The 72,089-nt window shown below is 48.2% G+C and overlaps 1 long non-coding RNA gene across 1 annotated transcript; it reads right to left on the reverse strand.

Moving 5' to 3' along the window:
- Nucleotides 1-3,895: 3,895 nt before the first annotated feature.
- On the reverse strand, nucleotides 3,896-14,296 carry LOC109273541 (uncharacterized). Its single transcript, XR_002083116.2, has 3 exons — nucleotides 14,103-14,296; nucleotides 11,259-11,550; nucleotides 3,896-6,050 (listed from the first exon to the last, which is right to left on the reverse strand). It is a non-coding gene; the product is annotated as an uncharacterized LOC109273541 (long non-coding RNA).
- Nucleotides 14,297-72,089: the final 57,793 nt, after the last annotated feature.

Genomic DNA, 72,089 nt, shown 5'->3' on the forward strand with positions numbered 1-72,089 from the left:
GCCCCCCAGTCAGATCAAGAAGAGCCTATCACAAATCAACGCGTTGTTTTCCAGTGGGTAGGACCTCACTGTTTCTTACCCAAACCTGGCGGTGGAGGCCAGTGCCCTTAAGCTTGAGATGAGAGAAGGGAGGCGGAGTTTAACGAAATCAAGGGGTGGACGATCGACCCCACAGCTCCCCAGTTTCCTCCCCAGTAACCACGAGCCTCCAGCTGGCGGTTCTGAACATGTGAACCAAGGGAGCACTCTTTTCCAATCACTCAAGAGACATTTAGAAATAAAAAGAGCGAGTTCTCCCTAATATCTTTTTAGCTCCCACCTGAAGTCGCCTGAGGGAATGGAGATCTGAGTCTAAGCAAAGCACCATGCTCGAAACAGGCAAATGTCAGAAGAGGCTGCTTCTTGTGTTTTTGTGTTTTGATCTACGGAGAGGAACCATCAACGGGAATAAGTTCTGTTAACCTCCCGTCAAAGTTGAAGTGCAGCCCCTGCTTCTCAACAACAGTGAGCGTGGCCATTTCATGACTTGTTTCCGTGGAGCGAGCCCAACTCTATTAAGTAAAAAAGAAAAGGAAAGAAGGGGAGAGGGAGAGGGGAAGGGAGGGGAGGGGAGGGGAGAGGAGAGGAGAGGAGAAGAGAGGGAAGGGAAGGGAAGGGAAGGGAAGGGAAGGGAAGGGAAGGAAGGAGGAGAGGAGAGGAGAGGAGAGGAGAGGAGAGGAGAGGAGAGGAGAGGAGAGGAGAAGAGAAGAGAAGAGAAGAGAAGAGAAGAGAAGAGAAGAGAAAGAAGAGAAGAGAAAAGAGAAAGGAAAGGAAAGGAAAGGAAAGGAAAGGAAAGGAAAGGAAAGGAAAGGAAAGGAAAGGAAAGGAAAGAAAGGAAAGGAAAGGAAAGGAAAGGAAAGGAAAGGAAAGGAAAGGAAAGGAAAGGAAAGAAAAGAAAAGCAGAAATTTGATCTTACGGAGAATTCTGGCAGGAATATTCGACTCCCCTCCCCACTTCCTTTCCTCAACTGGCATCGAAACTACCTTTCATCCCTCTGGCATGCAGCGGCCAGAGCCTCCTTGTGGGGCGAAGTGTGCTCAGAGACGACGGTCGTGCTGGGCAGGGCTGAGGGCGGGCTGCAGGGGGGTGGCTGTGGGAGTCTGGGCAGCAGTCTGCCCCTTCTGGAAGGCTTGCCGACTCCAGGCTGGTTCCAACCTCCCTTCTCCTCCGAAGGGAGGTGTGCCCTGCCCCCAGGCTTTCACTCTCTCCCATTTAAGCACATCCATCTCGTCCCACTACCCTGGGACCTGCTTCAGTCCGGGGCCGGCACCCAGCCAAGCTGTGGGGCCACGCAAATCCCCCTTATGACCTTCTAAGGGGTGTCAGCTTCCTCAAAAGACAAAACGCGGGGTCCCCAAGGTTGGCGTGCTCAGAAGTCAGTCTCCACGTGGGGGGGCTGTGGCCTTGCCGAAAACCTCGAATGTTCCTCTGGCATGTGATCTCCTCCTCGGCGGGGGCGGGCTCTGCTCCCGCGTTCCGGCCGCCACCTCCAGACACGGCTTCCCCTACCTGAGCCCGGACACAGCCGCCTCTCTGCTGCTTCTTAGCACGGATACTCGGGGTTTTCAAAGGGGGCTATTCAAACACCAAGAGAGAAGGACATTAGGACCAGTACGGATGATGCAGAAGCCCCAACCACTATACTTACAAGGTTGTCCCGGCCGCCAGGGACGCTGCCTGCTCGTCCTGTGCGTTTTCTCACGTCGTCCTTGACCATGATCATCTCGTGACCACACAAAGCAGGTACCACCCTTGTGTGATGCCCAGTCACACTGGGAGATGTAAAGTTCCAGGCTGCCCACCTATGTTTCCTTTATTCTCATGATATCTACCCTCTCCGAGGCAGGGTCTGTCCCTCGCCCCTCCAACATGCGGTAAGACCAGCTACAGACTAGTGGTTCAAAGCACGGCTTTGGGTCATTTTTGGTCAATTGCCTGGATGCTAATTCCAACTTTGCACCTTACTGGCTATGGGACCTTGGACATGTCACTCAACCTTTCTGTGCCTTTGTTGTGCATCCCTAGGATAAGGATGATCAGAAGAGTACCTCGGTCACGGATGATGTCCCGGTGTCATGAGTAAAAGCTCATACGAGTAAACGTCTGGAACATTATCAGCCCCGGAGGAAGTGCTGTGTTGTTATTTTTACTCTGGAAGGGACAACCTATGATCGCACCCACTGCCTTGACCACAGCTGATGGCCTAGGGTCTACCTTCTTGGGTCTTTCCTCAGTAGACCCAGAATCAGGAGAGTCAATCCCGTTATGGGCAGAAGCGGGGCAACATTTTGAGATGTGAGGTGCAGAAGCTTCTAGCGTAGGTGGGTTGAGTGCTGCTGACAGAGCAAAGCCAAGAAGAGGGAAAATGTCAAGAGGAGGGCCCCCGGCAGCCTTTTCTCCACTAGGTGTTCCTGACACATATGGTAACCCACCCTTCGTCGCATCCCAGCCCCACCTCTAGCTCCTGAGATTCTAGTACGTGCTAGTGGTGATTAAAAAAAAAAAAAAAAGTAGCATTTTAATGTCTTCAGAGTGAAGAATGATCCTATTAAAATAGCTGTTACAGAATAACCAAACCCTGATTCAAGACACTACAATACAGGGGCGCCTGGGTGGCTCAGTCGGTTAAGCGGCCGATTTCGGCTTAGGTCATGATCTCGTGGTCTGTGAGTTCGAGCCCCGCGTCGGGCTCTGTGTTGACAGGTCAGAGCCTGGAGCCTGTTTCAGATTCTGTGTCTCCCTCTCTCTGACCCTCCCCCATTCATGCTCTGTCTCTCTCTGTCTCAAAAATAAATAAATGTTAAAAAACAATTAAAAAAAAAAGACTACTACACAAATCTATGGTTTGCATATATTTTCTCTCCTTCTGTATGCTGTCTTTTCATTTTGTTGATTGTTTCTTTATATTTGATGGAGTTTCACTTGCTGATTTTTGCTTTTGTCACTTGTGCTTAAAGGGTAAATATCCAGGGGCAACTGGGTGGCTTAGTCTGTTAAGCGTCCAACTTCAGCCCAGGTCCTGATTTCATGGGTCATGCGTTTGAGCCCCACGTCGGGCTCTGTGCTGACGGCTCAGAGCCTGGAGCCTGCTTCACATTCTGTGTCTCCCTCTCTCTCTGCCCCTCCCGTGCTCTCTCTCTCTCTCTCTCTCTCAAAAATAAATAAATAAACATTAGGGGTGTCTGGGTGTCTCAGTCGGTTGAGCACCCGACTTCAGCTCAGGTCATGATCTCGCGATCTGGGAGTTCGAGCCCCGCATCGGGCTCTGTGCTGACAGCTCAGAGCCTGGAGCCTCTTTTGGATTCTGTGTTTCCCTGTCTCTCTCTGCTCCTCCTCCGTTTGTGCTCTGTCTCTTTCTCTCTCTCAAAATAAATAAACATTTTAAAAAAATCTTTAAAAAAGAGTGAATATCCAAAATACATAAAGAACTCACACAACTTAGTAACAAAAACACAAACAATTCCGTTAAGCAAAATGGACAAAGGGACTGAACAGACATTTCTCCGAAGAAGGTGTACAAATGGCCAACGGGCTCACCGAAAGATGATCATTATCACGAACAGCAGGGAAATGCAAATCAAAACCGCCATGAGACGTCACCTCACACCTGGTACAATGCCTATCGTCAAGAAGACAAAAGATGACACGTGTTGGCAAGAATGTGGAGCCTAATTACAGTGGCAATCACATTGCACCATCATTTTGTATATCTTAAGCTCACTTAATGTCATATGTCAATTATAGATCAATTTTTAAAATTTTTGAGAGAAGGAGAGAGAGAGAGAGAGAAAGAGAGTGCATGTGCCCGTGCGTGTGTGCAGGAGAGGGGAAGGGAGAGGGTGAGAGAGAGAGAGGGAGAGGGAGAGGGAGAGAGAGAGAATCCTAAGCAGGCTCCACACGGTCAGCACAGAGCCCAGCATGGGGCTCTATCTCATGACCCCAGGATCACGACCCGAGTTGAAACCAAGAGTCGGACGTTCAACCGACTGAGCCACCCAAGCTCCCCTGTATCAATTTTTTAAAAAGACACTGTAAGACAATCCTCAGGGGAGCATTCCACACCCCGAGCACCACGGCTCCCCCAGAGTCACTGAGCCAGCCTTCGCCTGTTCCCACCACCGTGTCCCGCTCAGACTCCTCTATGCTCTGGCTCTAAAACGCTGGATGGTTTAACTTGGCCACCTGGGCCAGCTATTTGGAAGCCATTCTTGATGTTTCTAGCTCTGCCAATTTTATAATGCCAACTTTATATTCCAGCCAGTTATTAAGCAGTTGGGTTTCCAACCTTTGTCGGTGACACTCTTAAAGGAAGGGAGGGCGATGCACCTGCGCAAGGAGGGCTGGGGGCATCCTGCTTGGTGTTTTTCAGGAAAAACACAACTGGGGGTGTGAGGCATCGTGAAAACTTGGGGATATCAATTCCATGCAAATGCCCAGGACTCAGTCGAGTCTTTTTTAGGACGGTGGGGAGTTGGGGGGAGGCGGGTGGGGATAAAGAAAATACCAAGTAAGCTTACACTTAATTCATACTTAGCTCTGGGGAAAAGGTCGATAAAAATTGTAGTTACCAATAGTTACTATGGAGCATCTACTACAAGAAAAAGAGAAGTTAGCGGGTGTCGCTCTTGGCATGTAGCTTTCTAACTGACCTAAGATAACACGGGAGACGTAGATAAGCAGCCAAATCCCCAGCTTCACCACGGTGTCAGTCATAGGACCACACACCCCGCCAGTCCCTAAAAGTCTCTGTGTGTCTTGTAGGTGTGTTTGTTTATAATAGTCTGGGAATGAGGAATCCTGGCTCCAGCACTAATGTGTAAAGCCTGGGACAAATTCAGGCTTTCAGAGCGGTGGTGAGGCTTTCCTTCTTTTTATATTCACAGAATCCAACCAGTGCAGTGGAAAAAGGATACAATTAGAAGGCACGAGACACCAAGGCTTCGAAACCAGTTCTGCCTGATGCTGACGCTCTCCGTGCGACCTCAGACAAAGTATTGCCCTCTGTCCACCTACACGGTCTCACCTCCAGAATAGGAGTGATAACCTCTGCCCACCTTGTTGGGTTGGAAGGATCTGATGAATTAAATGTATGCAAACTACATGTGCGTTAAAAGTCTGGGATGACACCAGCCTCACCACCACCACCAACACCATCATCGGCATCAGCTTGGCCACTGGTGGCCAGTGGTGGGCACCCCAGTAAGTAGGATGGGTGTAGAGTAGAGCTTCTCATCCTGGGCAATACCCACATTCTGGGCTGCCTGTCGTGGGCGTTGTAAGATGTTCAGCAACCGCCTAACCCAGATGCCCATAGCACCCCTTTCAGTGGTGACACAAAAACGCTTCCAGACGTTTCCAAATATCCCTTAGGGGTAAAATCACCCCTGATTGACCACCAGTGGCCTAAAGGGCAAGCTTTGTCCTCCCAAGAGGTGAGAGAAGAGGGGAGGAAAGGGGCGCCTGGGTGGCGCTCAGTTGAGCGTCCGACTTCGGCTCAGGTCGTGATCCAGCGGTCCGTGAGTTCGAGCCCCACATCGGGCTCTCTGCTGTCAGCGCAGAGCCCGCTTTGGATCCTCTGTGCCCCTCTCTCCCTGCCCCTCCCCCACTCATGCCCGCTCTGTCTCAAACATAAATAAGCATTAAAAAAAGAAGAAGAAACGGAGAGGAACGAGCGAAGCTCTCTGGGAGGTATGGCAGCTACCGCTCTCCGGACATTTGAATAGGACTCTTGAGGAGATAACCGCGCTGGCGTCCTATTGCTTCTCGAGTACCCTTTTGCTCCCTTCCCCAGACATTCTCCCTCAGAATTAGAAGTCCTCAGCCTAGTGGCCTTTGACCCCAGGTGTCTGTCCCGGAAAAGCCCACCTTGTTTTATGTCAGCTGTCCCGCCCTTTGCATGGAGAGTGCACCATACCCTTGAACCTCTGGCCATCTCCCCGGTAACCTGGAGCTATTGTAGAGGGACTCCGGGCTTGTGGCAATGCCACGGGTAACTCTAGGATCCATTCACCTGGGAAAGACACAACGCAGAGAGAAGCCAGGGGAACCCGACTTTTACCTCCATAATTCCACCAGGCAGGGGGTCACCCCCCACCCTGCCCCACCTGGGGAAACTCAGACCCGAGCACCATGGAGTCCTCCCTGATTTGTGTCCCGCTCAGGCCCTTCCCATTAGATGGGTGTCCTCTGAAAGGCCCCAACCATGTCTTTGCCTCTGAGAGTATTGTCATGTGTATTTCACCTTGTCCGGATTCTCAAAGCTGATGGTGCAGAGTTGACCACCCCCCCCCCAACCTTGCAACCACGCTGGCCCAGCTACAGAGGCCAAGGAGCGTCTTAATCCAGTCCCAGGAATGTTTGCCTCATCTCAGCCCTCACCCTGGCTCTGGAGCCCCACCATAGCCCAAGCCCTGTGTGCTACACCGGCCCCTTGCCGGGGACGGGGGACACAGGCTCTGTAAACTTGAACCAGAATAAAGGATCTGAAAAACGTGACCCCCAGGCACACAATGCCACCCCTCCACACATCAACTGGCTTCATTTGTCTGTATTCCCGTCTAACCCTTGTTATGCGCAAACATAGCTTGCATGCTTATTAAGGTATAAATACAACGATGTGTCTGCCTTTTCCATAGTTAATGTCCTATCATGAGCATTTTCCACTTTGCTTTAAAAATTACCATTTTAATGACCACCTAAGCTTCCATAGAGCGGTCATAAAATTCCTTACTTAACTGTTTTCCTAAGATCTAGTCTTTTTCTTTTTTCCCTATTAAAGTTAATTCTGCAATTAACATTCAAGATCTTCCAGAATTCAGAATTTTTTTCGTCTAAATGATTTCCTTGGGACGAAACCCCAGAAACAGAATCGAGTTCAAGGACGTACATGTGTATATGACTTTGATATAGACGGCTGATTACCCGAAGGGGTGCCCCCGTGACCTTGGGACAAGCAGTGTCGGAGTCATTATTTCGTCACAACCATGCCATTACTCGTACGTCCTTCATGGGATCATATTATTGATCATCACTTTCACCTGCATCTCTTTGATTACTATTAAAAGCAAGCATTTTCCCTAAATGAATTTTAGTATCAGTGGCTTCACGGAAAGGACAGAGGAGGGGGTTTATGTCCCAAATTCTACTTCAAACCACTCCGAATCCCACGTTAGACATGAAAGCATTCTGTCCAAAGCCTTCCTTGGGCTCACCACTACCTGTATGTTTTATTGTTGCTGTTTTGTTCCTTCCGTCACCTCGCCACCCCCCTCACCCCCCTGTGTGACACCTCCTTACTGCCATCTTTCTCTTGTCCGTGGAACCTCAAGTTCCTCGGGCGTTTATCACCCACAACAACTCAGCTTTGCTCAACGCCACACAGCTGCAAATGCCCCAGAGGTAAAAGAACCAGCAAACGCAGAGGGCGGTTGGCAACAGACCAGCACCCACTGGGTGGCACCCTTCACGATGGAGGTTATCGCTGGTGCTTCCGGACAAACAGAGGGCGGTCCAAAGAATTCTGGTGAAGAGGATGTTCTACACCTCATCATAAGCTCCCGTCTCAGAAGATTATCTGAGTAGACGCCTTCCTCACACACCTCAGGCACCACATGTGGAATCTGTACGATGCTTCTGCTGGATCTGATAATGTTTTCCTTCTTCTAGATGGAGACCTGATAATGTTTTCCTTCTTCTAGTTGTGACACAAACAGCAGCAGCAATCACAATACTATTAGCCAGCTCTTCAATAGCTCGTATTACATGCCAGGGAGTGCTCTAAGCATTTCACATTTACTAACTGACTCAATCGTCACTGGAAGCGTATGAATTAAGTATGAGAATTACACCCAGTATACAGGGAAGGAGACTGAGGAACAAAGATCACCGGAGCTGGAGTCCGTTCAGAGGCTCTGTGCGTGTCCTGTGAGCCTTGCAGGAGGCTGAGCCCAGAGGGGAGAGGGGAGGAGTGTGTGGGGCCAAGCAGCCCCTCCGACTCCTCGCTCCATCCAGACACGGGCTGGCTCTGTGGCCCACTCTTCATGCGAGGCCATTCGGAAGGAACATTCCATTCTGGGACATGGGTTCCTCAAACACGCTAGTGTCCTATTTCTTTTTTGTTGGCCAGTGTCAAGGTCAGAGGAGATGTGGTTGGATAATTGGTCTTAGTCAATGACACACGGCAACCATGCCTTATGCTCCTAATGCTCCCTCAAAAATCAATCCCAGTGGCATTAATAGAATGTTCTCATTAAAAATATATGAGACACGCTGAGTGGCACATGAATGGGAAATAAACATGAAACGAAGTCAGTGAAGGCACTGATCTACTCTTTACTGATTCCCATTTTTCTCCAAACTCTCAGGCCCCCGCTCTGATTCTCCCTAATTAATTACTAGCTATTAGTGCATAATTAGCAGCATCGCTGTCTAAGTGACAGCACCATATGTCAGCAGGGACACTAGCCTTGGCGTAGCATCTCAGCCGTGGCACCCGGGACAGCTCCCTCAGCCTCTCTGAGCCTCATGCTTCTCCTCCATGAAATGTACGTGATCAGACCTCTCCTCTCTGCTCTCCAGGCTCTCGGAGACCCGCGCGAGGGCATGCCTGCCTGCCCCCCACCCCTGCCTCCACCCTCGCTAATTCTGGGACTCGTGCACTTGTCACTTTCCTTGTCAGTCAAGTGGGAATGGGAGTACGGCGCTGAGTAGGGGAACTAGGGAGTAATGGATGTAGACATAGTTTGCGAACCACAGTCTGCGTAAGGGCTCCTGCCTCTGAGTAGTTTTACAGATGAAAAATAATGACTAAGGAAAGGGTGGAGCTCTTCTGTTCTTATGGTATCCTTTCTTTGCACCCCAAAGATGGTGTGAAGGTTGCCCTACCCCATTCTTTCCTCCTCTGCTGAGAGACTTTGGACACGCCCCAGGATTCATCTGCGAAGGGACGCAGAGGAACCACATCAGCCCCATCCAACGTCAATGACCCAATATTAAAGGATGAACTTCAATGTGAGCGTACTATGTGGGCTTCCGTTGGCTTATTCATATATCAGGGCCATCCACGCTGTGTGAGCTGTGACGTTTCCAGTCTTCCAGAAAGCAGACATTAATGGGGAGGTGGAGTGACACCTTCACAGGACAGTCACCCTTATGAGAGAAGTGGGGCTGGGCCAGGAAAGTCTGAGCCAGTGATACAGGTCCAACGAAGTCTCCGCCCAGCCAGATCCTGTCTTGGAGGGGGGAATAATGCTCTCCCGTCTGCCCCCACAGCTGTACACGTCCTAATCCCCAGGGAATATGCTTTCCTCCACGCTGAAAGAGACTTTGCAAATCTAAGTTAAGGATCTCGAGATGGGGACATTATCTCGGATTATCCAAGTGGGTCCTGGGTAATCACAAGGGTCCTTATGAGAGGGAGGCAGGAGGGTCAGAGCCGGAGAGGATGTGATGATGCAAGCAGAGGTCAGAGAGAGAGAGAGTGAGAGAGAGATTAGGATGCTATGATGCTGCTGCCTTTGGAATGAAAGAAGGGGCCATGAGCCAAAGAAAGCAGGTGGCTTCTAGAAACTGGGAAAAACAAGGAAATAGATTCTCTCCATTTCCACAGCCTCCAGAAAGAACCCAGCCCTGTATACCTTTTTTAGTCTTCTGATACTCACAACCGTAAGATAATAAGTTTGTGTGGCTTTAAGCTGCCAAGTTTGTGTTAATTTGCTATAGCAGTCATAAAACACTAACAGAGTATCAAGCAGGACATCTCCACGGTCGCCATATTGCCTATAACAGCAGTAACCTTCAGGCTCTGCACAGATACCCGGTGAAGAAGTTGGCGAGCCTTAAGTGTTTCCTTTCCCAAGGCACTGAAAAAAATGTCCAACCTCACAGAGTCTGGGAGCTTCACAGACATAAAATGCAGGCACTTTGACAGGCCTGGGTGGCAGGACTAGTGCTGAGCTGCATGGCCTGTCTTGCACAGACCAGCGTGTGGCACACAGCGGGCCTCAGTTGCTGTGCAAACAAGGAAAGAAGGAAGGGACAGAGGGAGAGAGCAAAGAGGTGTACCTTGGGAATTTGGGCCCCAAAATCCCAGTGACTCTGTGGCCTGTTTCCTACCTAAGGTTATCCCACGTGTCTTGTCCAGATTCGATTTGATTTTTTTTAAGGTTTTTTTTTTTTTCATCTTTATTTATTTTTGAGAGACAGAGTGTGAGCAGGGGAAGAACACAGAGAGAGGGAGACCCAGAATCCGAAGCAGGCTCCAGGCTCTGAGCTGTCGGCACAGAGCCCGATGTGGGGCTCGAACCCATGAGCCGTGAGATCGTGACCAGAGCCGAAGTCGGACACCCAACTGACTGAGCCACCCAGGTGCCCCTCGATTTAACTTTTATTTGTTGGGTTCCTAAGCTCAACCCCTGAACATGCATTGTAAAATGTGTCCCTTTCCAAATTCCGTAGCTGAAGACAGTCCCAGAACGTCCAGACTCCACATGTCCCTGGCCTCCTTACTGGATGCACCTCCTGCTCCCACATGGCCCCTGTTGTCTACCTCTCCTCCCCCTGCTCTGCGTGCTTACTTTTCTGTGGGCTCCATGGGGCTTCCCCACTGAAGCCACCTCCCAGCCCCTGAAAGCATAACTCCCACTGGGTGGTGCTTCGCTGCCAGAGTTCGGACGCAGAAAAGCCCGGAGCTTCTGACCCAGGGAGAGCCGAGGTTGACCTTGATATGATACAACTCCAGGAAAGATTGCGGGTCAGCACTAGAGCACAGAAGGAGTCAAGGGGCAGGAGGCTAAGGGGGAAATCCTGGGCCATACGTTCCCGGCAGAGGCAGCTGGACAGGATCATGGTGAGCACGGCCTTGGGGAAAGGGAAGGTCTTTCCCAGGATGGGGAACCACGTTAAGGCCTCCCTGTGACTGGGTTTCCAATCGGAACATAACACAAGCAGCCGGTCTGATCCTATAGGATCCTATAGAGCTCATTACCGCAACACACTCAGTGCGGCACAAACACCATCCAGAGATTCATCGCCTGTTAAAATCTGATCGCTGGGAGCTGCCTTGTTCAAAGTTTGAAAAGGCTAACGCCGTCCCTGGGCTGCTCTGATGGCACTTTTTGGGGCACAGCAGGCTGAGGACAGGGACGCTCACCTGCCACCCACCCACCCGAAAGAGGTCATCCGCTGCCTTAGTTACGGCCCGTGGTTTTCTAAAGCTCACCTTGGCTCTGCGTTCTCCAAAGTTGTAATCAGTCCAAGTCAAACTGCATGAGATGTTCGATGAAACCTGGATGCCTGAGGCCATTTATTTTTTCCATTCATGTGTGTGATATTTGCCATCACTCTATAGGTTCAGTTTGAAAGTTCAGCATGCAAATGCTGTTTCATTGATTGATTGATTCATTCATTCATTCACTCAGTGATCAATTCAACAGTTGGGGTCCGCTGTGTGCCAGATACTAGGGTTAGTGAGAGAATCACAACAATGAGCATGGCCCCAAAGAGCTTGCAGTCTAGAAAAATGGACAGACACATAAACTGAGTGCAACTCAATGAGATACTTGTTCTGACAGGTGCGTACCAAGGGACCCTGTAGCTCAGAAACAATGACAACCAACTCTGCCTGGAGCTTGGGGGCTGCTGAGAAATATTTGAAGATTGGACAGCATTAGCTGAGGAGAAAAAACATGGAGGATGGGCTGGCGTGGTCTGGGCAGTTTGACATGTCTTGGGCTCCAGCTGTCCAGGAGAGGAGCCGGGGAGGGGCTGGTAGGTGAAGGGGTCTCAAGGGTCACAGCAAAGAGCTTGGCTTTATCCTGTAGGCGGTGCAGAACGTGTTGGGGACCACTTAGTGGAAATCGCGTTCTCATGAAAACCAATGGATTTTGCCAGAGTCAGTCTTCTGCTTTACCTGAGATGAATGTGCTCTTTCCTGTAACATTAGAATTCTTTATTATGAGAACAAAATTAAACAGAGGGTCGGATATATGTGTGAGAAGCTCAGGAAATGATCAGGCATAGAGAGACACAGGTTTTGGAATCATCCAAATATATATATATATGGATATATATACACATATATATATATATTTTTATACATACATAAATATAAATACACATATACATATATATAAATATATATATATATTTTTTTTTTTTTTTAATTGAGGCTGTGGCAATGGATAAGCTCACCTAAAGAGAATTTATTTGAAAAAGTGAGAGAAGAGTCTTGAGACATAACAAAAATATAAAATACCTGATAATACACTTAACAAAACATGAGAACATGTCATAGAAAACATTATAAAAATTTGATAAAGGACATAAAAGAAATTTAAGATATAAAGCCTCAGCCAGTAATTAATTCTCTGCCCAGTTAAGTCCATTCCATCCAAATCTACAGCAGAATTAACTTTTAGAATTTGATTTAAAAAAACAAATACACAAATTCTAGGGGCGCCTGGGTGGCTCACTCAGTTGAGCATCCAACTCTTGATTTCGGCTCAGGTCATGATCTCAGGGTCGTGGGATCGAGGCCCTAGCACTTGTTCTCTCAATTCTTGGGAGACTCTGCCCTCAGATATCACCTCCGTTGGTCTCCATGACTTGTCTAGTGCGGTGACCCAACCCCCTGCTCCTGAGAAGTCTGAGCCCTCGATAATCACACTTCTCAGACGGGGTGGCTGCCCGTATTTGTCCACAGTCACAACTGGTCAAGGTAGCACCAGGAGGTACCCAAGTGGATCACATGAGTCCTGTACCCTTTCCCCCTGACCCCACTGTGTAACCAGGGCTATACCACCAAAGAGGGAAAAGAGAGAGAGAGACAGAGACAGAGACTGAGTGAGGCTTGCAAAAATGTAAAACAATACCTCTCTCCTTTTCAATCATTCATTTTGGAAAATGGAGCCCTTTTTTATAGAAAATGTATCATTCGTGTTAACATGTAATAGTTACATGGCGTTTATTTTTCAATGATTTGGTAACGAAATATTTCAAATAGTTCTCAGTATTAATTTCTAATAGGGGAATATCAGTAGGTAGAACACACATAAAGCAAAACTTCCTTGAAATCTTCACGAAGGCTCAAAAATGCAAAGGAGTCTTAAAACCAGAAATTTTAAGAACCATTGATCTGAAAGAGTAAATGCACTAGAATAGTCAAGACGTTTTTGAAAAGGAAGAGTAAGAAAGAGGAATGTTCCCTGGTCGATTTTAAACCACATTATAATAGAAAGCAACAGTGTGAGGCTGGCAACAGAAAACACACACTTGGTCCAGAATATATGCAAACCTCCAGTGTACAGATGAGAAGCATTTCAAATCGGGGGGATGGAGGGAAAGATTGTGTAATAAGTGTTTATTAGTTTTAAATCCCATAAAAAGTTACAAGACAAAAATAAAATGTTGAGAAAATATTTGTAATGTATTTTCTCAAAGGTTGATAATCTAATTAATATGTAAGGAGCTCCCAATAATTAATAAGCAAAAAGAGACTCACAGGTTTAAGAGGGTAAAGGGGTAATTCACCAAAGAAGTTACGCGAAGCCCTAACAAATGCATGAAAACAACGTTGTTCTCATTCGCAGCAAAGAAACAGCATATTTCAAATCAAATACCATTTTTGTTGATTGTCTTAGCAGAGAATTTTACTCTCTAGCCCTGGAAACAATCTGGGGACATTAGCACTTTGATCATTATTCTCAGGACTTAATGGATTCATCTTTTCTGAAAAACTCTCGGTCAAGATGTAGCAAATTATTTTAAAATGTGCATATTTCTTGACCAGGAACTTTCATTTTGGAGAGTTCACCCTGGCAACAGAATCCAGCAAACGCACACAGACTGTAGAAGAATGCTCCTTCCAACATTGTTTTTACTAGGGAAAAATTAAAACCAACTTAATAGTCAACCATTAATACGGGGTCATGGCAATAAGAGCTGATGTAATCTCACCATAACATACTGTGCAGTCACTAACAATGACAAGGACCCGTGGAAAGATGCCCGTGACAAACCGTTGGCTGAAAACAGTGGATTATAAATTAATACATATGGTACGAACCCATGAGTGGGGGACATCGCCAGCATTCACCACTATGTGGCCTTCCTCCTCTTCTGGGCGTGTGGAAAGTCATACTTTTCAGTTTCATTGAAGTTAAGTGGAATCATAGGACTAGTTCTGGCCCACAAAACATGTACAGGAGTGACTTGTTTCGTTTCTGGGCCGAGGCAGGAAAACGCCAATGCCTGACTGTCCAGTCCCTTTACCCCCTCCCGCAGCAACCGAGAAGGCCACACGGTCCAGACGGTGTGGTCACAAGACCAAGAGTCTCCAGTAGCTTGGCTCCGAGAATGGCTGAGCAGAGCAGAGCCCCTGCCAATCTGCGTTGGAAAAGCATGAGGAATAAATCTTTGTTTTATTAAGCCACTGAGAATCCAGAGTTAATTTATTGCTGCAGTAAAACTTAGCTAACATGAGTAATACGCTATTTTTTTTTTTAAATAAAATCACAACAGAAGGAATGTGCGGGGTGCTATGTAAATGTGCTTGGTAAAATATCTGGAAAACGGTATTCCCAACTTTATTTTCTTTTAAATCTTTTTTTTTTTCAATATATGAAATTTATTGTCAAATTGGTTTCCATACAACACCCAGTGCTCATCCCAAAAGGTGCCCTCCTCAATACCCATGACCCACCCTCCCCTCCCTCCCACCCCCCATCAACCCTCAGTTTGTTCTCAGTTTTTAAGAGTCTCTTATGCTTTGGCTCTCTCCCACTCTAACCTCTTTTTTATGTATTCCCAACTTTAAATTGTGACTTTCGCTGGGGTGATCTGTTGCCGTAGCTGTAATTTAATCTGTATATTTTTTTTTTTCTTGAACTTTCTACAGGACGCACATAAAACCAGAAACAGAGAAGCTGCTTCCATTTTGGAAAACGAAAAGTACATTGATAAGATCTCCGGGAGACTTATCTGGCTATTCGAGGGCTTACTCACATTCAGCTGTTATTAAGGGATGACTGTAATCCCCTAAGTATGCACTTCTCAATAAAACAAGCTCATCTGTTTGGGCGAGAGTGTGTTTTCCTTTCGGAAGAGTAGGGATGGGGCTGGCGTTGAAATGAAACGTAAGATGGTCAAAGCGGGTGGATGGATGTCAGGTGAGCAGACCCTTGAACACAAAGGTACTGAAGGAGGGACCCTGGAGGGGAAGGGGATTCATGGAGCCACCGAGGCAAGTGACTCAGCACATCTTGACTTTCCTCCAACAGCATCCCCGGGGGACCTCGCGTAGCTGTTGGAAAAGCCGGAGACCCGCCAAGAGCTGTGAAATCAGCCGCGTAAGTTAAGGTGCCTGTCTGTTCATGTTTGTTTACAGAATGTTACTCATTCTGTGACAGAGAACAAGAAAAAGTCATATATATATATATATATATATATATATATATATATATATATATTTTTTTTTTTTTTTTTTTTTTTTTTTTTTTCCAGGACAGAAAAGAAAATAAAAGTGGAGATGTTGGTGCCATTTCACCAAGGGCGCGGGCACTTCCGCACGTGTGTCCGGGCTCCCACATCATCCTACGCTTTCCCTCATCCCGTTCTGCTCATGGCTCCTCAAGGCCAAGGCAGAAAGAGCCGAGGAAGCAAAGTCACGGGAGAGCGAGGGCCTGGCCCGTGTTCCGAGGCACAGGAAGAAGGCGGGTCTGTGTGTGTCATTTGTAGCTTCCGATTTCTGCCATCTTTAGACTTTCCCAGTGTTAAATGTCCACACAAGCAACAGTTGGCCTATGGCTACAAGCAGTCAAATAAGTGTCCAAGAGACTTTGCAGGAGGCAGGAGCTGAGGTGACAATACCTCGCCGCGCCAGTCGTGAAGCTCTGTGATTGTCTTCAGGATGCTGCAGCAGCCCTCTGAGGACCGTGTTTCCTGCTCTGCTCACGGCTGCCTACTGCCGTGGTCTGGCAGTAGGGGTGCAGGAGGGAGGCTGGGGGAGTGCTGCAGGAGCGAGGACGGTTGACCAGTAGGATACGGGGCACCCGGCGAGAATTTCAGCTCAATAACAGGTATGTGTTTAGTATAAGCATGTGCCCAGTCTTGCATGAGATATACCAAAAAAGTATCCGTCGTTGATCTGCGATTGAAGTGTAACCGGGCGTTCCGCATTTTTATTTGCTAAATCCGACAATCCTCGGAGAAAGTATGTAGTAATTCCGGTTCCTCCCCGGTGGCCACGGCGTGTTCTGGGAGAAGCAACTGAATCCACCGGGCGATTTGTCCAGCCCTTGCCTGCAGAAGCAGACTCAGGGAGGCCAGCACCGACTGGCCAGGGTCCCCTCCCCCGAAGTCTGGGCCCCAGCATCCCAGACCCTCCTCCGAGTTCAGAGACTCTGGCCTCAGTCGAGCCGTGCCCCCTTCACAGAAATCTGCTTTAACTCAGAGACAATGTCCACTTCTTTCCTCGGTCCCCCTAGCCTGAAGGATGCTAGTTGCCACTTCTTAAGATCTGCGTATTTTGGGGGCTCCTGGGTGAGCGTCTGACTCTTGGTTTGGGCTCCGGTCACGATCCGGGGGTGTGGAATAGAGCCCGGCATCCGGCTGTGTGCTAACAGCGTGGACCCCGTTGGGATTCTCTCTCCCTCTCCTCTGCCCCTTCCCCAGTCATGTGCTCACGTGCTCGCTCTCTCTCAAAATAAATAAATAAACATGAAAAAAAATTTTAAATGGCCTGTGTATTTTATTCTGGCCTTTTTGGTTCTTTAGTAACTAATGAGCAATTCTTCGTGTAAGACTTTCTCTGTTAAAACGAGTGATGTGGTTTTGCTTTGGACTGGGCTGGCCTGATATATCCAGTCCATAGCTAATCCTGGGGCAGGCATAGAAAGTGGCAGGGGAAATCGGATGGTGGCATAGCTGTAAAGGAGACGGGGGAGGCGGGCAGTTTTCTGGACTCTACTAGGGCTGGAGGAACGGGATATAAGAGAACTAGCCTCGGAAGACACGGGCTGCAGGGATTATCATGCAGAATGCCCATAGAATTGCCCCACAAGAGAGCAAGAACGACTGTGTTCAGAGACTGGTACGAGAGCGAAGAGAAGTTGACCCTGGAACGTGACATGAGATTACGCAAAGACGTGGACGTGAACGTGAGTGGCAAGAAGGAGGGTCGCAAAGCCACCGTGCATCGGAGTGATGGTCCAAGTGTGGCCCTGGAGGGCACACCACAGCAAGCTCTTCCCCTGTCCTTCGGGAGCCACCGTGGTGGGTGTGGAACCAGATCTGCATCTGAGTCACCCGAAGCTGAAGTTCCACGGATGAGAGTGGGGCGGATGCAGCTAAGGAAAACACTGTAACCAAGAGACGTTCCCAGGGGGCAGGTGGGAGCAGAGAACAAAGGAAGAGTCTGGGCGGCTCGTGGCAGGGCACACGGCAGGGGGGACACTGACTTGGGGTGGAATCTCTCTGCCATATTGGGTGGCAGGGTATTGCCACAAATGGACGTCTTCCCTGTGTCCTGGGGTTTTCAAAGCCCAGCGCCTCCTCCTTCAGAACATAAGGTGGCAACAGGAGAGCCCATCGTGTCACCACCACTCCCTTGTTCTTCGGCCCTCAAGAGTAGATAAAAAACAGGACGGCTGCCAGCCTGAGGCGGGCGACCCTCAGCTGCCCTGCTGGCAGAGGGCAGCGACCTCCCAACATGGCCGTATTAGTTTCCTATCGCCGCTGTAACAAATTACCACAAACTCGGTGGCTTAAATCAACACAATTTATCACCTTGTAGTTCTGGATGTCAGAATTCTCCCAGGGCTCTCGCTGGCCCAAAATCAAAGTGTTATCAGGACTGCATTCCTTTTAGAAGATCAAGGGGACAATCTGCTCTCTTGCCTTTTCCAGCTTCTAGAGGCTGAGTCCATTGCCTGCACCATGATGCACGTCACTCTGGCCTCTGCTTCTGTGGTCACCTCTCAACCTCTCCTACTTCCTTTGTGACCTGGGCTCTCCCAGGCATGCAAAATGCTCCATCCAGTATAAGGTAACATATTCACAGGTTCCAGGGATTAGGGTGTGGACAACTTTGGGGACCATTATTCTGCCTTGCACGGAGGCCAGGACGGAGTTTCCAGTACACCAGTCAGTCCCTTTGACTATTCAAGGTGGACAGGGGTGACTCACCTGTTTAGAGTCCTGATGATCCCACAGTGGGAGGTAGCAGTCACCTGTGGGTCATGCTGGGCACCAGCAATGGTGACAACAAAGAAAGCGTGGACAGCTGGCTCAGGTCTCCCCTAGCATGCTCAGAGTGGGTCATGTGAGTGACATGGGGCATCCTTCCCAATGTAACCACTTCCCATGACCCACTGGACTGGATACGTCCATTGTAGCCTCTAACCCTAGAGGACTCCAGGAAAGGTGACAAGAGGAATAGGAAATGTCACATACAGAAGAGTCTCGATCCTTTCTGTTCTGCCCTAGGGGCATTCTCGCCACCGGAGCCCTCCCCAGATCTCGCCCCAGAGGACAGACGTGCTCCCTGGGAGGACCTGCCAGGAAGAGAGCCAGTTGGCAACACCATACCCATAGAAGGTTCTATTTGTAACTTAGCAGCCAGCACTTCTGTTCCAGAGCACCTGCCAAGTTGGCCAGCAATAGAGGTTTTCTGAACATGCTAGACCAGGAAAAGCAAACTCAGTCTGCTCACACGACCCCTCGTCTGACGGGTCTAAGAAGCACCAGAAGTTAATTATCTGAACCCTAATTTCCCAACTAGAGTAAGAAAGGGACTCTTTTTCTCCTTCCCTTTCCCCTTGGTCTTCTGTTAAGTTTCTCAAATTCCACATATGAATGAGAACATATGATATCTGTCTTTCTCTGCCTGACTTATTTCACTCAGCATAATACCCCCCAGTTCCATCCACGTTGCTGCAAATGGCCAGATTTCACTCTTTCTCATTGCCAAGTAGTATTCCATTGTATATGTGAACCACATCTTTATCCATTCGCCAGTTGATGGACATTTAGGCTCTTCCCATAATTTGGCTACTGTTGAAAGTATTTTCAACAATTTTGGCTGCTAGAAACATTGGGGTGCACGTGCCCTATGCATCAGCACTCCTGGATCCCTTGGGTAAATTCCCAGCAGTGCTATTGCTGGGTTGTAGAGGGAGGCAAACCCAAAGAGACTCTTAAACACAGAGAACAAACTGAGGGTTGATGGCGGGGCAGGGAAAGTGGGTGATGGGCATTGAGGAGGGCACTTGTCGGGATGAGCCCTGGGTGTTGTATGTCAGTGATGAATCACGGGTATCCACTCCTGAAGCCAAGAGCACACTCTATGCACTGTATGTTAGCTACCTTGACAATAAATTATATTTAAAAAAAGAAAGAAAGAAAGAAAGGAACAGAGACATTAGTTAGCCGCTGTGCCCCATCTGGAGAGAGACGCCTGGAAGGCAGATTCGTCCCCAGGCCAGACGCGTCCTGGCCACCATTCCATCCGTGCAAGCCTTCCAGGCATATGGCTCAGGAGGCATGCCAACATTGCATAAGCACAAAAAGTACCTAACATGGCCAAGTTGTCACCTTTCATAAGCCATCTCTGGCCTCCTGGTAGACATCTTTTTTTCATTCATGGTAGGCTCTCCAGACATTCCTGTCACTTGATCTGTTATCATATCCCTCCCCTAATTTCTAAACGGAGAAAGGGACTGACTCAAGAAACGCTTACGGGAGTTTCTGAACCGGCCCTGTGCTTGTCTCCGGAGCATCGCAAAGACGGACGGGAGCCGTCCCTGCCCCACAGGACCCACAGCAGGGAGAGCTGGGGTGGGAGTCACCGCAGGTAGGAAAGTGAAAGCATCACACGCTGTCAACAGCCACAGAGAATGTTCACGGGCTGCGGAAATACAGCTCTTGGCCAGAGTGAAGGGACTGTTTCCAAGAGAACAGAGAGTCTGTGCGGAGCCCCGAAGGATGCAGAGCTGGAAGGGAGAATAAGGGACAGACCCGGCAGGGCTTTTTCTGGGGGACGGTGACCCTCCAGCTCGGTTAGAATTTACATCCAGTTCATAAAGGGCAGCGGGAGGGAAGAAAGGAATCAAAATGAGAGTGTATGATTCTTGCTTTCAGGAACTTGGCGTCTTAAATGCACACATGTAACAACAGACCCATGAAACAATGGGCAGTGGGGGGAGCGGGTTGGGGAGGGACAGGTGTCTAGGCCTGGGGGTGGGGTTGGTCTTCTTTCTGGGCAAGTTGGCAGCCTGAGCCCAGCTTTCCAGACATTTCCAAAGTCCATGGGCAATGGTTCTAAAGCCCAGGAAGTTCCAGAAGGCTGACAGCTATTGCATTGACTGGGAGATAAGAAGGGACCCTGAATATCCAACACTGCGGAGTTTTGGGGGACCCGGTGGCAGATGTTTTACTAAGCTGGCTCCAGCTGCCTTCCATGTGTCTTCCCGGACCGCAGGGGCTGGAAAGCTGAAAGGAGTCCCCGTCTCCCCTCGCGGCCAGGGTTCCACAGGTATGCCCCACCTAGATAGACGCTAGGGCAAGAGCTGACCTGAAGACCAGGTCAAGGAGGAGTGACACAGAGGGGTGAGCGGGCAGGAGGACCAGGGAGGCGTCCACCCTGCTCTCGTGGATGGTGACCACCGGGTCCCGGGGAAGGACGGCTCGCGGTGGCTTTCAATGAGCAGGAAGGACCTCTGTGCCACGGTGTGGCCCTAGGAGCCCGCTCTGGACGCTCAGTCTCCAGTCTGTTCCCGAAGTCCTTCCAGTATCTGGCAAGCCGTGTGCTGCCTTGAGGTTTACTTCCTTCTGCTTAAACCAGCTCGGGTACGCTCTGCTTTCTGCAATGGAACCCTAATACCTAGGAGCTAGGAATGTTTGTATCAGCAAAAGGGCAGCTCAAGTGTTGTCCCCCAGGATCTCAGAGCAAGGCCAAGTGACGGTGCCCCAAAGGTGCCCACACCCTAATCCTCAGGACCCGTGAATAAGTTACCTTACACGGAAGGTAAATCAGGGATCTTAATAAGGATTATCTGCATGGGCACATAATGGAATCACAAGAGTCCTTATAAGAGGGACAAAGGAGGGTCAGAGGCCGAGAGGGATGTGATGACAGAGCACAGGGCGGGAGTGATGTGTGGCCGTGCCTCTGGAGACAGGCAGCCTCCAGAAGGTACCCGGCCCTGCTGACTCTTTGATTTTAGCCCCGTACAGCTCATGCCGAGCCTGACCTCCAGAACTGTTAAGAAAAGTTGGCATTGCTGTAAGCCACTACACTTGGGGCCATTTGTTTCAGCAGTGGTGGCCATCAACAAAAGTGGCCATGGGACCCGCTCTGTGGCTGCTGGAAAGGCTGGTAACCCGACTCCATCATCCTCTGTAGAGCTTCTTAGCAGATTACCCGGACTGGCTGGCTTGCAACAACCAAAGTGTATTATTGTCTCACAATCCTGGGGCGGGGTGGGGGGGGGAGTGTGAGATCCGGGTGTTAGCCTCTCTCCCTCTGTAGGCTCTAGGGCAGAATCTGTCCACCGTCCAGCTTCTGGTGGCCCCTGGCGTCCCCTGGCTCGTGGGCACATCCTCCCCCCTCTTGCTGTCTCGTCTTCTCCTGTGTGTCTGTCCCTGCAGCCCTCTGGCTGTCTCACGAGGCAGGGCACTGCATAAGGATCCTTGGGATTATCTTCCAGACCCCCTCCCCCCCCCCCCCGCCCCAGATAATCCAGGATAAGCACTCCTCTCAACATCTTTCATTTAATCCCACCTTTGGCCATGTGAGTTGATATTTGTCAGTTCCAGGGGTTGGGATGGAACATATCCCCCAGCACTAGGCAGGTCCCCCGGATCTAGACCAGGGCAGACCTCAGTAGACCCTCAGGTGAACATGACCCCAAGGGGCCTGGCTCTGAGAGTTCCTTCAAAGGCGGCCCTGGCTTTTCGGGAATCCATCGGGGACCCCCTCACTGCTCCTCTGGCCCACGCCCTGTGGGGAAGAGTGGCAAGGTGTCCGACAGAAAAAATGGGATTTTAGGAGAGAGAGAGAGCAGGGCCCGGCTATCCTGGGCCAGTCTGCAGCCTCTGGCTATGCCTCCTGCTGAAATCCTGAGAAATCCCCCGAATTCGTATTCCGGGCTGGTCGGGAATCATTCAAAAAGTTGGAAGGCTGAGCAGTTGACGACAGACCCAGAGAAACTGGATGGAGGTGATTTCATGACATTTTTTTTTCTCTTTGTACCCAAAGTCAAGGTGCAATGAAAACACTCTAGTAGGTCTGTGGGTGCGGGGGGCAGAGAGCAGGGGCACGGGGTGGGGTGACTGCATACGGGCCGGGGTTCCCCCTGGGGTGACGCGTACTGGGACCAGGTGGCGGTGATGTCTGCACCACAGCATGACTGCACCAAATGCTTAAAATGATTTACATGGTTGGGGCGCCGGGCTGGCTCAGTCGGTTAAGCATCGGACTCTCGATTTCAGCTCAGCCCGTGATCTCAGGGTCGTGAGATTGAACCCCGAGTCAGGCTCTGTGGTGTCAGTGCAGAGTCTGCTTGGGATTCTCTCCCTCCCTCTCTCTCTGCCCCTTCCTCACTTGCTTGTTCTCTCTCTCTCTCTCTCTCTCTCTCAAATAAATAAATAAATAAACTCTCTCTCAAATAAATAAATAAATAAATAAACTAAAAAAAAACTGTCTAAAATGCTTTAAGTGGTCGATATTAATTTATGTGTATTTTATCACAATAAAAGAAAGCAGGGGCGCCTGGGTGGCTCTGTCGGTTGAGCGTCTGACTTCGGCTCGGGTCACGATCTCACGGTTCGTGGGTTCGAGCCCCTCGTCGGGCTCTGTGCTGACAGCTCAGAGCCTGGAACCTGCTTCAGATGCTGTGTCTCCCTCTCTCTCTGCCCCTCCCCCACTCATGCTCTGTCTCTCTCTCTTTCTCTCTCTCTCTCTCTTTCAAAAATAAAGAAACATTAAAAAAATTTTAGAAGTGAAACAGTTACACATAAATACCACTGAGAGGTTGTAACGGTGCCTTCTAGAAGTCATGAGTCTAGGAGGCTGAAGGTTGCTGTTCACGCCAAAGAGAGTGGGAAAAACGACCTTCTCTTTGCCAGAAGAGCATGGAAAGAATGGGGACAGTTGAGGACAGTGCACACAGGCAGGTGCACCGTCTCACTCCCTCATATGACTGACCGTGTTGAAGGCCCACTATGGTGGACACTTTGGGGCGCACTGGACACTCAGGGGGGACAGAGCACACGGAGCCCTGCCCTGTGGGGAGACAGCTGATAAGTGTCATGAAAGCCAGTCAAGCGAGTTCACGGGAGGCACAAGGTTGAGTGGAGGAGTCGGCCAAGGGCTTTCCTAAGGGGTGACATTTGAGGAGGGGCTAAGTGACACACAGGAATGGGGAACTAAGCTATGGCTAAAAGATTGGCAAGGGACACACATTGACAACTCCTGAAGTAATAAAACAAAACAGCCCAAAGTATCTTTAAGGGTCTCATTTTGCCAGTATGCAAATACATGCGAAGTGAAATAACAATAAACCATTTTAAGCCATCAAATTAGAATTTATTAATAAACCGTCCTACTGGGGAGGTTCCATCGGTTAAGCGTCCAGCTTCGGCTCAGGTCATGATCTCGTGGTTCACGGGTTCAAGCCCTGCACTGGGCTCTGTGCCGACGGCTCCGAGCCTGGAGCCTGCTTCGGATTCTGTGGCTCCCTCTCTCTCTGCCCCTCCCCCGCTCATGCTTTGTCTCTCTCTCTCTCTCTCAAAAAATAAGTAAATATTTAAAAAAATTTTGCAGTGTTTATTCATTTTTTGAGACAGAGAGACAGAGCGTGAGCAGGGGAGGGGCAGAGAGAGAGGGAGACACAGAATCTGAGCCCGACACAGCACAGAGCCCGACGTTGGGCTCGAACTTGTGAACCGTGAGATCACGACCTGGCCGACGTTGGACGCTTCCCTGACTGAGCCGCCCAGGCGCCCCCAAAATAAGTAAATATTTAAAAAACAAACAAAACTGTATTACTCAGTGCTGGGAAAGATGTGGGAAATGGTCATTTCCACGCTGGCTTTTGGGCAACGCATATGAAGGCTTGAGAAAATTGTATCGTTTGGTCCTCCGGCTCCACTTCTAGAAACGTAAACTTTGGAAAAAAGCATCCAGTCACAACATTTGGTCTACAAGGATCTTTGGGGTTTGCCATGCTGCTGGACATGGGGCTCGCCACGCAGGCACAGAAAACAGACTCGGTGACAAGCCACCAGGTGCCACGGCCGTTATGTTCAGAAAGTGGGGTTGAAAATGCCTCTATTCACTTTTTGTGCTATTATCTGTTTCCCATTCTTCCTTCTTTAGAGTCTCCTGCAGATGAACCCAAAAAACCAGTAAGCGTGATGTGAGAAACTATTCACCTGAGCTCACTCGGCACAATGGGAGTTTGGTCTGCACTCGCCGACGTCTGAGCAGGCTAGCTGGGCAAGGCTGGTCACAGACGACAGGTGCTCTCGCTGACCGAGGGGGGTTCCGCCTGCGGGCAGTCTGGTGGCCTGAGGGGAGGCTCCCCGTTTGGCGAGTCACCGTCTGGCAGACAGAAACCTCAGACTGATGACAGTGGAGGGTTGCTGCAGAGAAGTTATCGTGAGAAATGGGAATTTGGATGTAACAGAAAGGATTTGAGAGACGAGGAGGGATTTTGGTACAAGAATGCCCCCCAGGTCCACCTTGGAAACCGAGGCAGTGTAAAGGTCGGAAGAAATCCACGAAGTGTGCGGGCTGCAGAGCCACGGCTTGGGTCCAGAGAGGCCACCTAACCAGTCACCGGGACTCCCTCCACCCCCACGACAGGCTCGGCTCCCTTGCAAAGAACCAAGGCTTTTTGCTCATGGGTTGAGGAATATTCTGGTTGTGTCCAACACTCAGAAACTGCGTGTGACTCTAAGATCGATGGTTAATTACCCCGAAGCAAGCAGCCTCGACCCCCAACGCCAACACAAACAAAGCTCATGGATTTCATTCAAGGTGAGGGCTAAATGAGGGAAAGATAAATATCTGAACAATTCCTAAAAGGAAAGAAATAATGAAATGAAGAAATGAAAGGAAGAATAGGAGGGAGGAAGGGAGGGAGGGGAGGAGGGAAGGAAGGAAGGAGGAAAGGAAGAAAGGAGGGAAGGAAGGAGGAAAGGAAGAAAGGAGGGAAGGAAGGAAGGAAGGAAGGAAAGGAGGAAGGAAGGAAGGAAGTCAAGAAGGGAGGGAGGGAGGGGGGAAGGAAGGGAAGGAAAGGAGGAAGGAAGGAAGGGATGGAGGAAGGGAAGAAGGAAGGAGGGAAAGAAGGAAGGAGGGGAGGAAGGAAGGACAAAGGGAAATTGGATCTCAATTTCTCCTCCTACGAAGCATGTAGGGAAGCAGGTAGACTTCACAGGCTGAAGGGAAAGTTTTAGAATAAATCGCAGCAGGTCTGTGTCCCGCGAGCAAGCACGGCAGTTACGTACGCACGCTTCCCTCTGAACTTTAGTGGGAAAGTTACACCAGAGTCCCCCTCTCTCCCCCACCCCTTGGTGGTGTCACGGCCAAAGAAAGACAGAACTGTTAAGTTAGGGGGCAACCCAGATACGTGCCACGTGCCTCCGAGAGGGTTGGGAGTTGCCGGTGGCTTTAACAGCAATGATGACGACGATGGCCTCGGTCGTGATTGCTCTGGCTCGTGGTGGGAGCAGAGGACGCATTTCGGGAGACCCCGAAATAAGTGGGAAAGTGGAAAATACGAAAATGAAGACCGGGTGTGAACCACACGTGCAAGCAGGTGAACGGGATGAGACACCGGCTGTATGTGCTGGGTGGTCCCTCTAGGGTCACCCGGAGGCACCGGCTGCCCCTGGCTGGTGGTTTCCCTGTAACAGAGACGTGCACGCGATGGCAGGCCACAGAGATGATGACAGGAGGCAGGGAGAGGTGACAGGTTAGAAGGCCGGAGGGTGGGGGGCCCTGGAGTGGAGACGGGGCTGGTATGCGCGTCACTGAGCCGGAAGGGAGGGTGGACATGGGTCTGCTACTCAGGGCGTGGACAGAAGAACAGATGCTCCAGATGGGGAACCGCGGCTGAGCAAGTAATATTCTTTTTTTTTTTTTAATTTTTTTTTTTAAGTTTATTTATTTTTGAAACACAGAGAGACAGAGCATGAACGGGGGAGGGGCAGAGAGAGAGGGAGACACAGAATCGGAAGCAGGCTCCAGGCTCTGAGCCATCAGCCCAGAGCCCGACACGGGGCTTGAACTCACGGACCACGAGATCGTGACCTGAGCCGAAGTCGGACGCTTAACCGACTGAGCCACCCAGGCCCCCCTGAGCAAGTAATATTCTTAGGGTGGCTCCGGTCGCCGCTGAGGGCGAAGAGGGAGAGAACATCTGCTGAGGAAGCTGTAATTTTAGTAGAAAACGTCCTCACAGAGACGGGAGTGCCAGAGGGTACAGCAGATAGGACTGGAAGGTTCTGCAGGGAAGAGTCAAGGGAGGAAGCGGGAAGGCTCAGGTTTTGGATGGTGGCCAGAGCTAAACCATGGGATTAGCAAGGCTCATGCTCATGAAACATCAGTGGTTAGTATTTTATTTCGGGGGGGGGGGGGGGCGGGTGCCTGGCAGGCTCAGTCAGTTAGCCGTCTACTTTTCGGTCTCGGCTCAGGTCATGATCTCATAGTTTGTGAGTTTGAGCCCCACATCGGGCTCTGCACTGATGCAGAACACTGATGCGATGGTGCAGAACCTGCTTAGGATTCTCTCTCTCTCTCCCTCTCTCTCTGCCCCTCGTCCGCTTATATGAGAGCTCCCTCTCTCTGTCTCAAAATAAATAAACAAACATTTTTTAATAAAATAAACTAAAATAAAATTAAGTTAAATTAATAAAATAAAATAATAAAATAAAATAAAATAAAATAAAATAAAATAAAATAAAATAAAATAAAAAAATTGGGGAAGGACCTGAGTTTCTACGGATCGTGTCTTAGGTGCTGGAAATGTATTTATTCGGCTAATTTTCTCATCTGGACCTTTGCAATAGTCTCTTAACGAATTTGCTGTAATGTCCAGTTGTAACGTCCAGGCCCATCCGGTCCCCGTACACCCAGTGGAATTATCTTCCTAAAATCTGGACCTATCCCTGTTGGAAGCCTTCATCAGCTGCCCATCATATTAAGGAAAAGGTACAAACACTTTAAACATGCCCTTGAAAGCCCAGCACAATCTAACCTACCCTACGGGACGTCGTCTAACCCGCCCAGCACCCTCTGTCCCCCCCGACCCCCATCTCGCCGAGGTGTTGGCCCCCCGGGGCTACACACACCGGGGAGGAGTAGAATATGGATGAGGGTTCAGGCTCCAAATTCGGTTTGCCTGTGTCAGAAGCCCGGCTTCCTGACCTCTAGTGGCTGTGCCGCCTTATGCAGTTACTGACCGTCTCTGGTCAGTATTCTCACATTCCTAAAACGGACGGGTCACAGGGTCTACCTCGGACGGTTGTTATGCGCATTGACTTGATTCAGGCACAGCGCTTCGGTGACTGTCCAGCCCTGAGCGCGGGCTCGGTGGTGTTCGCGACCCAGAACGCGTGTCCACGTTTCCCACGAAGCTGACCCTCCTCTTTGCAGCAAAAGCTCCTCCGGCCTTTCCCGTCTCGAAATCCCATGTTTTCTCTCAAATCCCAGCTCAACTATCACCCCTGCTTTGAAGTGTTTAGAGCTTTTTCCTTTTCCTATTTTCCGAGTTAAAATTAATCAGTTTGTGCTCCCAGGAGATTTATCCAGACCCAATTAGAGCCATCGCGGCATTTTATTTAAATTAACTGCTTCATGCAGCTTTCCTTAGAGCAAACGCAGAGCGGGCTTCCCCTCCACTAAGGGCCGCGGGCAAATCCAAGCTCTGCAGCTGATACACAAGGAACGAAAAGGAAACGTACACGCTTTCATTCGCCGGCACACCCCGACTGTCTAAACACAGTGCTCAGCACGTACTAGGTGCTCAGTAAAGGTCTTTTGGACCAAATGGAATGGAGTACTGTTGAATGGAATTGGACAGAGTTACGTTTCCGGGATGCAGAGGCATCCACCACCCAGATCCCTCAGTGCAAGTAACGTTATCCCAAGGTTTCACTGTTTTGAAGGAAAACTCTAAACCGAACCAGTAATAATATGAACAACTCATATGCATTTTAATGAGCAACAGAGAGCTTATAATATCCCACTGCACTAGCCAGCAATATGTCCCTTTTCTTGCCAGTAATAATTTCAATGGGGAAAGAATCCACGAGTATTTCTAGCTCCCTTTACTGTTATTAAAAGTACCCGTGTAACCTAGCAACCACCAGGATATAGATATTAAAGCAGACACTTTATAACATATTCCAGTACTTTGCCACCCATTTAGCATAAATGTCTGCGTTCTAATAATTACCGATTTCTTATTTATAAGAATAATTTTATGCCACTTTCCTTATTATCATTTTCAGGACCCCCCACCCAGCCTCCCCAGCCCTTCAATGTTTTGGCTGATTTACTCAGAGGTGACGCGAGGGGAAGACGTTAGTTTAAAACAAACAAAACTCCCCCAAAAAACCCTCAGAAACGACAGAGGCCTTGATGGGACAGTACGGTTGTCAGAAAGGATACTTGTCCAGGTCTAATAATACGACTGAGATTTCCTCTTTCTGAACTCCAACCGGCTGCTTCATTAGCAAAGCAAGGGCATCATTTTGGCTGCAAATCTATCGCATCGTTATATAAAGAGTCACAGAGGCCCTGGTGTTAAAGGTCAATTTCTATCTTGGCGTGGGGAACTTGCATTTGACTGAAACATAAGGCATGAAAGACAGAATCCTAGAATTTGGGACCTGAAGGGGTCTTAGAGGCTTTTCTGCCACACTCCCACGTATCCTTGACAAGCAGGCAACTATCCCGATGCAATGCTTTGGCCACAGAACACACTGGCAGGGTTTTGTGCCGCCAGAAGGAACCTGAGACCCAGACTAAGGGTGGGCGAGGAGGGCCTGGAGGCCCCATTGTGGGGCAAAGCTTGGCGGCTGGGAATGGAAGAAAGCACACCGAGCAGCCATCAAGACACAAGTAAGTCAAAGAAGATCCTTTCTTTTTACATTTTTTTTTACATTTATTTTTTTTTTTGAGAGAGAGAGACAGAGCACAAGTAGGGAAGGGGCAGAGAGAGGGGGAGACACAGAATCCGAAGCAGGCTCCAGGCTCTGAACCGTCAGCACAGAGCCCGACGCGGGGCTTGAACTCACGAACCGTGAGATCATGACCTGAGCCGAAGTCAGACACTCAACCAACTGAGCCACCCAGGCGCCCCAAACAAGATCCCATCCTTATAGTAGATATCTGTGGAATCTATGGTGAGTGAAGACGGGAAGGTTGATTGTCCTGGAGAACAATCACCCGAAAGAGTGTGTAAAACCTGAAAGGTCAAAGCAGAAGTGAGTAGTCAATGAAGCTCACGTAGCCGGAAAGGAGTAAGAACGTGTCTTCCTAGGCATTAAAAGCAGAGGAACACAACGGTTAGAACTAATAAACAGATCGAGTAACGTTACAGGGCACGCAATCAGTATAAACATCACTTGCATTTCTACACATTAACGACAAGTTGTCAGACATAGAAATTATAGAAACAGCATCGTTTACAGTTGCAACAAAAAGAGGATGGGCTACTTAGGACGAAATTTAACCAAGGAGGCGAAAGACCTCTGTGCTGAAAACTGTAAGACACGGGTGACAGGAGTGAAAGAAAACACGTGAGATGCCACGCTCGCGTGCTAGAAGAATTAATTATTGTTAAAGTGTTCGCACTACCCAAAACGATTGACGGATTTCACGCAACACCTATCAAAATCCCAGTGGCATTTTTTACAGAAATAGAAGAAACAATCCTAAAGTTGGTATGGAACCACAAAAGACCCCCAATAGCCAGACAATCTTCAGATAAAAGAACAAAACTGGAGGTATCACAATTGCAGATTTCAAGGTGTACTTCAAAGCTATAATAACCCAAACAGAACAGGACTGCCATTAAAAACGGAACATACATTAGTGGAATAAAATAGAGCGCCCAGAAAGAATCCTATGCATATAGAAAGGAGGTTTTCCTACCTGCCAAGCACTGTCCTGGGCACTGGGGGTACAGCCTGATTCCCAGGGTCTAGTGGCAAGGGGAAGTTCAGACGTGGAAAAACACATTTGCAATTGGAAGTAAAAAAAGCAGTGAAAGCAAGGGGGGAGGGGGCCTCCGTGCCTCAGTCAGAACGATTTCCAAGGGGACGTGGCAGAGAGTTGTGTTTTTTTCAAGCTTGTATTTGAATTCTAGTTAACGTATCGTGTAATATCGGCTTCAGGAGGAGAATTCAGAGGTTCACCGCTTACATACAGCGCCCAGTGCGCCTCCCAACAGGTGCCCGCCTCAACGCCCATCCCCCACCCACCTCTCTCCTTGAACCCTCTCCTTCTCTATCGCTACGAGTTTCTTGCAGTCTGCTTCCCTCTCTTTTTCCCCTTCCCTTACGTTCATCTGTTTTGTTTCTTAAATCCCACACAGAAGTGAAATCAGATGGTGTTTGTCTTTCTCTGACTGACATAGTTCTCTGAGCGTAATACATTCTAGTTCCATCCACATTGTGGCAAATGGCAAGATTCCATTGTTTTTGATGACTGAGTAATATTCCATCAGATAGATAGACAGATAGATAGATAGATACAGATCTCTATCTCTATCTCTATCTCTCACATCTTCTTTATATTCTGACCACAATTTTTCCTTGCAATTGAGAAGGCTAAAACTAAGGAAACTCACGCGAGCTTAAACTAACAGACCGGAGCCGAGATTGTGACCTGGCCACTAGAGCTATGGGACCATATCTCCTGCCCCCTCGGCATCAGAATCCAGCTCCGTTCTAGAGCTCATGTTTCAAGAGCAGGTGCTGATGAAGGACGGTCCCCGAAGGCGAGCGAACGGAGGCCTCTGAGGACGCGGCACTCGAGTGTCTCGGAAGGTACGTGGGCTCAGTGGAACCACAGGCACGGAGGTGAAGCTTGGTGGTTGCCGAGTACAGGTACGAGTCCTTCCCGCCAACCATCCAGGGACTCATTAGTGGGGGAGATGGCAGAGCCATCGGTTTCCCGTACCCGGGTTCCTTGGCATCGGTCTTCCGGCACTTTCCAGACGGAGCCAGGGGGTGACGGTGCCTCCCGCCTCTGCTGCGGCAGAACCTTGGCCCCTGGACACGGGCCAAGTCCCATCATTTAATTGAAGAGACCCATGGTTTGCTTGTCACCTCTCATTCTTGGTCTCCACCTCTTCCCTCACGCCCGGTGTCCCACCCTGTCTAGCTGGCTCTGCACGGTCCTTGGGCTGCAGGAGGAGAGGGACAAAGAGTGGGCAGGAGCAGCTGGGCTGAAAGTGAGAATCTGGCGGAGAGAGCACGGTGGCAAGACTCCCTCCAGAATGAGAAAGCCATTTGGCTACCCACCTCACTCTCTTCCCCTCCCCTGCCTCGGGACTGAAGAACAAACTTCAGGAAACCTTGACTGTTTCCTGAAAAAAAAAAAAAAAAAATATGCCGCCTGCCAAGCCCAGCACCATCTGTCATAGGCCCCAAGATCAGTTCCACAGCGCTGATGGCATTGGCTCACGTCCTGGAGAGTGGATGTTGCCTAAATACCTAGGATATAAGGGAGGAGGGAGTGGAAGGGAGGTAGGACCGAACGGGTAGATCATTCATACTGGAGGCGACAGGAGCCATCATAAACCAGGGAGGTGGCATCTCGAAGGACCTCACGTCTGTCGAGGAAAGCACCAAGGTCACTCAGCAGAAAAAGCCAGCAAAGAATCGGACCAAGGTACCAAAATCGATACAAGTTGGCACGGACTCCCGGAGACTGTGGCGAGGGCCTGGGGGTGTTCACGGCTCCTCTTCGCAGCCGGTGGCGCATCAGCACCCGCTCCAGAGCCAGAGGCGGGGTGAGCCACTGGTACGCACCTGAGAAACCAGGTGGCGCCCTCCTCCACGGCCCCACCACCTTCGCCCGGCTCCTCCCTACGACGTCTTACAGAAGCCACACGGATGCTGTGTGTCCCACTGTCACAGCATCCTCCCTGTCGGGGCGGCCTCCAGTAGCTGCGGACAGATCGACCAGCGGGTTGACCCGACCTGGGACCTGGGACCCGTCGTCGGTGACGTCGGACAGCCAAGACACCTCCAGAGGAGGGCGGCCAAAGAGACAAGGAGCATTCAGAGACCCTGAACACCGGGATTCTCTAGAGAGGTCATTGTCAGACCAGCTGAGCCCGAATCAGAGCCCCGGGAGCATCCGCTGAACCGTGGATCGCCAGCACCGTCCTCAGAGTCTCTGACCGCTTGGTCTGCTGTTGGCCCGAGGATCTGCATTTCTGGTGAGTTACCAGATGGTGCCGATGATGCTGCTTCTGGCAAAATCGGCTGGCCCGGCTTAGCCAGCAGGCTGCATTCTCCAGAAGGCGGAACAGGGGCTCATGCAACGATATGTCACTTTGGGCTCTCCTGGGACAAAAAAAAAAAAGGTTAGTGTGCAAGCAGAGGGAGGGAGGATCCCGGCCGACACCGGTGGGGGGGTCGGGAAGGGAGCCAAGGAAGGGAAGGAAGCGACAGAGGCTTATGCAGGGAGGCCGCCGACCACAGAGGGCGTCTAAAGCCTAACCCTGCGGGAGAACTGGGAAACCACACAGGCCTCGGCGTTACCCCCCTTTGGGAGGGGGTCTGGGGAGGCGGTCACACAGGAGCTGGGGGCTGCTCCCGGGAGGGTGAGCCCCTTGTCCCTGTTCCTCGGTGGCTGAAAGACGCCGCAGAGCCAGGGGGGGCACGGGCTGCACGGGCTGCAGTGAGAGCCGGGCAGGCAGCGGAGGTAAGCACGACGGACAGGGCTTCCCGCCATTCCCCTGGCCCACAATCCACGGACCCGTCCTCTCTAGCAGAAACTGGCAGCCACTCTTTCAGTGAGGTCGAACGTCGATCTTGGGCGGTAGGTGAATCTCGGGGTTCGGGGAACCCCGCAGGTGTGGTTAGGGAGCGGGCAGCTCGCGGGGCCCCCATCCACGAGAGGGTCCTGCCAGACGCCTCCCGCAGGCCACGTTCTATCCCCCGTGTCAGGGTGTCACCTGGGCCCCTGCCGGGCTCTCCCCTGTGACTGTCACATCAGCCCCGTAACCTACGGATCCTGTCCCTCCCCGGAGGCTTCCATCATCTCTGGGTCTCTCTTGCTACATTCCTTAGCAAGAAATCCCCTCCCCCTCTCCGTCAAGCCCCTCTCTCCCTTCCCGACCTTATATCCGCCCCCCCCACCCGCCGTTCCCAGCCCCACACCCTCCTCTGTTCTTACCCCGCAGCCTTCTTCGCTCTTAACCCTACACCCTCCTCTGTTCCCATAGAAGCCAAAGCCATATCATGTTGAGCTCCTTAAACTCCTACAAATAAAACATTGCTCTGTCCCCCCGCCCCCCCAGGAGAGAACCTTCCCGCCCCCCCAGCATTGACTCTGCAGGAATGCAACGGTTTGGAACAACGTGCCGAATCGCGCTCTGTGTCCCGGGCCAAGACCCCAATGGTCGCAGTGCCCGTTAAGTGCTTAATTCTTCGCTTTCGGCAAGTGAGCCGGCAAGGAGCGCCTTTGGTCCTTCCTTATTGATAGCGCCACCTAGCGACGCAGCTGGGGAAACTCCTCGGCCCGGCCCCATCGCCTCCTGTCGCGCGAGCCACACCAGTGGGTGGTGAGCAACTGGCGGGTGCAGTGGCCATGCTGGGGACAGCTGACTTCACACAGTGGGCTCAGTCGGCCGTCCCCGTTTCTATTTTTGGGAGCGCGGGAGAAAAAAAACGGCATCACTGACGTTTTATAATTGGAAACATGACCTATATGTTCTCGGCTGCCCCAACCTTTCCTAGAAGGGGGAAAAAAGTGAAATTTCATTTCAGAAACCACGGCTTCTCTAATCTGTGGACTCAGCAGTCACGCCTCCGGGTTAATTAAGGACAATGCAATGTGGTTGCCGGAAAACAATGTGGGAAGGAGGCAGAGAAGTGAGGTTCCAGAAGTACAAAGCTTCCAAGAGGAAATGGGAGAACAGGGTCCGTGCCCACAGCAGTCACGGGAGTTTGAAATAGCTGAATCTATTAACTGGCAATTTCGGTCTTTGGAACACAGCCTTGGGAAAGGGGGGGGGGGGGTTTCTGTGGGGCCTGGGAAGCCAGTGTAGCCGCTCTAGCCTGGCCCTCGAGGCGTGAAGATCCCGGTCACCGTCTTCCTCAGGGGCCCACGAGCAAGTCGCTTAGGATCCAAGCGGGAAGGACCCAGGGTGCCAGCTTCTGCGTGGCACCGCTTCCAAGAAAAGCGCAGGCCGGATAAGTGAGACTCTGTGACCCCATGTCCTTCCCCTTTTCCCGCTGGTCCTATCTCGATGCTGCTGGACTCTTGGTACCTCATCATCTGGTCCCGTCTGTCTTCAGTGTGGATGCGTGGCCCTTCCCAGTCCCTGAGCCAGCGAGACGCTGGCCCAGCACCCACAGATGGGGTCTTTCCAGCCCCGGGTTCTGGTGTCCTTTGCGTGAGCTCTCGGTGCCGGGGAATTCACGAAGCCAGCACTCTCCTCTGGGGGCCCCCATGTACCTACATCCAGGCATTGCTTCTGGTCGGACTAGAGCCAGTTCAGACCAATCAGGGCCACGATCGTCACAAAATTCCTGCCACTCCCAACCTGTAAGAAACATGGAGGAAAAGGAATCAGACCTGGCCGCCATGAATACCGTGCTGGGGGGCCTCACTAGGAGAACCTCCGACAGCCTTGTCTATTACCTACTGCTTTCAAATTCTTGGGGGTTCTAGTTCTAGCCCTGTGACTTACCGACTTCATAGCCTCAGCAACGTCACGCTCTGGGTCTGCTTCCTCTTCGGTGAAGTGGCCGCCATGACTTCTGCATCCGCCTGTACAATTACCCACCCCCCTGCCGCCATGGTGGAGTAGATCAGCGGCCTCAGCTGCAAGGCAACCGGTGAGAAAGGAAGGGACAAAATGGGTGGTTTGGAATGACAGCTTTACTATTTGCCCGGCGGGCTCCCGTTCCCAGACGCTGATCACGGAACACTTTCCACGTGGGGAATTTCCTCCCCACCTTCCAAGAATCCCGGAGGAGCTGCTGGCCAAGTGCTCCAGCCTGTCCCCCCCGGCCCGCAGAGGTGACATGTGACCAAGAGTGGACGTATCACTCACTCTACCCCCTTGACAACGTGGCCCAGAAAGAGCCAATCCAAGACCTTCGCAAATGGGAGACCACTGGCGACTTTTGTTCTCTTGACCTGCGGATCTAGAATTCTCAGGATTGTAGACGCAAGGCTGTCGAGGGGCATTTTCTCGGCCCCATGGAGAAAGATAGGTGAAAATGAGGGCCCGCTCAAAGCAGACACACGGAGGGTAGAAAATTACTCTGTGTCCCCTGTCTTTGTTTTCGTTCATCTGCCCTATACCTCCCGTAGATTTCCCAGTTGACCCACCATGACCAGCCGATTGTTTTTTAATTTTTTTTTAATTTCCAAGCCAGTTGGAAGTAGTTTTTAGCACTTGAGCCTGAAAGTGTCCTGAGTCCTGTAATCACTCCTTGTTCACCCTTGCTCTTCCGGTTCCCGAAACGTATCTCCAATTACTCCTCAAAGCCTCGGTTCCCTTCATGGCACAAAACTTCCATTGTTGGGACTTTCCGTCGGCCTCCATGTGCCTTGGGCTCGTCCACATCTTTTGGGTCTCCTTGGCTCTCGTGGCAAACATCAAACCCACTCACTCTGTATTTCCCAAGAAATGCAGTCCAGGGGCCGTATCCAATTGTCCTATCTTTTTGTGGGGCGGTGTCCAAGTGCACAGGGGCAAACCAGCCAAAAACGGCAAGCCCCCAACGTCGCCAGAGAGAAATGAGCCCCACTCCACTGTGTCTCAACCCAACCCAGACCTCCTGAAAGCAAATGCCACATCCCCCAATTCCCACAGACGAATCAGCTTTATCAATCCGGAAGAAGCTCTGGAAACATTCAGGGCGACTGAGCCGTCTGCCCGGCCTAAGGAAAGTAGCCAGGGCAAATTGTGCACATGCATTGTCTACACCAGCTGTGAAATCCCACCCCCTCGGTGATTTGAAAGCTCCCAACGCCATAGGTTGTGAGCGGCTCCTGGTGCTAACCTAAAACGCCAGAAACAATAACTTCACACCTTCATTAGTCTACAGATAAGCACATCCAGTCTAAATGTGTTGTTTGGCAAAGTCACAAAGACAAAGAGCAATCTTTTAGAAACCAGCCCTGGAAAAATCTTAGTGCTTCTTGGAGCACACCGTGCACAATGCGATTCCATTTTTCCATTTTCCCCCAAGTTTCAAGTGGCAGAAGCGATCTGATGGGCTTATAGGCTCCGTATGTAGGTCACTGGCACATTTGCATGTCCTCCCAAGAATCATTTTCCATGGGATTTTTGCTCAGGGAGTGAACATATCTAAAATGGAAACTCTCTCTGGTGAGGCTGGTATTCGAGTGGGAAAAAATAGAGAGCGGCTCCCAAGCTGTGCTAACAATGTTGGTTCTATTTCAAAGTGTGTTCAATCTGATGAAAATTACAGAGATGGCCACCTAAACTCCCAAAGCATCAAGCAGCCCAAACTGTATTCGGAAAAAAGAGAGAGAGAGAGAGAGAAGAAACGGTGGTGTCATTTATAATTCACACGTGCCCTTTCTAGATTTGTACCCAAAGGCATCTTGTCATTTATTGTTTGGCCAGTGCCTCTTGGAGACATTTTTCTGTAATTATTTCCATGCATTTCCCCTAGCTGCATCTGCTTTCGGATGATGGTGTCCAAGAAGAGAATTATAGAGGCTGTAGATCCAGAAAGTCCCGGAATCTGAATTTTCAAAACGAGAAGCGACAAAAGCCGAGGGAGCGCATGGGATGATGTTTTTCCAGTTCTGTATTTAGAAATATAGTCATTTACTAGGTTACTGAAGCTGTGACAGAAACCTTTTCTTTTTTTCATTTGCCTTTAGTCTCCCTCTGCTGCCGTCCATCGGAGGGTTAACCTCCGATGCTGACAGTTTCACGGCCAGTTCCCTCAACGGGCAGGTCGTACGAAGGGGGGCGAGTCTGACATGTTTGTTGTCCGTCTTCGGTCCGGTTCGCTTTCCTGCCCTCACCTGGCGGAGAATCGGGGACTGTGCAGCATGGGGCTCGGGGCACTGCCTCCCTCCGCGCCCTCCCTCGCTCTCTCTGGGGAGGATAAGCAACCAGGGTCAAGGACTCCATGTTCTCCAGGTGCCCCAGGGACCGCGCGCTTCCGTCCCCTGAGCCATCTGTGGTGCCTGGGCCTGGCCCGATACGGGCGGGTCGTGTCCTGCATAGCTGCATCTCGGGGTCTCAACTCACAAACGCAACCAGTCTCCAGTCATAGAGCCACAGTCAGCAAGGCTGTGTTGGGCCCGGTGACGGGTGCTGGGGACATCAAGGTGATCAGGGAACAACCTGATGTCAGACAGCACATAGCCTGGTGCGGACAGAGCTGTATGCACGGATACTTACGCTCCAGGGCGATCCACACAAGCGCTGTGGAGACACCTCCCAAGTAATGGGGCAGCCGCACGGTCAGCTGCTCCTGGGGACACGGAGAAGTCTCCAGGGATGAGCCAAGTGGTGAGCAGGGGTCCGCAGCGTGGGCAAAGCAGGGGGAGCGGTACATTTTTAAAACTACAAGGCAGGTTAGAAAGAGAGTTCTTCCAGGGAAGAGGGATTGGCTGGAGGACGGGACCCAGGAGAAGACAACAGGAGCAGGTGACAGAGACACCAGGGCCTTATCGCGGAGGTCCTTCCACGTCCCTGGCTCATCCACCCGCTCATTCACTCCATACACATTTCTCGCTCACGCTCTCAGTGCCCGGCACTGCTCTGGGCACCAGGAGGGCAGCGGTGAGCGGGGAACACCGGGCCCGATTTGCACAGCGAGCGATCCAGCGAGGACAGACGGACAGGCACTACCAGACATGGTCAGCCCGGTGAAAAGCAGTCACGCTCGGCAGGGAGGCAGGAGCGACGGGGGATGCGACCCTACACACATCTGCCACGAGCCCCGGATGCCTTCTGGACAGCGAGGGCAAGGAGGTGACCAAGTGGCCCGGGGGACAGGGCTGGCACAGTTGGGCGCTCACAGATCTGCACTGGGTGCTGGTACCCCCTGAACCGTGTCACCACAGATCCCCGGGGGGCTGCTGGACTCATGCCTCACAGCCATCCTTCTGGATCTTTCCCGACCCCAGGAACCCCAGGCCAGCTTGCTGCCTTGTCTCACAGCAGATGACATCGCTCTCCCTCGATGCAGAGTAATCGGAGGCCCCTGGACACACAGCTTCTGTCTGTCCCCACAACTGCAGGGTCCCTGCACACGCTAAGCTTGGAACCAGCCCGCCAGGAGCTACTGTGCCCACATGCGCATCACTCACTCGTCGCCTGGGGTACGCTGACCACATTCCCCGGTTTCTCAGTGATGCTCTTGACCACGTCAACAATGACCAAGAACAGCTGTGAGAGTGCTCGTTCTTTATTCCCGATAACGAAATACAATTTTCTAACCAGTCAATAGTTCACGAGCAGAAACCCCACCTGCAGCATTTTGTGTGAGAACTTTCCAGTCGATACTCTTAGAGGCGATCTGAAATCCTGGTTAATGTCTCCTTCTTGTTGTTTGTACAAATCTTTCAGCGTTTTTAGGATGTTTTTTTATCCTTCTTTCTCTTGTCACACTTGTGAACAGATGCGGAATTTGAGGTACAAACATACAGCCTGTGACAGTCTTTTCCCTAAGAATTTGCATTCTTCCCCCACCCCGATCTGAGTATTGTCTAATTTCCCTGCAAACTATTAACAAGTCAACACATCCAAGTCTTTCCTTATTAGAAATGAAAATGCAAATATTTAGCAACATGTTTGCAGTTCATCCTGATTTCTTTAACACTTTTTTTTTTTTCATTTAGCTCATCCTTAAAAATTTAACTGCTAGGAATACATACAAGGCTGATTTGAGGGATTGGCAAAATGATACTTATACTGTGAAGCTTTATAGAAATAGAAAAATGCATTCAGGGTTGCCCGAATGGCTCAGTCAGCTGAGCATCCGACTTCAGCTCAGGTCATGATCTCACGGTGCGTGGGTTCGAGCCCCGCGTCGGGCTCTGTGCTGACAGCTCGGAGCCTGGAGCCTGCTTCCGATTCTGGGTCTCCCTCTCTCTGCCCCTCTCCCACTTGTCCTCTCTCTCTCTGTGTGTGTCTCTGTCTCAAAAATAAATACAACATTAAAACACTTTAAAAAGGAAAAGAAAACTGCAGTCAAACCTACCGGAGAGCAATCGGGAGTAACAAAGAAAATCCTATCGCATTGACAATACAGAAGTCTGAGTGACAGAAAAATTTATATGGGAAATGTTCACCTTCTAGTGACTTCTCTTTGGCCAGACTTTTAGAACTTGAGAATTCGTTTGCTAGTTTCTCAGGGTGGGAGGGACAGGGGAGCGACTTTAGATCAGTTCACAATGCGAAAATCTTATCATGGAACCACTACCCCCAAAGGGACATTTCTGCCAGAGCCATTAAAACAGTCACGTGAGAGCTCTTAAAGGGCACGCCTACGGTCGATGCACGTGCTACGTCGGATGCGTTGGTTTTCCGACGGGTGGACTTGTGACTGATTGGGATTTTGAGAATTGACCGCTGGCCACGCTGCCCGATTTTGAAGGAGCCCGTGCCTGTCGCCCTGCGGCGTCTGTCTCCACGACATGCTTCCCACGGGCAGCTGGGCTCTCATCTGTCCACCCTACTGGTGCTTCCATTTGGATCATGAATCTCGGCCAAATCCAGAGCCCTCATGGGATCTGCTGCCTCTCAGCTTCCCCGTAAGACGGGATGTCGCTGGGATCACAAGCTGTACTCACACTTCAGCTGCGGTGGAGTTCACCTCCATTAAGGCCCCCGTGCATCACTCTGCTGGGGTCAGGACCTCCCAGTCTGTCGGCTTGTAATGCCGAGAGGAAGCCTCCAGATTTCTGCGGAAACACTGGCTTCCATTTTTAAGTGGGTCGCGGGTCCAGACACCATCCCACCCTGACGGAGTGCCTAAAATCCTTGACACCTAGGTCCTGGCAATTTTGAGCCCGATTATTCTCCATTGCCCTGGCTCACAGAAGGAGAACCTGAGATTTGCCTGAAATGGCAAAATCTCTCTCGGCCATCAGTTTAGAACGACAGCACAGGATAGAGAGCCCCGAGCTAACGGCGGGAGACCTCGCTCCACCAGGACCCGTCACTGGGTAGCTCTGAGCACACGGCTCCACTTCTTGGAGCCCCGGCTTGTCCTGTTGTGTGGGGGCTGAATGGTCCCTGCAGCCTCTCTCGGCCTTAACTCTGCGGTTTAGTAAGCGTAGAGCTTCTGCTCATATCCGGAAAAAAAGGAGGCGTCCTCGCCACGGACCGCTCTTCCCTGAATCACTGACAACCCACTCTCCTCCCGAAATCCTGTAATTGGGATTTGGGACTCATCAACAAAGATCTCTCTCCCAGAAAAGCCGCACTCTGAGACCCGAGGTGGCAAAGCGGAGAAGGTGTCAGCTTTCCAATGAGGCTCCATCCCAGACTCGGTTCTGTCGTAAACAAATCACCACCTCTGTGCTCTGTCTTCGTCGGTAACACAGAGACCGTTATACCCATCCTCTGAACTGGAAAAGGAAAATACGGTTACCAACGCAGTAAAGCTATCCTTGCAAAGCAGGGTTTCTCAGCCTCAGGAATACTGACCACCTGGCCTGGATAATTCTTTGCCGTGCGGGCTGTCCTGGGTGATGTACGGTGTTTAGCAGGCTCCCTGGCCTCTACTGGCTGGATGCCAAATGACACCCCACTCTCCAGGAATGACAACCAAAAACATTTTCCAGATATCGTGACATATAATCTGGGGGCAAAATGACCCTACTTATGAACCAATCACTTATCTGGCAAAACTAAGAAAGGAATCTAAAATTTGGGTAACTAACGAGGCACCTGGGTGGCTCAGTCGGTTAAGCGTCTGACTTCCGCTCAAGTCATGATCTTGCAGTACGTGAGTTCAAGCCCCGCGTCGGGCTCTGTGCCGACAGCTCGGAGCCTGGAGCCTGCTTCGGATTCTGTGTCTCCCTCTCTCTCTTGTGCTCTGTCTCTCAAAAACAAGCAAAACATTAAATTTTTTTTTCATCTAGACAACTGATTTAGTAGATTATGCTGGTGATTTACACGTGCTCCTGTCACTTGATGTCTGGAAATTAAGAATTTTCAGGCCAGAGAACAGCCTGCTGACTTAGCCCACTCGGGAAGGAGATAAACCTCACTTTGAATACTGCTTCCCAAACTGGTGGCTGAGGGAGCATGATCAGGCAACATGACTTCCCTCGGCTTCTGTTTCCTCGCCTACAGGATGCAGTTTGGGGGAAGATTAAATGTGGGAACTCAGTACTTACCCTAATGGTGACTTTTGAAAGCACAGCGACACCTATCGGCGAAGTCTCATATTGCCGCTCAGCTCTGCTAGAACTTTTCTTTTTAATCCAGTGTCGTCAACACACAATGTTATCTTAGTTTCAGGTGTGCAGTATAGTGATTCCCAATTCTGCACATTTCTCAGTGCTCATCATGAGAAGTGTACTCGTGATCCTTTCCCCTTCATCTATTTCCCCCATCCCCCACCATCCTCCCCTCTGGTGACCATCAGTGCATCCTCTATAAGAGTCCTTTTGGGGTTTGTCTCTCTTTTTTTCTTTTCTTTTGTTCATTTACCTTGTTTCTTAAATGCCACACATGAGTAATATGATCACCTATGATGTGTCGGTAGATACTATGCTGCGTGCAGGAGTTATAAAAACAAACCAAACAAAGTCTCTTTCCTCAAGCTTCCCATTCATTACGGGGGGAGCAAGATAGTTGCTTTTTCCAATCCAGTAGAGTCGACGTGATATACATACACAGAGCACAGAGCCCAGAGACAGAGAAGTGTCTCACAGTGCCCTGCAGGGACTCACAGTCTTTTGGGGCGACAGACATGTGAACACAAATGATCTATACAATATGCTTTGTCCTGCGGCAGAGAAACTGGAGGGAGAGGCTAACATTGCCTCAGAGAACCATACGATGCTGCTCAGAGGAGGTGAATGTACCGTAACGCGGCCTTTAACGATAAACTGTTCAGATACTGCTGTAAAGTCATTTTTGATATTTCTTGGAAACCGAAAGACAGTTGAGAAAACGCGTCTACCAATTATAGAGCATTGTTATTATTCTATTTGAGTGCAGTGGACACTCAATGTTATATCAGTTGCAGGTGTACAGCTCGGTGACTTGACAAGTTCACACATTATGGCGTGTTCGCCACAGGTGTAGCTCTATCTGTCCCGTTAACATCGTTATTACAATGACAGTATTCCTGATGCTCTGCTTTTTATTCCCATGACTTATCCATCCCGTAACTGGAGGCCTGTGTCTTCCTCGCCCCTTCGCCCACTTTGCCCAAACTTCCCACCGCCCTGTCCTCTGGGAGTCGTCAGTTTGTTCTCTGTATTTATGGCTCTGATTGTGTTTTTTGTTTATTCTTTTTTTTTATTTTTTAATTTTTATTTTTTTTAATTTTTTTAACATTTATTCATTTTTGAAACAGAGAGAGACAGAGCACGAATGGGGGAAGGTCAGAGAGAGAGGGAGACACAGAATCTAAAACAGGCTCCAGGCCCCGAGCTGTCAGCACAGAGCCTGACACGGGGCTCAAACTCACGGACTGCGAGATCATGACCTGAACCGAAGTCAGACGCCCAACCGACTGAGCCACCCAGGTGCCCTGATTCTTTTTTTTTTTTTAGATTCCATTTATGAGTGGAATCATATGGTATCTGTCTTTCTCAATCGGACTGATTTCACTAGGTGTAATGCCCCCTACAGCTGTCCGTGCTGTCGCACATGGCAAGAACTTGTTCTTTTTTGTGGCTGAGTGATATTTCACGTATGCCACTTTGTCTTTATGCACTCATCGATCGATGGACACTTGGATTGCTTCCATGTCTCGTCTAGTGTAAATAATGCTGCTTTAAACCTAGGGGTGCGTGTATCCCTTCATATTAGTGCTTTTGTATTCTTTGGGTAAATACCCAGTAGCGCGATAGCTGGATCATACAGTAGCTCTATTTTTAACTCTTTGAGGAACCTCCATGCTGTTTTCCACAGTGGCTGCATCAATGCGCATTCCCACCAACAGTGCACAAGGGTTCCTGTCGCTCCGCATCCTGACAACACTTGTTGTTTCTTGTGGTTTTTGTTTTATCATTCTGACAGGTGTGAGGTGATATCTCAGTGTGGTTTTGATTTGCATGTCCCTGATGATGAGTGATGTTGAGCATCTTTTCATGTGTCTGTTGGCCATCTGGATGTCTTCTTTGGAGAAATGTCTATTCGGGTCCTTTGCACATTTTAATTGGATTACTTGTTTTTTCTGTTTTGGCCTGTGTGAGTTCTTTATATATTTTGGATATTGACCCCTTATTGGATTTGTCATTTGCAAATATCTTCTTCCATTCAGTAGGTTGTCTTTTCGTTTTGTGGATGCAGGAATTTTTTATTTTGATCTTGTCCCGTTTATTTTTGCTTTTGTTTCCCATGCCAGAGGAGACGTATCTAGAAAAATGTTTCTATGGCTGATGTCAGAGAAATTACTGCCTGTGTGAACTTTTAGGATTTTAACATTTCTTATACGGTTGGTTTAGGGGTGATAAACTCTTTTATCTTTGGTTTGGGAAACTATCTCTCCTTCAAATCTGAATGATAACGTTGCCTGGTAAAGTATTCTTGGTTGTAGTTTTTTTGCTTTTTGTTTTTTTCCTTTCAGCTCTTTGAACATATCACGTCACTCCCTCTGGCCTGCAAGGTTTCTGCTGAAAAATCAGCCAGCCGATAGCCTTATCAGTTTTCCCTTGTACGTAACTTTTGTTTTCCTTTGCTGCTTTTAGGATTCTCTCGTTATCTTTAACCCTTGACATTTTAATTATAATGTGCCATGATGTGGACCTCTTTTGGTTCCTCTTGTTTGGAACTCTCTGTGCTTCTTGGACTTAGATGTCTATTTCCCTCCCTTGATTAGGGAAGTTTTCAGTTATTATTTCTTCAAGTAAGCTTTCTACACCTTTCTTTCTCTTCTTCTGGGACCCCTGTAATGCTAATGTTTGTTTGCTTGGTGTTGTCCAAGAGATTTCTTAATCCATCCTCACTTTTAAAAAAATTCTTTTCTCCTTTTGCTGTTCAGCTCGTGTGCTTTCCATTATGCCGTCTTCCAGATCACTAATACATTCTTCTGCCTCTTCTAATCCACCGTTGATTCCCTCTGGGGTGTTTTATATTTCAGTTACTGTGTTCTGCAGCTCTGATTGATTGTTTTTAATATGTTCTGTCTCTTTATTGAAGGTCTCACCAAGTTCTTCCAGTCTTTCTCCCGCCAGCTGAACACCTTGACGATCACTACTTTGAATTCTTTATCAGGCGTACTGCTTTTCCCTGTGTCATTTAGTCCTTTTTCTGATGTTGTTTCTTCTCTCTTGTGGACCGTATTCCTCTATCTCCCCATTTTGCTTGACTTTCTGTGTTTGTTTCTGTGGATTAGGTGACATGGCTACTTCTCCCAAAGCTGAAAGAATGGTCTTGCATATGGTGTCCCCCATGTAGACTCTCTGTGCTTGGTGACTGTTGCTGGCTGACCGGTCCTGTGGCTGTATATGCCAGTTTCTCTTTTAAACCACAGCTTTTTACAGAAATAATAAAAGAAAGTGATAATAAAAGAAAAAAGAAGAGAAAAGGAAAAAGAGAGTAAGGAAGGAAAAAGAGAAGGAAAGAAGGATGAGAAGAAGAAACGGAAAAGAGAGAGAACAAGAAACAAAAGATGAAACCTAAAAAGAAAAAAATAAAAACAAGGGCAAATCTTTTAAAGTAAATAAAACACGATAAATCAGTAAACATCAAAAAAAACAAAACCTCAGCTTATTGTCTGTGTGCCAGCACCACAGGGCGGCAGGTCTGGGCTTGTGAACCCTAGGCTCACTGAGGTAGCAAGATCACCATGAGCCAGACCCTGCTTGGGTCTGGGCTTTGAAGGTGGAGGGGAAGAGAATGTTCCAGAAGTTCCTTGGCCCTTTCAGACCACAACATTTTTTCTGTGCCCCAGCGCAACCAGGGTGGATGTGGGCTTCAGGACCCCGGGCCCGCTGGAGCCGTGAGCTCACTGAGGTGACTAGGCCCACGCATTATGGTGTCCGGACCCTGCTCCAGCCCAGGTTTCCGAGGTGAGATGAGAACGTAAACCCTTTCAGTCTCCAGTCTAACTTGGAGAGCATTCCGTGCCTCCTCTACTGCTTGGCAAAGTTCTAGTGTCTCTTCTATATGCTAGCCATAGGTTTTTTCTGTGTCCAAGGACAGAAGGACCTCTCCCTAGTCCCTCAGTACCATGCTCGCTTTCATTGGTAGGGTCCAAGGTGGGAGTTCCCTTCGTGTCTCTGCCTCTTTTACTGTTCTCTTGCCATTCTCTCTGTCTTTGGTTGTCCAGTAGCCGTCAGTCCCCGCTCAGTTCTTCTTCAGGAGGAAATGTTCTACCATTAGGTGCAATTTGCTGTTCCATGGAGGAGGTGACTTCAGAATCTTCCTACGCTGCCATCTTGAACCAGAACCAATGATGAAGTATTATGATGTGGGTCCATGAAGATGTGAACTCACACGGGGAGCCACCTCGTCGCTGCACAGACATTCTCTGCTCCAGTGTGTCTGGGCTTGAGACATACTCCGATATCACAAAGACCTGACAAGGCAAAGCAGCACTATTAGGATAACAACCAAAGTTTAACTGACCAACCTTTTTGGGTTTCGCTTATATCTAGGCTTTCCAAAGATATAAGGTCAGATTGCATCAGACTGCTGTTCTCTCATACAGAGTGCCTCTATTGGACAAAGCTGGTGTCCAGTCACCTCAAAGGTTGACCCTCCTCGTGCTTACCTGTTGCCCTCAGCTACACACCGGTCCCTGGCACGATCGCCATAGCCAACATGGCTGGCTTGGTTTCAGTCAAGGCATATTGGCACAGGTCAAGGTAATACACGAAATAAAAATGTGCTTCAGGTCACTCTATGGCAGAAACTTTGCAGCGTATTGGCCAGACCAGTATATAAACTTACATGCTGGCTTTGTATTAGTTTGTAACATATTCCTTGTGTAATTACAAATTACCACAAATTGAATGGATCAGCACAATGGAAATTTGTTCCCTCCTATTCTGGGGTCTAGAATTCCAATATCAAAGTATCAGCGAACCATGTTCTCTTCAGTGTCTCTAAGGAAGAACCCATTCTTGGTCCCTCCTAGCTTCTGCTGGCTCCTGGAAATCACTAGTATCTTTGGCTAATGCAACTACATCACTCTCCACTCTCCCTCCACCTTCACACGGCCCGCTCTGTGTGCCATGTGCCTTCTCTTCCTGTAAGGACACGAGTCCTGAGATTCAGAGCCCACTGTCACCCAGTATGACCTCATCTCAATCTTTAACTAATAATATCTGTAGAGACCCTGTTTGTCCGTAAGATCACATTCGGAGGTTCAGAGTAGATATGAGTTTTTGGAGGATACAATTTAGCCCATGACAAGCTATAGGGTTACATTGTTCTCCAACTGTACGTTCAACCTTTGACACAAGTGTGAGTTCATTAAAAAGCTGACTGGTATATTTCAAAAGAAAAAAATTAAATAAACTGCTTTGAAGGCAAGTCTTCAAAGTCACGTATGTAACTCTGCAAGAGCCACGGTTAATCTCGGCCTGAAAGATTAGCTAAATTTCAGGAGGGAAATGTAGGCAGGGCCAGACCTTTTTGCAAAAAGACAACGACATCAGCCAATGTGTAAAAGCAGACTTAGTCATCCAGGAAATAAGAGATAAGCAAGAAAACGATCCTTAAACGTGGGCCTTTTGGCTAGGCAGACAAGGACGTTTTTTTGGGTATCATGGTTTCTTAAAAAAATATTACCATTCTTTGTAGATTAGCTTCTGTACATTACAAATACCTTCTCCAAAGTTGTGGATTGTATTTTAACTTTTATATTAGTACCTTTTTTTTAATTAATTTATTTTTTGAGAGAGAGAGAGACAGCACAAACTGGGGAGGGGCAGAGAGAGAGAGGGAGACACGGAATCCGAAGCAGCCTCCAGGCTCTGAACGGGTCAGCACAGAGCCTGATGCGGGACTCAAACTCATGAACGTGAGATCATGACCTGAGCCAAAGTCAGATGCTCAACTGACTGAGCCCCCCGGGCATCCCCTAGTACCTTCTAATAAAGAGAAATATGAAGTGTTAGTATGGTAGAAAGTTTCAATCTTTTCCTTTATTGTTTTTACTTTCCTTTAGCTTATTTAAGAAATCCTTTCCACTCCAATATCAAAAATATTTTTCTGCATTTATTTTTAGCTCTTTTTTACACACTCAGGTCTCTAATTCACCCTATAATTGATTTTTTTTTAATTTTTTTTTTTAACGTTTATCTATTTTTGAGACAGAGAGAGACAGAGCCTGAACAGGGGAGGGGCAGAGAGAGAGGAAGACACAGAATCTGAAATAGGCTCCAGGCTCTGAGCTGTCAGCACAGAGCCTGATGCGGGGCTCGAACTCCCAGACTGTGAGATCATGACCTGAGCCGAAGTCAGACGCTTAACTAACCGAGCCACCCAGGCGCCCCTATAATTGATTTTTTTTAAGGTATGAGGAAAGGACTCAACTTTATTGATTTGGAGACGTTGACACTGTCTATATGACTATGGCTTGGCTTTATACTCAAATCACCTTCTCTGGCTTATAAAATCGTTTCATAACCGTTTTTTGTCACATGTGGACAGGTAGATACACAAGAATGTTCACTGCAATATTTTTCATAATAGTAAATGAAATGTCCCTTAAGCATAAAATGAGCAAATAACCTTCAGTCTATTTATCCAACCATGAACGTAACTGAACTGGAACCACGCATATCAGCAAGGGATATCTGCAAATTACCGTGTTGAGAGAAAAGAAAAAGATTCAGAATGATATATTTTTTAAAAACCGCTGTGAGTACTGGCATAAGATGCACGAAACAATTCCATATGTTTAATATGTAGTAAGAGCATAAAAACACGCATGGACAAGATCGGCTCCATTATGAAGTGTCCACGGGGCAGAAGGAAAAGGGCGGAATCAAGGAGGGGAACGTTGGGGGGAGGGGAGGACTCAGCTCCAATTCCAACTGTAATGTTTTAACAACAAACAGACCGGCAGCAAAAAAACCCTACAGTGACACAGTGTGCGTCCTAGAACTGAGTGATACGGAACTGAGCCGGGAGTAGGCTGGTGTTCGTCACAGCCCTGTCTATCCGGTGACGCTCAAACTTTGTGACCGTGACCCACAGTGAGAAAAAGATTATCTTCCCTTGTGACACACCCACACCCACATACACACACGTACATGCACACGCAGAGATCTGAAACCAAATGTTTATGAAGAAATGTTTATGTTTATTAAGTTGATAACGCTCTTATATTTTCCACTCTCTTTCATTCTGTTTGTTCTCTCTCGAAAAAAAAAAAAAAAAATGTTACCTGCAGTTCAAAAAACACCGGCTCATAGTTTTGCATGGTTGAAATATTTTACATTTTAAAAAATATCAGCGCTGGCAAATACTTTAATTGGATGAAAGCACTGATTTATCTGGCAGGAGTACTGATGATATAGTATCTAAGTTCATAGCAGGCTCGGTCCAAACACAGTGATGTGCAGTGGTTTTCAAACTCTGCTTAGCCACGAAACCCTTTCGACAAATTAAATGCAAGAAAAAAGTGAAAATGTGACAACCTCAATAATGACGGCAGGCTCTTCCTCAGGGAGGGAGCGGTGGTTCTTGGGAAGCTTTCGTTGATGCCCGGAGTAGAGGGTGAGACTCTCCAAGGCCTGGCTCCAAGCTTGGGAGGCAGACAAGACCGTTCTACACAACAGAAGGGAGAGAACTTGGAATTCTGTGGGGCCGGGGTCAGGGGCAGGGAGCCGCATGATGGCAGAGGATTTTGCGTGGCAGGACGCACCCCCTCCCTGCAACAATCCTCCAGAAAAGTCTATTGAGCTCAGGGATGTCTCGTAGATGGGAAATTGTTGTTGTAGAAGCCCAGGGGGCTTTTTTGTATCACGGCTGACGGTAACATCGGCCTCTCTTGAACCGAACAGAAATAGGGAGGAAAGTTTGGGTTTCCACTGGGTGGCAAAGTGAAGGGACCCAACCCCATTTCAAAACTAGATCCCAAAGGGTGAGGAAGGCTGTGGATGGATGTCAGATCATGGCGGCATTTCAATATGTAAAACTGGGAAAAATCGGGCTGATCTGATGAAGTGAGCAGGGGTAAGGGAGATGGGGGGGTCAAGGAAATGGGATGGGGGGACATTCAGTGGAGCTCATGCCCTCAGCCTCCCCCAGCAGCTGCGGGACCTCGGGGGAAAGGAGGGCTCTGGAAAATGCCATCTGCAACCCATTTTCTGGATTAGGAAACAGAGGCGCAAAGCCGTCAGGTCACCAACCCGAGGCGACCAGATCAAGGAAGCCCAGGTCCCTGTGTCCCTGTAAGGTGTAGGACACATGGCCTCTTCTCAGGCTGTCCTAATGACCCCGTGGGAAGATTCACGGTTGTTAAAGAAACTTCTGGAACAGGTCAGAAGATAGATACGGTGTCAGGACGCTGCCACTTGGCCCCAGTTAGATTTCCACCTGGCGCCTGCCTGCCTGTCTTGATCGGGCGCAGGAGGGAGCCTCCGTGGAAGGGAGCGAGGCTAAGAGGCGACGACGTCTCTGTTCCTTGATCTGTGTCCTCTGAGTGACAGATCGGGGAGCGGTGTGCCGCACAGACAGTGCCCAGGCAGCGCACTCGTCATTCGGTTTTGTGTTGTTCTTGTCCCAAACTCCGCAGCTCAGAAGGTGAACGGGCTTCGGTGACAGGAGCACCGAAGACACAGACAGGGGGGTTACACAGATGCTCTTGGGGGGCTGTGCTGTCTCCTGCTGGCTGAGCTCAGCGGTAAAGCCAGACCAAAACCGCCTTGCCCGTAGGAAGAGCGGGCACCTGTGCGCAGTGACAGACCGGCTTCCAGTTCCCGGTGACGCGGGAGGAACGGGCCCTGCTAGAGTCATCTGAAGATTTGTCTCATCTGCCCCCTCGGCATGAGAAGGAACTCGGCCTGTCCCGAGTGGCCACAGGGCGGCTCGTCAACCTCGCGTCTGGACAGCCAGACCAACGCAGAGCGGTCCGGAAAGAGTCAGCCGCCGCCACCGCGTTCTGGGAACCAGCCAGTGTCCATCACGAGTGGCATCGAGCAGATCAGGCTTTCCGTGGAGGGTGTCCCCCAAACTCACCACCCCCCGTACCCCAGACTTCACCCAGAAGGAGTCTGAGCAGGCAGAGGAGTCTATGGAAATACATCCTCTGGGGGAAGCTGCTTTCCTATGGAGCCTCTGTGTCCCCTGCGTGTCACCTAAGGGGCAGCCGAGGGCCTGAGCGTCTGACCGTGAAGAACCAGCTCCCGTCCGGTTCACGTCACCACTCTTGGTGGCGGAGACCTGCTTGGTGAGACCAACAGCAGTCCTGACCGTCTTCCCAATTGTTGCTGTACCTTCCCCAGCTCTGTTCTTCGCCTCCAAAAGCCGGCAGAACCGTCTGGTGGCAGAGGGGTGTCACAGGGAGCCCCCTGACCCACGTATTCAAACCCCGAGGTCTCTGCCCGGCTGCCCTCCACGCTGTGACCACTGACGTGCACCTGTCCCTGGTCCATAACTGAGCACCGGACGGTCTGTCCTCCCCTCCCGTGAAAGCATCGCCAAGAGGAAGCGGGCTGGTTTCCCGGCTCGCTGGGATGTGTGAGCTTCGACGGTTGTGTCGCAGCCACGGAGAAGGTGGCAGGTGCCTCCACTGTTGACACAGAGCTGTGCAAATCCTGAGCACCCAGAATCCATGGGCTCCTTAGATGGTGTTTATTTCATGCCGTTATTTAGGGTGGTTTTTGCTATGGGCCAAAACATACCTGAGAAACTGACTATATAAAACTTTTATAGGGGCGCCTGGGTGGCTCAGTCGGTTGAGCGGCCGACTTCAGCTCAGGTCGTGATCTCACGGTTCGTGAGTTCGAGCCCCGCATCGGGCTCTGTGCTGACGGCTCGGAGCCTGGAACCTGTTTCATATTGTGTCTCCCTCTCTCTCTGCCCCTCCCCTGTTCATGCTCTGTCTCTCTCTGTCTCAAAAATAAATAAAACATAAAAAGAAAAAACGTTTATTTGTCTCTGTACACTACAAAATCACCATGCTGACAGCTGTACTGTTTCTCTGGAGAATGCTAACACAATTTACTTCCACTTATTTCCGTTTGGTGAGTCTTCTGTTTTTGTACTCTTTACCCGACGGTCCCGTTTTCCACCAAGATTTGAAGTTATCACCTGTATCATACAGTAAAGTCTTTCAGATATATTTGGATCGATTTCTGGATTTTTTTATTTTATTTATTTATATATTTTTTAATGTTCTACTTTGACTTTATTTCTTTTGTTACAATATAGCTGGCACAGATTTTTAACTTATTTTGTATTAAATCTCCGACTTTACAGGCGACTGATAATAATTTTTTTAAGATGAAATTCATTGTCAAATTAGTTTTCATACAACTCCCAGTGCTCATCCCAACAGGTGCCCTCCTCAATGCCCATCACCCACCCATCCTCCCTCCCACCCCCCACCGACCCTCAGATTGTTCTCAGTTTTTAACAGTCTCTTATGGTTTGGCTCCCTCCCTCTCTAACCCTTTTTTTTCCTTCCCCCCCCCCCCATGGGTTTCTGTTAAGTTTCTCAGGATCCACATAAGAGTGAAAACATACGGTATCTGTCCTTCTCTGTTTGACTTATTTCACTTAGCATCACACTCTCCAGTTCCATCCACGTTGCTACAAAGGGCCATATTTCATTCTTTCTCATTGCCACATAGTATTCCATTGTGTATATAAACCACATCTTCTTTATCCATTCGTCAGTTGATGGACATTTAGGCTCTTCCCGTCATTTGGCTATTGTTGAAAGTGCTGCTAGAAACATTGGGGTACGAGTGCCCCTTACGCATCAGCAGTCCTGTATCCCTTGGGTAAATTCCTAGCAGTGCTATTGCTGGGTCATAGGGTAGGTCTATTTTTAATTTGGGGGGGGGGGGAACCTCCACACTGTTCTCCACAGCGGCTGCACCAGTCTGCTTTCCCACTAACAGTGCAAGAGGGTTCCCGTTTCTCCACATCCTCGCCAGCATCTAGAGTCTCCTGATTTGTTCATTTTAGCCACTTAATTGGCAAAGATGAAGTCAAGCTTTCACTTTTTGCAGATGACATGATATTATACATGGAAAACCTGATAGACTCCACCAAAAGTCTTCTAGAACTGATACATGAATTCAGCAAAGTCACAGAATACAAAATCAACGTACAGAAATCAGTTGCATTCTTATACACTAATAATGAAGCAACAGAAAGACAAATAAAGAAACTGATCCCATTCACAATTGCACCAAGAAGCGTAAAATACCTGGGAATAAATCTAACCAAAGATACAAAAGATCTGTATGCTGAAAACTATAGAAAGCTTATGAAGGTAATTGAAGAAGATATAAAGAAATGGAAAAACATTCCGTGCTCAATGCAATCCCAATCAAAATTGCACCAGCATTCTTCTCGAAGCTAAAACAAGCAATCCTAAAATTTGTATGGAACCACCAAAGACCCCGAATAGCCAAAGTAATTTTGAAGAAGAAGACCAAAGCAGGAGGCATCACAATCCCAGACTTTAGCCTCTACTACAAAGCTGTCATCATTAAGACAGCATGGCATTGGCACAAAAACAGACACATAGACCAATGGAATCGATTTCTGGATTTTTTAAACTCTTCCTCATCTCTTTGTTCACACACTCTTTTGAAAGAACCGCATTGTCAAATTATTGTCATTTGTTTTCCTTTCCAAGTTTTTATTTAAATTCCAGTTAGTTAACATAGAGTGGAATCATTTCAGGTGAAGAACTTGGTGATTATCACCCACATACATCACCCAGTGCTCATCACAACAAGCTCACTCCTCAATCCCCATCACCTACTTCACCCACCTCCCAAATTACCATCACTTTAAAATACATGTTCTAATACACTTTAAAATACATGCTGAGCCAGGGTGGCTCAGTCCGTTAAGCGCCTAACTCTTGATTTCGGCTCAAGTCAGGATCTCACAGTTCGTGAGTTCAAGCTCTTCATTGAGCTTTGCGCTGACAGCACAGAGCCTGCTTGGGATTCTCTCTCTCCCTTATTCTCTTGCCCTCCCCTTCTCCCCTTTTTGCTCTCTCTCAAAATAACCTTTAAAACAAAATAAAATACATCTTCATACTTGTAGAGAAAGCTCTCCATCATTAATCCCTTTTCACAATATTTTTTGTCTTCTTACCGGTTTATTTTGTCAGGTGAACTTTGTAATCATGCAACCATATTCCCAGAATTTCCCTTTGAGATTTCCATAGGTAACACAAATTTATAGATTTATCTGGGGATTATGGGCATATTTACAGTGTATAGCCTTCCCAAGTGTTTAGCAAATATTCCCTCCAATTCTTCTTTAAGAATTCTTTTATGTCCTTCATTAAAGGTTCGTACTTTTCTTTAAATAAATGCAGCTTATTTCTTATTTAATTTACTCTTCAGTATATATTTTTTTACTCTTGCCATTTCAAATGAGAATTTCTCCTTTATATATTTAAACTAGTTATTTCCAGTAGACAGGAAAGGTATCAACAGTATTTTTATTTTAAAATCAGCCCTCTTACTAAATCTTTTATTTTGGATACTCTTTCAAGTTATTTACTTGGGTCTTCCCAGAGATAGAAAGCATCATCTACAAATAATAATTTTGCCTCTCCATCTTCAATATCTGTCCTTTCTTCCATTTGTACTTCCCCAACAAATATATCCATAGTAATATTGAAAAACAGTGTCGATAGTGGTATTTTTCGCTGGTATTTAAGAAGTGTTACCATGATTAGTATGTGCTACACTCTGCAAAGCAGTTTGCATGCTGTTCTGGACTGAATGTTTGCATTCCCCAAAAATCCTATGTTGAAATCCTAATTCCCATGTGATGGAATTGGGAGGTGGGACTTGTGGGAGGTGACTGACTAGGCCATGAGGGTAGAGCCCGAGTTAACGAGGATTAGTGGTCTGATAAGAGAGACCCCCAGGGAGCTCCCTCACCCCTTCCTCTGTGAGGTCCCAGTGAGAAGAAGGCCGGCTATGAACCAGGAAATAGACTCTTACCAGACACCTGGTGTGCTGGCACCTTCACTTGGTCTTTCCAACCTCCAGAACGTGGAGGCTCCAGGCTCCGAGCTGTCAGCACAGAGCCCAACGCGGGGCTTGAACCCACGAACCACGAGATCATGACCTGAGCCGAAGTGTTACGCTTAACCGACTGAGCCACTCAGGAGCCCCAGTCTATGGTGTTTTTGTTGTAGCAGCCGGGACTGGCTAAAACACATACCTTATTTTATCAATCCTTCAACATAACATTAAGAGGTAGGAGGAGAAGATAGTTGGCCTCCTAGCCTGTTTCTCAATCAGCACAATGGGGACACCAGGACATCCACACCGCAGGGTTGTTGTAGAGACTGATTGGTTGCAAGACACTCGCTCCATTTCTCACACAGCAAGCTCCTGTTGGGATAGGCAGTATCTCACCATCATGACTATTGTTACCGTACAATCATTTTCCAGACGGAACGAGAACATGAGACTTGAAGGAATGGAGATCCACCCGGGTAGGAAGTGCTGGAATTGAGACGTAGGCTTGTGTCTGTACACCTCTCCAACCTATGTTTCCGCCCCTTACTTTTCCTCACTTTTATGGAAGTCTCTCCTTGTGTTTCCATGTTAAGCATGAGACCTTTCAACTTCTAGTCAATGCAAAATATTTGTGTTTGAATTGTTACCTAATTTTATCAGTGGCGCTTCAGGGTATTATAATGATCGTAGTTCTTCTCCTCTAGTCTACTAACACCTTAATTTTATGGCTGTATTTCCTACAATTGAACCGTCCTTGCATTTCTGAAGTCAACTCTACTTAGCGATGGTCACACCACACTTTTCATATAGCGGTGGAATGCTACTTTTACCTCACATACATTGATTCATTTTTTAATGTAAGATGAGTCCCTCACTTTTTTATTTTTCGATTTGAAGTACTTTGGTTTAGATGTGTCTCTCAGAAACAGCATATAATTGAATTGCACTCTTCATTGATTTATTTTGTCTTTAATGTATCGAACCCAATTACATTTTGCTTTATAGCGGATATAGGTGGCCTTCCTTCTGCTGTCTATATGTTTTTTATTTTTGTGCTTGATTATAGTTTCCTAAGCCATATTTTTCACTGATTTTTCCCCATGTGTCAATGTAGAAAAAAGTTTCAAAACTTGACAAGGGTTTCTATTTCAGTTTTCTTTCAGTATACTTACTGCAGCATGATATTCTGTTCCCTTTACGACATGACTTCTCCATGCTTGAGTTCTTTGTTTTGATTTATTTCACAATTGCCTGGTACATGTCTTTAAGTAAAAATTTTGAGGAAGAATATGGGGGCAGTATATTTTTTTAAGAGCTCGCAAATCTGACATCTTTCTTTTGTCTGTACTCACAAATTCAGCTGTGGATAGAATTTTTGGATCGTGGCATGTTAAACTCAAAAGTCTATCTACCTCACCTCACTGCTCTCTGTCATTGACTTATAGTCACCACTCACTTTATTTACATCTTCGTGATAGCAATTCCTACATTATATGATGATACATCTCTTTGTATAACACCTTGCTACTAGACAATGAGTTTTCAAGAACTGTGACTTTATCTTCTTGACCTTTGATTCCCCAAGACCTATCACCATACCCAGCACCTGGTAGGTTCTCAGCAAAGGTTACTTTAATTGAGGACATGAAAATGGATGAGCTTCGCAAAGTGTAGTGTTCTGCATAAATAGAACGGCGAGACCATCGTCAAAAGCTCTTCGGGATACGTGAGATTATATAAACATTATGTTTAAGAAGTTTAGTATTATTTTAATTCTGTTTGTTGATTAATTGATTCTGTAGGTGACGCTATGGCTGAAGCAAAAGGTAGAGTCTAGAAAAAGGAACTTTTGCCTCCCAGGGTTTTGTTGGTAAAGGCTGTGACTTCTCAATCAGTTGATCATTGGAAGCGACCCTTTGATGAAGATCGATTAGTTAGATTTGAAAATAGCCTGGAAGGGAAGCAACAATAAAAGAAAGCTGACATCCTATCACAACGGGTTCAATCACCAGAAAAACTCAAACATCCTCGCCCTTGCACGGGACATGTGAGCTGTACCGGGTCAGCCACGTATCGTTTCTAAGGTAGTACAGCACGGTGCACAGACAAGTACCAGATTCTGGCAAACTTAGGCATGAATGCCACCTAACCAGTTTGGGATTACACCACACAACAGGAACCCACTCTCAGGTTTTCCCAAATGGAAGATTGTGGTGATGTAACCTAGCTCTTAGAAGTCTGATTAGAACAAACTAAGACAAGGTATTTGAAGGACTAAGCACAGTACCTGAAGAATCAAGTGCCCAATTAATATCAATCCCCTTCCCTTGTCACATGTGCACGGGACTTAAATAGGGACACCAATTAATGAGTAATTCAAGGTTAGGAGTTGTCCAATAGTCATGAAGGGTACTGTGCATGGATGTTTATCACCATTACTTACTCAGGGAACAGCAAAGCATTATGTGTTTGGGACCTGACATAGTGCCATAAAACTGTAGATACTTCCTAGAATTACTCTTTAAAAATATCACCTTTGAGGGGCGCCTGAGTGGCTCAGTTAGTTAAGCATCTGACTTCGGCTCAGGTACTGATCTCACTGCTTGTAAGTTCAAGCCCCACATCGGGCTCTGTGGTGACAGCTTGGAGCCTAGAGCCTGCTTCGGATTCTGTCTCTGTCTCTCTGCCCCCTCCCCTGCTTCCACTTGCTCTCTCTCTCTCTCTCTCTCTCTAAAATATAAAATAAAATATAAAAATTAAAAAAACCATCATCTTTGCTATTTAGTCTATTAACTACGTCAGAATTCCATACCTCAGATTGGCGTGTTAAAAACAGAGGCTCCAGGGGCGCCTGGGCGGCTCTGTCGGTTAAGTGTCTGACTCTTGGTTTCAGCTCAAGTCATGATCTCATGGCCCGTGAGCTCAAGCCCCACATCAGGCTCTGTCAGAGCCTACTGAGATTCTCTCTCTCCCTCTCTCTCTCCCCCCTCCTCTGCTCTCTCAAAATAAACTTAAAAACAAAAACAACACAGAGGCCCCAGAACCCAAGAGATATGGACATGCTTCAAGTTCAACAAAGTTGATTTGAAAACAAGCATTTAACTGCCTACTTTCCTAAACTTGTTATAGCAAAATGTTGGCCCAAATGTTCTTTTGATGTTATAAAATGTAAAACGAGGGGAGAAACCTAAAATATGCAAGTAACATCCATGTAACTTCTTGAAGAAAAACTAATTCTTGAGTCAGTAGGCCAACTGGCAAAAAAAAAGTACCAAAATAAAGAATACCAAAATGGAGACAATATCGTTCACCACCAACGGTGTTAGGAACACTTGTGGTGACATCTAAATAATTGTTAATGTGACCATCAAATTTAGTGCAAATGTCAAAAAACATCTTCACAAGAAGGTTCATCATTTAAATATCAATATTGATTTGATTTATATTATTTAATTTACTTTATTTTTTAACTTACTAATTTGTCTAAAGTCCTAAGTATTCTCTCTCACATACGCACACACAAAACATATTATCAAAATAAAGTAGTTACATAAAGGGCAAAGATGAAGCGAAGGAATGATAAATGTCTCCCCAGTGGAGAGATTCTTGTTTTTCTTGTTTTTTTTTTTTTTTTTTTAATGTTTATTTATTTTTGAGACAGAGAGAGACAGAGCATGAACGGGGGAGGGGCAGAGAGAGGAAGACACAGAATCGGAAGCAGGCTCCAGGCTCTGAGCCATCAGCCCAGAGCCCGACGCGGGGCTCGAACTCACAGACCGCGAGATTGTGACCTGAGCCGAAGTCGGACGCTCAACCGACTGAGCCACCCAGGCGCCCCATTGTTTTTCTTGTTTTTGATAGAAAGATATCAGTTCAATATATTTTTATCTTAAAGCAACTAGAGTAGAGTAAAAACGATTGTATATTTTCTGAAATCTAGAAAGAAAAAAGATTAATAAAATTTGAACAAAATGCCAGTGCAAGAGGTAGGGAAAAGCATAATAAAGAAATGAAGGAAACAAAAATGCAAAATGCAAAATAATTAAAATCAAGCACGTCTATGACCAAAGTAAACAGGAATACACTGAGTGCAATTAAAAAGTCAACGTCTCAGGGTGCCTGGGTGGCTCAGTCGGTGGAGTGTCCAACTTGGGCGCAGGTCATGATCTCGTGGTTTGTGAGTTCAAGCCCCGCCTTCGGCTGCGTGCTGACAGCTCAGAGCCTGAAGCCCGCTTCGGATTCTGTGTCTCCTTCTCTCTCTGCCCCTCCCCTGCTTGTGTGTGCACTCTTTCTCTCTCTCTCTCTCAAAAATAAATAAATGTAAAAAAAAAAAATTTTTTTAAAGTCAACGTCTCTAATATTGAGTCAAATAATAAAGTTCAACACTGCTGTTTGGAAAAGACAATCTTATCTAAAATAACATACATTGGATAAAAGTAAAAGGATTAGTGAATAGATACCAGGGAAAATTTAAAAAGGAAAGCAATATTAGATCAAACTAAGAAAAATCCTAAACAAAGAACATTTCACAATGATCGATGGAAACCACAATGAATGTATAATGATGAAAACATTTGATGCTCTAATTATCATGAAAATAGATAAAGCCAACCTATTAGAAATAGAGGAATAAGCTTACAGAATGACGACCACGGTGCAGGAGTTTAATCCAAATCTCTCATATTTGAAGGTCAAGTTGATCAGACTTAGGTGATGATAGAGAACATTCTGGTGATAAAACCAATGAGCTTCTCCAATAGCCGCAAATGTTTAACCTCTGGCATTCCCACACAGATTACACGTTCTTCGCAAATATTTCTAGCGTATTCACAAAAATCGATTTCGTGTCAGAGCACAGACTCAACGACTGCAAAAAACAATAATTACACATGGCAGTTTTTGGTGCCAATTTTTGAAATACCCCTTTGTACAAAGAAGTTGAGAACAAAGGCGTATCCAGAGAAATCCAAACACTTGGGAATTTAAAAATACTTTTAAAAATAGCCTTGGTATTAAAGAAGTCATGGTCCCCACTCTGAAATGACCCTTTTTCTAATTGCAAGAAGCCCCTTATGTACCACCAGCACCTGGGCTGGGCTCCTACTGTTATGCGCCCTCCCTGGCGACTAGAGCTGGGGTCTCTCTCTGGCCAGCACCCTTCATTACCTGGGTTCTCAGTCTCCCCTCCCTGCCTCCCTGGGGTCCCGGGGCAGAAGACAAAGGACATGTTTTCTTCTCAACACTTACTGAAACTAACTTTACCATTTTCTCCCCCTCCTCCCCCACCCCCAGTTCAGAGTCTATTTATTTTGGAAGCTTGGCTCTTTACGTATGCTTTCAAAACTCTTGCTTGGACCCTCCAGCCTAACAGGGCCGCTTTCATTTTCTATCTTTTACTGTATTATCCTTTTCCTGAGGCTGCAGGCTTTTAAAGCCGTAGCCATGAATGGACTGAGTCCCAGAAGGGCAAGGGTAAAAGGAAATTTGAGAGAAAATTTAGATGGACAATACAAAAACATAATTTTTGTTTTGCGATGAAGATATAATTTTGTTTCAAAAAACCAAATAACAGGGGCGCCTGGGTGGCGCAGTCGGTTAAGCGTCCGACTTCAGCCAGGTCACGATCTCGCGGTCCGTGAGTTCGAGCCCCGCGTCAGGCTCTGGGCTGATGGCTCGGAGCCTGGAGCCTGTTTCAGATTCTGTGTCTCCCTCTCTCTCTGACCCTCCCCCGTTTATGCTCTGTCTCTCTCTGTCCCAAAAATAAAAAAAAAAAAAAAAAAAAAAAAAACCAAATAACTTTATCCACTACATCACACAGACATGGAAGCTAGGTCAATGTCACTTAAGAATACGAGTGTAAAATTTGTAAAGTATTTTTTAATGTTCATTTATTTATTTTGAGAGATAAAGAGAGAGGGAGCAGAGGAGGGGCAGAGAGAGAGAGAGAGAGAGAATCCCAAGCAGGCTCCATGCTTAGTACAGAGCCCAGCACGGGGCTTGATTCCCACACACCGTGAGATCACAACCTGAGCTGAAATCAAGAGTCAGACATTCCACTGATTGAGCCACCTAGGTGCCCCGGATGTAAATTTTTAGGTAAAATATTAACAAATAAAATCCAGAAGTATATTTAAAAAGAACACACAAGATATGCCAAGATCTGGCAAAGTATTGATAATTGTTGAAGTTAGACCTCAGAGTTCATCGTGCCCTTCCACTTTTGTTCGTTTTTGAAAATTCCCATAATAAAATGTTTTAAATCTAAATAAATACTAAAGTATTTATTTTTAAGAAAGAGAGAGCAGGAAAGGGGCAGAGAAAGAAAGAGAGAGAGAATCTCAAGGAGGCTCCACACTGTCAGCACAGACCCTGACGCAGGGCTCAAACCCACGAACTAGGAGATCATGACCTGAGCCGAAATCAAGAGTCAGACGCACAAACAACTGAGCCACCCAGGCGCCCCATAAACTGAATTTTTGAGCAGACTTGCACACCTTGTCAAAGTAGAATGATCCCATCACATTCAAAAATAGTTCAATATTAAGAAATCTATTTCTACAGTTTATCATCGCATCAAAGGGAGGGAAAAAAGGGCATTTGATAATATCAAGCACCCACTCCTGAAAAAGCTCTTAGTCAACTAGGAAAAATGTGACATTGTGTTAAAATGATTTTTTAAAACTATTTCAAGCTAGCAGACATCTTATTTACGCATAGTGCCAAGTGCTTAGATAGAATCTATGACCTGCCAGTCTCTATTCAAGTACATAGACAAATGCATTTGATTTTCTGACAGTTCCATGAAGAGCCTACCATTATCATCCCCAACTTACAGGTGCTGGAACCAAGAACAGAGAGGTTAAGTGACTTGCCCGAGTTCACCCAGCTAATCGGTAAATGTGCTGGGACTAGAACACAGGTAGTTTGGCTCCCAGGTCTGTCTCTCCATGAGTTCTGTGCCTCCTCCCTGTTATGCTCACCGATAGTGAGATTCAGAATTTATCATCAGCCCTGGGACCACATCTAAATTGTCACGATCACCACGGCTATTCTATATCGATCCGAAAGCTCTAATTACTACATAACATGAGAAAAAAATGAAAAAGACACGTATAAATACTGGAAGGAAGCTGACCAAATTATCATTATTTGAAAATTTAAAGAAATAATAATTTTCTAGGAAATTCAGGATAACCAACTGGAAACACGTAGGCAAATATGAAATAAATAATACATCCAACAAAGCTTTTTCTACTCCAGAAAATTTTAGTTAGAAAACACAGTGAAACATAGATTCCCCTTGGAAAAGCAAGAAAAAATATAAATGCTTAGAAATAAACAGAACAATACGTATGCAGTGCACAAGTGAAGAAAACCTCAGATTTTTATTTAATAATGTACAGTAACACTTGAAAAATTAAGACATATCCCAGACCCCTGGTTGTGAAGTTTTCATATTGCAAAGATATTAACTTCCCTAGATCAGTTGATACAGGGAATAAAATTCCAGTTATAACCCCAATGCTATGCTCTAAATTGTTTCCTCCAAAAATTCATTCTGTTGAAGCCTTAACAAGGAAGAGAGATTCTCTCTCTCTCTCTCTCTCTCTCTCTCTCATTCTCTCTTTCTCTCTCTCTCTCCCCTGTCTGCAAGCCAGAAAGAGGGTCCTCACCAAACCAACCATTTTGGACCTGATCTTGGACTTCCAGCTCCCAGAACCATGAGAAAATAAATACCCATGTTTAAGCCAGCCAGTCCGTGGTATTCTGTTATGGTGGCCTAAGCTGACTCATACACCCAATAAGGGTTTTTTGTGTTTTGTGTTTTGTGTTTTTCTTAGTAAATATTTAATAAAATTGTTCTAAGTTCATCCAAAAGACTAAACTCTTAAGAGTTATATTCTAAAAAAGCATCCTTTGGCAAATCTTACATGATAGTTGGTTCCATCAAAAGCCATCAACGTATGCTAAAACTAGCAGGTGAAAGTTTGATGAATAATGGGATCGTTTTCATATTTCAAATGATCTCCCCATATGATACGAGCATAGGGGAAGACGGTTAATCATTTGAGTTGAGTCAAGCTACTCAAGAAACAATAGGCCTTCCGACGGACCAGGCCACAGCAGCTGATCAGCATCCAGGCCATCATCCAGGCCCTCCTTGCCACAGTAAGTAGGGGCGAGGTGGGGGGGTGGTTCCGCAGGTTGACCAGTCCTCCCCTCTGCCTGCCCTGCTCCTGGCCACTTGCTTCCTGGTTTGCTTCACTTTACTTATTTTTGGTTTGTTTGCAATCACAGCCCACCCGGCCCAGAACCCTTGGCTACCCGCAGAGTCTTGATTGTGAGTCGCGATCATGGCTATTAGAACCAGAGGGGCATCACTACACAAATAAGAAAACCAAGCCCCAAAAAGGGGGAATGGGCTAGCCAGAGGTCATAGGGGTAGCTCGCAGCAAACCCGGAACAGAATGCAGACGTTTTGTCTTCTGGAGCTTCCCCAGGACGCTGGGTAACTTTGAAGGACAAAGTCCAAGCTTCCCAGAGATAATGAGAGTGAGGAAGTGGAAAGTTCCCAGGAGAATGACAGCAGCCTCTGGCTGAGGGTTTGCTGACCCCTGGAGAGAGGTAGACTTATGTGTCACACGTGTGGCCTAGTCTAAGCTCTCCAACACAGTGAGTCTGTCGGACAGGGACTCTTCCTCGTCATGGTTCCCCTACAGCCATGCAGCACCGAATTCATGGCTTCCAGGGGCTCAGAAAATATGAAAATACACGGGGCTTCCTGTTCCACTTTTGGAGAATGTCTCCTGGCTCCTTCAAATTCACTTCCAACCAGGAAGTTCCTGCCTCTTTCAAGAGAACAACAGCCCCAAAAGAAAGTACCTCCAAAGAACGAACAGCAAACAGAGAAGGCTATAGAAATTGCAAAGACCGCGAGGTCGATACCTTATTCCTGAATTTATTCATTAAATGTTTACTCAGCGCTGTGGTGTCCACAGACCATCAGCAAAAGCATTTCTGGGGAACTTGTTAAAGGTGGGAATTCTAGGGCCTGGGTCCAGACTTCCTGTCTATGACCTCCTCTCGTGATTAACCGAGGCGTCTGGGTTGTAACAGCTCTCCTGGGGGCTCTGTGCGCACCAAAGTCTGAGACCACTGCAGGAGAGGACACAGGCAGTGTGAACCCTGCAGAAGATCAACCAAACAGAAGGAAAAGACCCCGACCGAGACAACAGCACGGCTGTGCAAAGATTGGTTCAGGCCCTCTCCACGATTTTTTTCCTGCATATTTAGTAGCACGGGAGGCAGACCGGATATTCTCTCCCCTACACCCCTACCCCGATGAAAAGATAGAAATCAAAAGTACACAATCGTCATGCCTCACGTGCAAATTGCCTTCTGCGGCGGGCTTTTTTTTCTTTCTTTTTAATTAGGTAGGTTATGTCTTGCGAATTCATGTTCAATTATTTTGAAATGAGTTTGATGCAGCCATTTCCAGAACGTGAAACGCAGCAAGTGTGGATGTTCTCCTACGATCGTGGTCAAGGGACCCCGCCTTCTGCCCTGCACGCTCGTCACCCAACCAAACCCCAGCAAGTCAGTAAATTGCTACAGTCAGAGAGGCAAACAGAAGATGCGGTGAACACATCCATGTATCATAACACCAGTTTGTGCCAAGGGTCCACACGGAGTCTCTCAAATGGTCTTTAATTCGGCCAAAAGAACAGACGTGGTTAATTTCATTTCCGATTCCGGTAATTGTTACAACCTGCCAGTTATAAATCACTATTCCGTAGCATAACAGTAGTCATGAAAAAGTGTCCAGGTTTAAACCAAAAAAAAGGCAGCGCTGTGTGACCCGAGACAATGGCTTACAAAGTCAACTTAGAGGTGAAACCAGATTCCATCGGCAAGGAAGAAAATAGAGGGAGCCCGAGCTGGTGCCCCCTGTGTGTAATGGGGGAGCAGGGGCCCTCTTGGTGATATGACTCTTTTGTGCTCCTACAGTTGCACTTTGCAATGAATTGGGACGGGGTTGAGCAATTTTTTAAAAAAAACTTTGATGAGGGGCACCTGGGTGGCTCAGTCGGTTAAGCGTCCGACCCTTGATTTCGGCCCAGGTCAGGATCTCACGGTTCGTGAATTCAAGCCCCTTATCGAACTCTGCACTGACAACACAGAGCCTGCTTGGGATTTTCTCTCCCTCTCTCTCTGCTCACCTCCACCTGCTCGCATGCTCCCTCTCTCTCCCTAAAGTAAATAAATAAGCATTAAAAAAAAAAGACATGTTTCTTTATACACCAAAAACTATATACCTTCCAATTGATACGTGACCATCAGATCATTGAGATTCTTAATAGAAACAAAACTTTTAGGTTAGTGTAGACTAATTTAGAATAATAAATATGGGGGCACCTGGGTGGGTCAGTCAGTTAAACATCTGACTCTTGATTTTGGCTCAGGTCATGATCTCACGTTTCGTGGGCTCGAGGCCCACATCTGGCTCCTCACCTGTTTGGGATTTTCTCTTTCCCTCTCTCTCTGCCCCTTGTGCGTGCTCTCTCTCTCTCTCAAAAATAAATAAATACAGTTTTAAAATATAAACTAAAAGCTTCGATGAAACTTCTTCTGCTCTGATGGAGTATAGCTGTTAGATAATTTCAACAGTTGATTATTTTGCAGAAGGCTAATAGTTTGGCCTTTGCAGTCAAAGGGGGTTTGGGAAGGAAAGGTGGCTGCACATCAAGTTACAGAATCCCAGCGCGTAGAGTGGGCTCGTTTCGCCTGCGTCAACCCTTGACTTTACGCAGAAGTGACCTACTGAGACACAGGAAGATGAGGTAGTTCGCCCAAGGCCACCAGGAAGCCGCGACCTCCTCCCCACACCCCCCGCCAGGCACGGGCCCCCCCATCCCAGCAGACTGGCGGGGAGCACAGCTTAGATTTTTAATTTCAGGGTCAGGACACTTTGCTGCCTTATTTTCAACACCACCATTCCCCCAAAAGACAATCTTCCAGGTAAATGCATCTAACCGTTCTTACGGACCAGATTTTGAAGGGCTTTGGGGGTGAAAACATTTCTAACATAAGCCGACCTCCCACAGCACTTTCGGAAACAGAGAGTGTTGAATATGAAGTCTGGCAGGCAGAACCAGGGTCCCCCGGAGACGTCTACATCCTACCGTGTCAGCGTTACCCAGCTTGGCAGTGCTCCTCCCCTGCTCATGTTTCAGCTTTCTCTTTTTTCCTCAAAAATAAATAAACATTAAAAAAAATTTTTTTAAGGAAAAAAAAGCTTCCATGTCCATCAGACTGGTGATCGATGACTAAGTCACGATACAGCCTCCCAGGGGAGCATTGGGCAGTGTTTATAAAGAAGGCACTATATGAAAATATGAGAGACAGTCTCCAACTATATAGTCAAATGGGGGGGGAGTATAGAACGGAGTAGACAGTGGGCTACCATTTTGGTTTTGAAAAATGTGTGTGTGTGTGTGTGTGTGAACTTGCTCACTTACATGAGCACAGAAACAGAATATAAAATAAACTAGTAAGAGGGACTATCTCTAGAGGAGATATTGGAGGATCCAGGGGTACAGAAAGAGTATTCATTGTATAATTTTGTGCCTCTTGAGTGTTTTGACCTGTGTGTCTGTTGACTATTCATTTAAATTGAATTTCAAATAAACACACAAATAGATGTAAAATGCATATCTTCCTAAAAGAATGGAGGGCATGAGATAATGCCAAGAGAGCAAGCAAAAGACAAGGGAGTCACAACAGCACACAAATTATAATTCCCGGCAAAAACTTTTAACCGGATAAAGCAGGTTATTTTGTGCGGAAGAAAGATATCTTGCAGAATTAATATACAATTATCTTGAAACTTTATACTAAGTATCACAGCCTAAAGCATATGGAACTTAAAAACTCAAAAGTATGGAGAGAAGTTGGCAAAGCTAAAATCACAAAGGGAAATCCAAATATACTTCTGTTTTTTAATGTTTATTTATTTTCAAGAGAGAGAGAGAGAGTGAGCGGGGGAGGGGCAGAGAGAGAGAAGGCGACACAGAATTGGAAGCAGGCCCCAGGCGCTGAGCTGTCAGCACAGAGCCCGACGCGGGGCTCGAACCCACGAACCGTGAGATCATGACCTGAGCCGAAGTCAGACGCTCAACCAGGCGCCCCTAACTAGACTTCTTTTTAACGGAGAATAAAAACACAAGAAATAAAGAAATTAAACAGAAAAACTTAAAGTATTATATACAGAGAATAATAAACTTTATAACTTGTGCCCTATTCATCCCTTTCAAATCAATGTGGAACGTTTACCAAAAAAAAAAAAAAAAAAAAAAAAAAAATTACCTTCTCGGGCACAATGAAAACTACAATAAATTCCTCAAAGTAAAAAACTATACAGGATTCGTTTTCTCCCCATAGTGCAGCAAAATTAGCAATTAATATTTGGAAAGCAACCCCTTGGAAATTTAAAAACCATTCCTGAGAGAAACCTACACTGCAATTACATGTTGTTTAGGGAAAAAGGGAAAAAAAATATCAGCAGTGGCGTAGAGACACAGGGCATATCAAAGCCAGTGAGCACGGCTAAGGTTGCAATCACAACGCCAATAGCCTTAAGTGCCTTCGTTCCTGAAAAGAAGGAAACAATGGCACCATGAATACAGTAGATCAAACTCAAAAGCCAAATGAAAGCAAGACCAAAATCCAAGTGTCCCCATGCAGGGCACACACGCGCACACACACACACACACACACACAGCAAAGAGGGAATGGTGAGCTCTATCGTTACACAGCTGGTGAAACTTAACAGTATCGTTAATCCCCAATATACGTTAGCAATGCTGACCCTCTAGAGTTGAAGCCTGTCTTCTGAAACGGCTGGATGGCTTTCCGGGGTTTTGCACTTCCCCCAGCAGTCCAGAAGAGTCTACGTCCTTTATATCAGCAGTTGCTAAGGACAGATTTTTTTTTTTAATTTGGCTATAATACACATACTATTTTAGCCTGCAGTATACTCATTTAGGGGCGCGATGGGAACTCACCGTGGACTTCAGGGCGCTTGGGGCTAAGGCCAAACCATTACCTTGATGTCTTTCCAGCAGGACTGCTTCACTTCGTGTGACTCCACTCACCTGCACAGTCATTGTGTCATCTTCCCCTAAAGAGGAAAGTATAATCTGGGCTGATTTTGGCAGAGATAAATTTGTTAATACGTACCCAAAGACTTAGGATTCAATTGATACTCTGGCTTCTGAGTTAATTATGCAAAAGGCATCATCCTAGAAATCGACTAAAAGGATTGTCACAAGAGTTATTGTAATGGGGAAGGGTGGAAAATTTTCAACGTGCAACAGTAGGAGATCGGGGGGTTCGATTTCTGAATCTGTCATGCGGTAGGGGAGTTCGAGCCCCTTAAAGACGTGTTGAGGATTCGCGTAAGGTTTAGGTGGGCACAAAGGCTCGTAAGCCCAAGGCACAGAGTCCACTTTTGTAAAATACCTCGGCTCCTCTGAAAAATAAAACCTCCATGAGAAAAGAGTCGCAGATTTCCAAGTAAGGTCACGGGTGATGTTAGGAGAACTAGCCCCCCGTTCTAAGTCTATTTACCTACATGACTTGGGAAAAATCACTTTTCCCCTCTGGGCCGGTCGGTCTCCTCATCTGAAGTGATCGAATAAAACGATCCCTTCCAGGCTGAAAATGGTTCATTTACGGGAGGCATTCGCGATGATGACATCCTCTTGGGTACGTCGTGTACATTCGGATCTAAGTACCTGCATCCCGTGAAAGGCTGTTCCGTGCAAGTCAAGAGGGCAGAGACAAGACCAAGGGCTCTGAGTGACCCCCCAATCCACTCCCGACACCGACTGCCATCTTGCAGGCAAAGACGAAAGGCAAAGAGTGCCGATCCGTTAAGCCACCTCCGCACCGGTATTCCGCAGAGAAAGCCCGCACGAGACAGAAGATCTGGGGATTCCACATCACAGTTCCGGAAGCCCTGTTTTTTCCACTCTCCAACTCTCCTTGGAGAGTGCCATCTGTCCAACATCTTTTCCCTTCTCAAAGGATTCCTTACCAGTCTCTTAAGAATAAGCATTCCTAGACTCATCATTGAAGCCCCTAAGACACGAAACACATTTTGATCTTTTTTCTTTCTGCTATCCTTTTCCTTCTTTTTTTTTTTTTTCCTTTCTCTCCATTTCCTTGCTTCTTAGCTCAGGTTTCAATTTTCAGTGTCCAGGGTCTCAACTTGATGTTCTGCAGCCGGCGGGCCATTTCCCCAGGACTCTGCGAGCGCAGGTAAGTCACAGCGCGTCTGGGGCGGCGAACTTCTTTCCTCCAGGCTGGCTCACTGCTTGCGGGGACCTGGGCGTCAGGAGGCCCGGCCCTGGTCCCTGCCTGCAGTAGGGGACCGTGCACGAGCCACTCCCGCCCCAGGCCTCCATCTCGCATCTGTTACAGAAAACAGGAAGGAGGCGAAGAGGGAGGAAACGGGCCCCGGGATCGCCGGCTGGAAATGCCCCTCTAGTTAGAGGCTCTGTCACTGCCGACTTGTCTACGGGTCACTCGTTCACGCCGCGGGACACTTCATCCGCGTCGGCCCCAAGCAGGCAGGAAGCAACCACTGCGAACAGAGCATTCTGTCACTGGGGACGTGACAGAAGCGTGGCCCTCCATCGGAGCCAAATGCACGTGAGCTCCAGGGACTCTTCTCCTTCGAGCAGCAGGGAAGTGAAGACGTGCCGATTCTCCCCCGCACAGAAGAAGCGTCTCTCGTTCCCCTGTGACAGCACCTTGTGCAAAAGTCTCTTTCAGAACTCAGGGTGCCTTCTGGTAATGATTGACTTTGGTGTCCAGCCTTCTCAAAGGACCGTGAGCTCCCGGAGGGCAAGAACATGCCTTTTTTTTTTTTTTCTGTTTGGACCCCCAGCACCCAGTGCAGGACGCACTGCGCTCTGTGCAAACAGGCAAGGTGGCCGGGTAGGAACTCAGGACACGCGTGGTCCGGGGGCCCAACCCCGGGGAGCCGCCACCGAGAAAGGCAGCCATCAGGCATCCTCAGGCTGGAGGCGGAAACGGTGGCTTTGGGGAAAAGACGCCCGTAAGTGGGGGTCACCCCCCTGCCGAGACCTTAGCGCTGGTCAGCAATCCTCCCCTGCCAGAGTTTAGCAGGACCATAGCAGAGGTGGGTACAGCCCAGATGCAAGGGGGGCTCCTCTTTCCTCAAAACACGGGAGAAATTGTTACAGAACTTCACAGCGAGAGGCTTGCGGGAAATCTCAAGCAGTCCTTTGCAAGCCCAGGAGGGCCACCTGCTCCCCTGGGTTCGGGCTCCATGCGCCCTTTCTAGGCTGCCCCCATGTGGACCCAGACGTGACACGGCTCCACCTCCCCCCCCCCCCCCCGGGGCCCACAAGACCACAGCGCCCCTCCCCCACCCCACCCCCCACGAGGACACAAAGCCACTGTGCAAACCTCCTTTCTGTAAGCGGTGCTTGTTCCGGATCCTTCCACGGGGCGGTGCTCTCTCTTCTGCTCTCAGCCTGAGCCGGCCACCCCCGTCCCCTGCCCCCAGAACCAGGGGCAGAGAACCGCCCTGTCCTTGTCCCTCTGTGGCTCGCGCGCTGGCGGCCCCCACGGCACGGTGCGTCCTGACCCTGCCCGCGGGGCCCGTCGCAGGCCTCTCCGAGCAAAGGAGGCCGTCTGCGGGCCCTTTGCTCCATCCGGGCACCTGCAGGAAGGCTGCCCCCTGCCGAGGCGAGAGCCCGCAAAGGGCAAGGTCAACACCGCGCTCACCCTCGTGAGCATCGCCAGGAGCAGGAGTGCATCTTTCAGGCAGTTCACAGAAAACACCGCACTGCAGACTCCAGGGTCCTTTCCTCCAGTTTTCCTGAGATATTTGGAAGCGTGACAGGCAGGCTGTGAGGTCAGCCCTTCTCTGTGCTGTTAGTTTTCATGCGGCCAGACCGGACCGGGAGGAGGGATCCAGGTTTCCTGACACGGCTTCGAGGAAGGGGAGGACCGGAGGGAGTTTAGAACAAACTGGGCTTTCCTCTTGGCTTTTCCGGGGGAGTGAAAATCTCAGAGTCTCATTATCAGGCATTGGCTGGTCAGAAAAGCATCCCTTCGGCCTCAGGCCCAAATAGAGGCAGCTCCGGGGGGGCGGGGGCGAGGGGCCTCCCTACAAAGAGTGGTTCACTTTGCACTTAACAGTGAGCAGGGCTCTTTGCTCCGAGGCCTCACATTTAAACATACACTTCTGCATTAGCCACTCCAATTCGTTTTCGGGGCCATCCGTTTACTCAGCTAATGCAGTGTTTTCAGTACGATTCCACAGCACCCTGTAATTTCCAGAAGAGGGCTACGGCAGACTCCCCACATAAATTAGGAGTTGCTTACTAGGAGGTTACATAAACTTGGTAATTATTTTCAGGAGTAGATAACTGCGATCGGACCGAAGGGCCCTACGGACAGAAACGAGGGAAAGAGAGTCAGGGAAAAAGGCAAAGAAATGAGAAAATCAAATACGTCTCAGGAAGGTGGATGGGTGTTTATTCTCAGAAGTGAGAGACAAGAGTGGAAAAGAGCCAAGGACGGAGACGAAGGGCCGCCTTCCATGTGGGCTCTTTCACAAACGGGTCCCTCGAGTCGTGGACACCGGGGCCTGGAAGAAACTGAGGTCCAGAGATGGGAGGTGACTTAGCCAAATCCCGCCAGTGAGTGATGCCAGAAGGAGGGCGAGAGGAGGCGTGGCTTCCAGTCTCCGCTGACGGCCAGCTGTCCGCCTTCCTTGTGAGTCCTCGGAGCTGTGTGTGTCTCTGGGCCTGACTCGTTTTTACTGTAACTTCTGCAGGAGAGCTGCCTTGTGGAGGTCAGCCCGGGCGTGGGCTTTCTGCCACTACCTGACAGCCCCGGGAGAGAATTTCCCCCCAGGAGCAGTGAGGGTCTGGGGAGGGTTCCAGGATGTGGGATCAGAGGGTCAGGGTCCGAGCAAAGCTTCGCTTTGTTCAGCGAAACTTCGGCTGCTTCCCAAGATGAATGAGCCGATCCCACCCGCCCAGCCCGGCCCACAGTGTTGAGGGAGAAATGCCCATCAAACAAGCAGTGGATATTGACAGGTGTTACCCGTTGTGACCAGGAGCGTGATGGCGGAGGTCTTCCAAAAGAGTGTAGGAGTCCGAGCCACAGGTTTTGGGGTCATCCATGCACACGGCTCGGCAGCTATGAGAAAGGGGTCCGGGGACCACATGCTCTCCCGGAAGGGAGACGAAGGACCCAGGAGGCCGGAGGGACAGATAAGCCGGCTGGGGCCTTATTCTCAGACGGAATGCCAGGACCTTCCCTGAAGTGGGTGCCCGTCTGCATCGTAACCAGCTTCCAGGGCTGTCAAACTCCAGAATCCCCGCCAGCACAGGGGGCTCCCAGCTCACTCGATTTCAGAGTCACCGCAAAAGGCAAAAA

Source organism: Panthera pardus, unplaced genomic scaffold (assembly GCF_024362965.1).
Source record: "Panthera pardus isolate Hobbes unplaced genomic scaffold, ASM2436296v1 HiC_scaffold_23, whole genome shotgun sequence".
Taxonomy (NCBI): Eukaryota; Metazoa; Chordata; class Mammalia; order Carnivora; family Felidae; genus Panthera; species Panthera pardus.